The sequence below is a fragment of the Rhinolophus hipposideros genome, assembly GCF_964194185.1.
Source record: "Rhinolophus hipposideros genome assembly, chromosome: X".
Lineage (NCBI taxonomy): Eukaryota > Metazoa > Chordata > Mammalia > Chiroptera > Rhinolophidae > Rhinolophus > Rhinolophus hipposideros.
This window is the reverse complement of record NC_138046.1, coordinates 89,702,712-89,774,800: the sequence shown is the minus strand read 5'-3', so window position 1 is coordinate 89,774,800 and position 72,089 is coordinate 89,702,712. Positions and strand designations below refer to the sequence as shown.

Here is a 72,089-nt window from a genome sequence, read left to right as displayed (position 1 = left end):
ACTAGGTCTCAAGGAACATAAACCAGTACATCCACACCATGACCACATGCAGGGAAGATGTCACACTTTCCGCATAAAGACACCTCTGACCAGATCAATTTCTTCACTCCCATGAATAACCTTTTGTGGGTTATTAATTAGACTCTGATATACAAAAAAAATAAATTAATAAGAAAATTTGATAGTAAATCAAAGACATGAGAAAAGAATTATTTCTCACGAAGAAAGGGAAAGCTATTTTCATACAGTTAAACAAATGAATTGTTTTGTTGAGTTAGACAGGTTTAGTGAATTCATACAAACGTACCTGGGGAGATGAGTAGTTTTTGGTAGAGATGTTATTCTCAAAGAATACTCACGAGAGAGAAAAAATGCAAATGAAATCAAGTTGGAAGAGAAAATTAATACATACAATTGCTACAATGGACCAGCTAATGTTGGTTTTAAAATTCAATTATGAGAACAATATAAAAGCTGAACACACCTTAATTAATACAAGCGAGAATGAACAGAGTACTTTCTGCCCCTAACTGTATCAAGAACTCCTCATGAAGAGAATGCTCAAAATAGTAGAGTTGAGAGATGGGCAGGGAGCAAAGTTTACAACTTCCCCCTCACAACTAACCACCCTCAAATGTACTCTGCTCTGAATTCAAAGTAAGCATAAGACACGAGAATCCTTATAGATCTTGCTCTAGACACATCTCTTTTTATCTCTTTGTCACAAAGGCCAATGCTTCCCAGAATGGTAGAATTTGCCAGTGTCCTGAAAATATGATGGGGAGAACACATAGGTAACAACTTTGCTTTGATAATCAATTGACACCTATATAATTGTTCATGTCAATTATTTCTCCAGTTGCGGAAAGATGATCAATTTTAAAGATGATCAAGTTATTTCAATTGAAGAAATAACTTTAGCATTCAAAGTCCTTTTTTACTTCTAATATTTTGGCTTGGACCAGAGTTATCCAACATTCAATGACATGAGTTGCAGGACTGCCGTCCTTTGCCTGTCTTTCCATATTCCTCTTATTACAAGGCCAAGAGTATAAGTGGCATAGCAAATAGCAAATAGCCCCAGCATGTTTGCTCACAAATTCTTAAATCCCAAGGAAACCAGGCCAAAAGAACCCAAGAAACTAGAGGAGAGTGCATTTTAAAACAACCTAGCAAAATAGATTCCTATTCTTATACGTTTTACCACCATTTTTCTTGTGCTGGTGGAAGTGGTGAGGGGATGTGGAAAGGCCTTATTTTCTGTATTAGCTATTTGCTACTTAGTTTAAGGGATCTCCTCCCCAAACAAAACACACAAATGAAAGTGGAAAGCCCTTCAGATAGATTACCAATTGTGATGGTTAATTTTATGTGTCAATTTGACTGGGCTAAAGGATACCCAGATAGCTTGCAAAACATTATTTTTGGGTGTGTCTCTGAGGGTGTCACATTTCAATTGGTAGTCTGAGTAAAAATCACCCTCACCAATGTGGATGGGCATCATTCAATCAATGAGGGCCTGCATAGAACAAAAAGGCCTACAGGAAGGCCAAGTTTGCTCTCTGCTTGAGCTGAGGCGTCCATTTTCTCCTGCCCTTGGACATCAGTGCTCCTGGTTCTCAGGCCTTCAGACTCAGACTGAATTACACCACCAGCTTTCCTGGGTCTCCAACTTATACACAGCAGATCATGGGACTTCTCACCTTCCATAACCAAATGAGCCAATTCCTGCAATAAATTGCTTCTTATATATATCTATATACATATATCCTATTGGCTATGTTTCCCTGGAGAATCCTGAGTAATACACCAGTGTTTTTGTGGAATGTGGAAAGAGCTTTTTATATCTTCCAGTGATATAAATACTCTTAGAAGGTTAACCCCAAACTTCCAAGATAGAATGTGACAGTGGGAGGGGATGATCATATTCAAATTCTTAAAATATCCATAAGGAAGACATATAAGCTCACCACAGAGTTTTATAAAATGTCATTAGCTACCTCATCCTGACATTAGCCTCAAATTCACCTTCTGAATATTTGAACTTAAGCAAGAGTGATTAGCTATACTTGGAAATATGGAAACAGAACCCTACTGGAAAGTAAAACATCAAACTTGTCAAGAAAAAAAAAATCTTTTTGCCATACCTAAACAATTTCCCGAAAAGACACAGAAGAGTTAACAGTATCCTTAACGGAGAAAATGAGAATATAAAGGGTAACATCTCTAAAAGGAATTTCCTGTTCACAGACCAAAATTCTGCTTTATTACATTGATGATGTGTAGAAAACAAAAATGGAAATCCTCTGGGTTAACTGAGCAGATGCACACAGGATACCAGTCTGCGTCAATAGCAGCCCTGCTCATGGACCAAGGACTCAGCACACCCAATAGAAATATAACCATAGCTGATGTGGACCACAGGCCAGGCCCCATACCAGCTGCTTTTCCTGCATTTTATCATTTAACTCTCATGGCAACAATATGAGATAAGTATTTTTATTTCTATCTTAAAATGAGAAGGCAAAGTCATTGAGAAGCTAACTAACCTGTCAAGCTAGCTGTACAGAAGCCAACACAACTAGCAAGTGACAGTCAGGAGCCAGCCTATGTCTTTCTAACCCCTCCCTTTAAGTAACTCTGACTTGTCACTCCCAAGACTTCCCAGCCTCTTCTTTCACAGATATTCAAAAGACAATGCCATGATTAACTCATACAGCGTGGAAAATGTCATAAAAATCACAGAGACCCGCTCTAATCTAAAGAAAACCAAAGTATCAGTATAAAAAAATAAAGTTTACACAATGGGATTTATAGATGATGTAATACAGAACAGTATACCTGAAATCTATGTAATTTCACTAACAATTGTCACCCCAATAAATTAAAAATAAATAAATAAAGTTGAGTCAATTCAATATTAATTTACCATGTCTTATGAACTGAGTGCTACATTTTTTATTTGCTAATTTAGCCCATTCTTAAAAGTGTGCTGTATAGCTGGTATTTCTGTTTTAAGTTAAAATGGGAAAATATAGGTTTCAAAACTGTTAAACATATGACAGTGCTTAAAATTGTTATTTTTTTTACTGGGAAGTCTCAAAACCAGAATCATTTGAATCGTGTTTTTTTTTTTTTTTTTAAATAATTAAGTCAGTGGATTTACCCGGATGAAGCTCACATCTTGGCACTGTGAAGTCCTGGATTGTCCCGTGGCAGAGGGAAGCAGGGAAGTAATCCACTATAACCCACACCTTGTTTTCGCTTCCCATGCTTCTAGTCTCTGCCTAAAAGCAGAGCCTCCAAAAAGAATTGTCATAAATCCCTCCTCGGTGCTAATCTTCCCTTCTCTAGGAGAGAAGTTGAATCACACCCAAACAGACATTGTCACAAAACTATCACAACTCCCATTTATTCTCCTAAGGGTCCATTTATATTTCAAAAAAATCATTCGTGTTTCCATTAGTGCCCTTTTTCCCTCCTCTTCTAAGAATTCATTTGTCCTCCCAGAAGTGCCCCTCTGCCCTTCCTCATCCCCTATTGAAATGATATACGAGCGAGGTTTGCTAAAAAAAATACAGTGAATATTTAAATTTAGAGCAAATGATCACAGTATAAGACACATTGCCATTAATCCCCCTCAAAATACTCTCTTTGGCTTCAAACACACTGATCCCATCATTCTTGCCACTTTCTGAAGCACTTCTGGAAGTCATTTTTCATGAGTGTGTTTAGTTGAGCTGTCATGGATGCCTTGATGTCCTGAGTCGATTCAGAACATTTACCTTTCACGGTCATTTTGACTTTGGGGAGGAGCCAGAAGTCACATGGTGCCAGATTCAGTGAATAAAGTGGATGAGAACACGCCTTAATGTTTTTATTTGATAGAAGCTGCCGTACCAGAAGCGATGTGTGACACGGAGCCTTTCCATTATGATCACAAAATACAGTGAATGCTGCTGCTGAGTGCTATCCAACGGAAAGGCAGGGATCTTCAATATGGAAAGTGGCGCGTTGAACCTTAGTAACAGTGTGTGACAAATTTCAACTTGTTCGGTGCAGTCAGTCAGGTGCGAGCTATGGTTGAGAGAAGGTGTGTTTTAAAGTGTGCCATAAATCATCCTTCATCATGACAACACTTCGTGTCACACATCGCTTCGGGTATATGGCAATTTCTGTCAAATAAAAACATTACAGTGTGTCCTCATCTACCTTATTTACTGGTTCTGGCATAGTGTGACTTCTGGCTCCTCCCCAAAGTCAAAATGATTTAGGACATCGAGGCAGTCATGACAGCACAACTAAAGACACTCACGAAAGAGGACTTCCAGAACTGCTTCAGAAAGTTGCAAGAATAATGGGATAACTACGTTCAAAGCCAGGGGGAGTATTTTGAGAGGGATTAATGGCAATATGTCTTTTACTGTAATAATTTATTTTTAAGTTTAAACATTCACCGTATTGTTTGATCATACCTAATATAAGTTCCAAATTCTAACCACCTCCTGAGTCACATTTTTCTGTGAACTACTGAATACCTCTGTGAATAAAAATCTGTCTTTTCTTGCTAGTCTGTCTTTTTTCGGTTTAATTTGCAGGTCTCCAAGCACTGGACCTAAGAGGGTAGAGAAGAAGGATTTTTTTTTTCTCTCTGAAAGGTGTATTTGGCCCAAGGGGCATAGTTCTCCAACCCTGTATTAAATCATAATATCAAATTAGCAGGAACAATGGCTGCTGTGTTTCTTCAGCTTCTCCTTTCACTGAAGCAGACAAAACTCTGTTTCCAATTACGATAAAAAAACACTCATTCCTGTACTTCAATAAAGGGCTTCTCAGTGCTGATGTCTATGTTCCTGCTGGAAGGATACAAAAATAAATATGTGAAAATTCATGTATGAGAGTACAGTATAGAAATATTTGGCATTTTATAGTATCATTTCCTTCATTTCTATTTCCCCATTTATATCCTGTTGATTTTTTAACTTTGCTGATTTTTTGGAATTGAAAATTGATTCTGTTTTCAGAGTGATGTGCCATTGTATACATATATAGCATTTTATTGCTTCCAAAGAACCCCTTCTTAATTGAGGGAAAAAGCAGGTAAAAACTAAATTAAAATATTGAATTGAGTATTCACTATGGTCTTAACTACATAACAAATGTTCATAGAATTGGTAAGTGAATACTTTCCAGTATTGCAGAGAAATTTTTTGTTTCAATGGAGAACTCTGCATCTTTTATAGAACAACCTTCTGGGTTATCTGATTCTGGTCCTATTCATTGTCTTTGAACTGTTTTTTATTTCTTTGTAAATTGCAGGTAACTAATAGATAGACAAACTCTATCTTGTCTGATGGAGATTTAATTGACTTCTTCTCCCTCTAGAATAAACAGTTTGGATTCCTACCTGTAAATTAGACTGGATCCTGTTACTTTGCCTAAATTGTCCATTCTTTTAGTTTTCTTCAATATCTGACTACATCCCTCCAAACTAACATATTCAATTTTTTTCCCTCCTGCCTGACTCAGTGTCAACAAGAAGTAAAATCTGACTGTCTGTATCCCCGTTGAGACTCTGGGTTCCCTTGCAGCTGGCTTTTTCCCTCAGAACCTGAAGAATCCTTGCAAGCTGAGTCTCAAAAACTTGACATAAACGTTGAAGGATTCATTATCACAGCAGACCAGGCATGAGTTAGAATTCTGCCTGGACAAGCCACTGTCTGGACCACTAAGGAAGTCCAGTGAAATGCTCAAGTAATGCACACCCTTGTATGAGAGGTAACCAAAACTGTGAACAACAGGACCAAGAGCATAACATACTAACTTGAGAGTTTCAAGAAAGTCAATGAGCTATGCTGCCTCACCAACTGGTGCTCACATAATTCTGGCCTCCAGAGAGGGTGTGTGCTCAGTAGTCAGAAGCAACTGTTATACATTTGTTCCCCAAAACTTCTCTGACATCTTTACAGTCAATAACCACATTCAAAATGCTAAGAAAGAGATTTGTCAAATATCTACAATTCTCCTGACTCCTGAGCTAAAGATTTTCCTTCACTCCTTCCTTGGAATCTAGTGAACTGGTTACCCTCACTGTTCACCTCCTGGCTCTTTACTTTATGTAACTTTTTATTTTTATATTAGTATTTCTCTTTTTCACTCCAGGCATCCGTCTTTTGAAATACTTGATCTCTGGGATCCTAACACAACTTACAAACAAATCTCAACAGATGATTTAACTGGTTTTACAGGAACAATGTGAACAGCAGTCCTAGAGATACTATTTCTTAGACCCTACTTCCTCCACTCAGAAGGCTTATGATCACCCCTGAGTTGTTCAGTGACTTGTGATATTTGTTTTGAACAAAAGGAGGGACTGACCACGTTGAGTTTTATCTGAGCCCTGTGCTCCTAGAAAGTAGCAATGGTTAAGAAATCCCTTAGGCCTTTCCAGAAAAGAATACATTCAAAGGACCACCTTGCCCTTGGTACCCAGATATAAGACCCACAAGACTCCCATAAGACTCCCTGTCCACCCTGCCTTATGACTATCCTGCTTACTCGCCTCTCAGGGGTTCTGTTTCTTCTGTGAGATGTTCCTTTCATAAACATTCCCCTTTTGCAATAGCCTGAACAAAATCATCTCCTTAATTGGCCAGTGCATTTTTTATTTGATGGTATTTCCAAAATTTTTACAATCAACATTTATTATTGTAGAGGAAGAAAAACTTAACTGTTTTCCTCTATCCTTCTAGGTTGCCCAGTTGAAGCCCTGTAAATTAGACTGACAAAAGACAAATTGACAAGCGATAAACAGGGTTTGTTAAAATGTGCACTGTACATAGACACAGGAATACCCAGACATGAGTATCTCAAAGGGGTGATTAGAACTTGGACTTATACAGCATATTAACAAAAAAATTTAGAGAAGTGACAAGACACAGGACAAGGACTTTGAGTTGTTTTGTGGGTTTTTTTGGTGGGGGGGCAGCAAATTATGGGAAGGTAAACATATGAGGAAACTAATGCAAAATAAGAGCTAGTTAGAAAAGTTTGGGGGCCGGCCCGGTGGCTCAGGCGGTTAGAGCTCCGTGCTCCTAACTCCGAAGGCTGCCGGTTCGATTCCCACATGGGCCAGTGGGCTCTCAACCACAAGGTTGCCGGTTCAATTCCTTGAGTCCCACAAGGGATGGTGGGCTCTGCCCCCTGCAACTAACAATAGCAACTGGATCTGGAACTAAGCTGCGCCCTCCACAACTAATATTGAAAGGACAACAACTTGACTTGGAGAAGATCCTGGAAGTACACACTGTTCCCCAATAAAGTCCGGTTCCCCTTCCCCAATAAATTTAAAAAAAAAAAAAGAAAGAAAAGTTTGTTATGTAGATTCCTCTAGTGTATAAAGTTGAGTCCCATAATTAAGAATCTTTCTGCCCTTTCTTGTAGAAAAGGAGAGGGCAGAGAGTTTAACTTGTGTATCCTTCTCAGTTGCCTGCAGCTCAAAATAATCCTTATGCCAGAGTAACATATTTTGGGGTGGCATACTGTGAGCATTATTCTTATGTCTGATAAATAATAAGTAGCACAAAAGGATGTGTTTCTTTTTTCCTTTCAAAAAGTATTTTGGTTTTCTGTGATTTTTTTTTAGTAGAAAAAAGAGGGATAAATGGTTTTTGAGCTTTGTAGCAGTTCTTTTGCATACATTTTTTTTGTGATAGACGTAGTAGTGGATATTATGATTTCTGTTTTACTGATGATAACACAGGCTCAAGGACATAATCCCTTGTGTCGGACATAGGCTGTGCTGGCATTCAACATTCTTGTACTTCCTTCTATGCCGCTCCTGGTTTTCAGGGGTTAGAAGTCTGGAAACCACATTTCCCAGACTTCCTTGCCAGCAGGATACTGGATTCATTTTCGGTTCCCCTAATGAAATGGTATGCACAAAATTTGGAAGGTGAAGAAAAGGCAGCAGCAGGTAGACCTTTATACGTCAACAGATATGAATTTTTTCATTAGCCTCCAGGTGTTTTTCTGCTAATTACTCTCTGTGATGCTGCTGGCAGCTGTGACCATCAGTAGCAGTCTCCTGCAATTCCTTCCCTAGATAGCTGAAGTAACTTCCTGAGTCTCTGAAAACTAGCAATAAAACTGGAGAGCTAGCAGTGGCTTTTTCTGACTTTTGCTCCTCCAACCCTTCCAAGAGTCATACAAGCACCTAAGTCTCTATATTATTATTACCCTTTTTGATTGAAATGCCAAAAGTAATTTCTGTTTTCCTGTCCTAACCCTGACTGATACAGGGGTGCCTGACATTACAGACCTTGTAAGCACAGAGCTAAACTTGTCATTTAGCCGTGTTTGACTCCATAGACCAAAATCTGTCTAATACCTCCCTAGTTTGCCAGAAGTGCCTGCATTGCAAAATTTCCATCCTGGAATAACCTCCTTCATGGAGCAGACTTGATGGAGTTTTGAGATCAGGCAGAGAGAGGAGAGGAGGCATGAGGAGAATGAGTCCTCCAGTACAACCCCCTGGAGGTGGAAAAACACATTCTATAGCTGTTGGACACATCAGAGAAATGTCAATAGAACATGATATCAGGTAGATATTTATTCTATACAATGCAAACCAAAAAATGTCTGATCAAGATGACACCACAATGAAGCCAGTATCTAATCTAAGTAACCTGAGTCCTACCCACCCTACCCCCACTCCCACCATCATACAGGGCCTGCTGCATCTGGGGTGAAGGAGAGGGCTCCAGGCCAAACTTTGAAGTGGTCAAAGTCTGCCCTTTGGCACCAGCCTAAGCTTCTGACATCATCACCTTTTTTCCCTCCTTTTTTCCCACTCCACCCACTCTAGATGTCGATCTCATCAATTCCTGTTAACTGCTCCTAATTGAAAGTGTAAGATGCTCCCCAAATCTTTGTGTTCCAATAAGGGAAACCCAAACAAAGCCTTCTCTTGAGAACATGAGTGAAGGAGGATTTGACAGGCCACTTTGAATATATCTTGAAACCCTGATTTAGCCTACATCCATCCATAAAGCATGACACAGATACTATTCCTGTCAGATAGGAGTTTACCCTTTTCTTAGAAATGTTCAGAGAAAGTCCCTCTGCCATCAAGTTCTAGTTTCAAAAAGTTCAAACATAAAACACTCGGGGATCTATTAAGCTCTTACCAAACCAAGACACAGGAGTCCTAAAACTATAAGGTTGTTGGTCTCTCTGACCTTGTAAATGTGTGAGGACTGGTTGACACCAGTTCTCAAGGCATTTAAGAAAACAGGAGTGCTTTAACTACCACCCTCCTCTTCAACTTCTCCACGTATCAAGTAGATTTCCTCAGACTGTAATCAGACTGGAAACAGAAGTGTCCTACATACATGTAAATACACACACACACACACACACACACACACACACACACCTCTTTTCCACCTCCAGTCTTTCCCAATTGTGTTATGTAAAATTAAATAAATATTGACTCTTCCCAGACACACAGATTATGCTCAAATGCCTTTAGGGTAAATTCCCAGCTGTTATCAGCATTAACGGTACAGTCAAAGACAGCCCCTAGCGTGAGCCTTAACCAAACCCTCTCCCCTGATGGGTGAAATATTGGGTAGTTGGAATCATTTCCACTTCAAAAAGGTTTTAAGAGTTACTTACTGGTCTTTGACAAAAATCTTTTGAGCTTTTAACAGAGTGTTGTATTTCTTAAAAGATCAAAGTCACACAATTCCATGAATAAGTGAATTCAATATTAAGGCATTCAAGTTCAGTCTAAAAATGTAAACTCTGGCTCAAGTTGGGCTCTCAATTTAACCAATATTTTTAACTTAAATTTAATTCACAAAAAAAATGCCCACCTGCAACTCTCCATGCCTGCTCCTTCTTCTTTACTTGTGTCCTTCTTTCATTTACCACATCCCACAACTACATTTGGGATTTCCTTTGTTTGAAACCCATAAATGTAATCTTTGTTAACAATCATGAGACATGAAAAATTCCCAGTTCTAGCACATACATGAGATCATTTAACACCCTATGATTTTTTTTTTATTTCTGATGTTTAATATTCAAGTAGGAAATTGAGGCTCAGTGACATGAATGGTTTCATTCAAGAAGTAGCAACACAGGATAAGAACTCAGATCTTTCCAAGATGCAAATTCTTGGACCCACCCTAGGTCCCCAGAATCAGAAACTCTAGGGATGTGGTCTAAGAACTTTAACAGGCCCTCCAGGTGATTCTCAAGTTTGGGAACCATTGGCCTATAGGATCCCACACAGTCCAGCTCTTCCCAACATTTTTCACTTCATCTACTTCAACTCCTTCCCTAGTCTACTCTGTTTCAACCACCCTCACCTTCTTTCTGCCTGTTGAATATTCCAGGCTGACATCTAACTCAGAAATTTTTCACTTGCTATTCCCTGTGCCTGGAATGCATTTCCTGGGGTCTTGGTATGGCCTGTGCCTTTTTATCTTACAGGTCTCAATTAAGATGTCATCTCTTCAGAAGAGCATACCCTAACTACCTTATCTAAAGTCACCTTCTGCAATTCCCTATCTTATTACTTTCTTTTATTTTCTTTGTAACAGTTACCACCACTGGAGGGGAGAAAAGAAATCTTTTCCTCTACACTCTTAGGTTCAGTATCTGAACCCTGCAATTAAAATGGCAGAAGACAAATTAACAGGAGAAACAGGCACACATATTTGATATGTGGCAGGAGAAGCTACACAAAAAAGAAATGAAAACCCCAAGGTGGTGGTTAGACCCGGGACTTATATACCATTTTAACAAAAGAGTGATAAATTGTGGAAAAGTGACTAAAGAAAGGAAATGGAATTTGGGCTCCTAGAGCTAGTAAATTGTGGGAAGGTAAATATATGGGGAAACTAATGGTAGATAAAGGTTGTTTAGTAAAGTTTATATGCACATTCAAGCCAGTGTCATCTTCCAGTGACAAGAGTCATCTTTGGTGATTAAGAGTCATTCTCCTGCTCTGTGAACTAGCACTCCGGCTTCCTCACCTCTCCTTAGCAGAATGATCAAAAAAATTTTGTCTTCACTATTCCTTAGCTGACCCTCCAGAGTGGACACCCTTGTATTTGTTTTTTATTATTAGGTAAGAAATTATCACAAATGTAGTAGCTTAAAACAACACAAATTTTGTATTTCACAGTTCTGTAGGTCAGAAGTCAGGCATGACATGGCTGGTTCTCTGCTTAGGGTATAACATGGATGAAATCAAGGTGTTAGTCTGGCTGGATTCCTTTTTTGGGGGGCAATATTGGGGAACAGTGTGTTTTTCCAGGATTCAAGTCGTTTTCAATCTAGTTGTGGAGGGCGCAGCTCATTGGCCCATGTGAGACTCAAACCGGAGACTTTGGTATTATGAGCACGGGACTCTTAACAACTGAGCCAACCGGCTGCCCACCAGCTTCAAGCTCACGCCATTGTTTTCAATCTAGTCGTGGAGGGCACAGTTCACTGGCCCATGTGGGAATCGAACCGGCAACCTTGTTGCTAAGAGCTTGCACTCTAACCAACTGAGCCATCCGGCCGCCCCCTGGCTGGATTCTTGTCTGGAGGTTCTGGGGAGAAAATCTTCTTCCAAGCTCATTCTAATTGTTGGCAGAATTCAGTTCCTTGCTGCTGTAGGACTGGGGTCCGCATTTCCTTGTTGGTTCTTAACTAGGGACTATGTTCTTCTCTTAGCAAGGCACTCACATTCTTCCTCACACTTCAACCTTCATCTCCAAGTCAGCAACATTCCATTGAATCTTTCTTGTGCTTCAAATCTCTGCCTTCCTTTCCTGTGGCCAGCCAGAGGACACTCTGCTTTTAAAGGGATCACCTGATTAGGTCAGGCCCACCCAGGGTAATCTCCCTTGTGCTATAGAACAACATCAGCAGAGGAATGATATCTCCTCAAATTCAGTTTCCAAGCACACGCAAAGGGGGGAGGATTATATACAGGTGAGACTCAGTGGCAGCCATCTTAGAATACTTGCTATAATTGCTAAAATGAATAAAAGTGATAGAAACATTGAATGTGGGCAAGTAGAGGAAATAACAACCCTCCGAGGTCATTTCAAAGGTACAAAGCCCTTCAGCTCCCTGCATACCACCCTTTTTAGAGGACAATTTCGAACTGATAGTACAGTTTAGGTAGCAATACTTTCTCTAAAAATTATGCTTTCTATGGGAGCTTCCCCAAGTCCCCAAAATTCAAGAGAGTCTCTCGTGTTTACCTTGACACACAGATTATCACAAGGGACTCTGACAGGATTTTGTTATATTCTCTACAAGATTCCAACTTATAGATAAGACTGTCTTTTTTTTAATTTTATTGGGGAAGGGGAACAGGACTTTATTGGTGAACAGTGTGTATTTCCAGGACTTTTTTTTTTAATTGGGGAATAGTAGTGTGTTTTTCCCAGGACTCATCAGCTCCATCCAAGTCAAGTTGTTGTCCTTTCAGTCTTAGTTGTGGAGGGCGCAGCTCAGCTACAGGTTCAGCTGCCGTTGTTAGTTGCAGGGGGTGCAGCCCACCATCCCTTACGGAGTCCAACTGGCTACCTTCTGGTTGAGGGCACTCTCTAACCAACTGAGCCATCTGGTCACCCGGGAGCTCAGTGGTGGCTCATTGACTTCATTCTAGTTGTGGAGGACGCAGCTCGCTGGTCCAGGTGGGAATCGAACCGGCAGCCCTGTTGCCCAGAGCTGACGCTGTAACCAACTGAGCCACCCCTTCGCCCCCGACTTTATCTTCTTCACTGTTGCATCCCCACGGTGCCTGTAGACACTAAGTTCTAAATGCACCTCTGCTAAATGGATGGTGTATGATGATAGAACTGTTTTATAATTCCTCCATGACATACTTCTGATTGATCATGTTCGCTGGATTCATTAACCATTGTTTCAACCAATCTGTGTGGTATTTACAAAACCCCATTTAGATCAACCAGCATTTATCAAATGTCTATTGTGTGTGACATTTTCATGGAGGATACAAAAAATTATAAAGATGAAATCCCTTTCAAGGAGCTTGCTCTTGGGTTCAAAAGACTGGCACGTAAACAAGTAGAACAATAATACAGATTTGACCCTGCCACTCTTCTGATTAAAACTCTCAGATAGCCCCCAGGTGCACATTGGTTAAAATCCAAAATCCTTATCAGGGACTTGAAGGCCCTGTGTGGACTGGTCTGCACTTCTCCAGTCACACCTCATGTGCAGCTATACCGGACACATCTATTTTGGGACTCAAGATCTTCAAATGAATGGTGTGTTGATTGAATGTTTAGTAATTGCCTCTCCAGAAGAAAAATGAACAAACCTGATTTGTAGCATTTGCCAATTGACATGGTATAAATATTCCCATCATGGCCAATTTCAAGCTACCAATGTAAAGTTAACCAGATAACAAAATTGCTGAAAATTTGACAATTGGATATTGCAAGCAGGTTCAAGCCAGTTCCAGCACACCAAAGCTTCAAACACATTATTTCTTCTGTTTATCTCTGCAGTGGGTTGAATAGTATCCCCCCAAAAGTTCATGTCAATGAAGAACCTCAGAATGTGAGCTTATTTGGAAATAGGGTATTTGCAGATCTAATTAGCTAAGGATCTCGAGATGAAATCATGCTAGATTTAGGGTGGGCCCTATATCCAATGATTGGTGTTATAAGAAGAGAGGACACAGAGCCATACACACAAAGAAGAAGGCCATGTGGAGACTGGGGCAAAGATTGGAGTAAGGCAGCCACAAGCCAATGAATGCCTGGGCAACTAGAAGTTGAAAGAGGCTAGGAAGGATTCTTCCCTAGAGCCTTCGGAGGGAGCATAGCCTTACTGCACCTTGATTTCTGACTTCTAGTTGCCAGAAAAATGAGAAAATAAAATCCTGTTGTTTTAAGCCACCCAGCTTATAATAGTTTGGCATGGCAGCCCTAGCAAACTAATATAACCCTCAAATTTATCTTGAAAAATCCCTTTTCATCCTTCAAGTTTGAATTTAAATATCACTTCCTCAGAGAAACCATTCCTAACTAAATCAGATTCCCCCACAAATATTTTCATTATGCTTTTCCTTCAGAGCTTGTATTATACTTCATAATGAGATAGATAGATAGATAGATAGATAGATAGATAGATAGATAGATAGATAGATAGATAGATAGATAGATAGATTAGATAGATAGATAGATAGATAGATAGATAGATAGATAGATAGATAGATAGATAGATAGATAGATAGATAGATAGATAGATAGATGATAGGTAAATACAGATTTCTCTTTACCTGTCTGTACACCCCACATGACATAAGCTCTACGAGGGCAAAGACATTGTTGATCTTGTTTGCTGTTTTATTCCCAATACCTAGCAGAGTTCCTGCACTTAGTAGGTACTCTTTCTTTCTTCTTACTCTCTTAGGTCTCCTACTTCATGGTCTTCTCCTCCTCAGTCTCCTTTGTTGTGTTCTCTTCATCTCTGCCATCATTAAATGTTAGGAGGTCCCACAGCTTAGTCCTCAGACTTCTCTCTGTCCACATCCAGTTCCTAGGTAATTTCATCTCAGGTGGTTTTAGCAACCATCTATATGCTGACAGATCCAAATTTATAACTCCCCTGAACTACAGACTTGTATATCCAAATGCCTACTTGAAATCTCTACTTCTGTGTCTGATACAGTTTACAATTTCTTGATCTGGATGCAGGTTACAAGTGCACTCACTCTGTGAAAATTCAATGAGCATTTTTCTGTTAGAATATAATATTTAGATTTAATATTATTTTTAAAGTGAAAAATAACTAACAAGTCCAAAACAAAACTCCTGATATTGCCCTCCTCACCTGCTCCTTGCACCATCTCCCTCATCTTGGTATATGGTAAGTCCATTTTTCCAGCTGTTAAGGGGAGAAACATTGGCATCATCCCTGATTTCTGATATCCCATGTCCAATCCATCAGTTGTGCAATTCTGCTCTACCTTCAAAATATATCCAGAATATGATCACTTCTCACCACTTCCTAGTGTAAGCCCCCATGATCTCCTCTTCTCCCTTTGCCTCCCAACAGTCTATTCTCAACATTGCAGCCCTGTCACCTCTCAGTTCAACACCTTCCAGTGACTTTACCTCCCACACAGAGTGAAAATTCAAGTCTTTTCCGCAGCCTATCTTATTATCTCCTTCTGCTTTCCCCCTCACTCACTCCATATCACAGTCTTCGTTGCTGTTCCTCAAATATGCCAAGCACAATTCTGCCTTGCGGCCTTTATTTTTATTCTTCCCTCTGCTTAAAATACTCTTCCTCAAAATATCTGCTTAGCTCACTCCGTCTTTTCCTAAAGATTTTTGCTCAAATGTCACCTTCCCAGAAAGGCGTTCCTCCTCCCCAACTACCCAATTAAAAAATAGAAATACATCTTTCCCCGGCAATCTCTAACTCCCTTAACTTGTTTTGTTTACCTCTTAATACTTATTCATTTACTGTCTGTCTATACTCGCTAGAATATAATCTCCATGAGATGGGAAACTTTGTCTATTTTGTTCAACTCTCTGTTCCTAAGTCTAGACCAGGGTCTGGTACATAGTAGGTGCTCAACAAATAAATGAATTCAGAAAGCAGATTTAAATTAAGTGCTGGAACAGATGTATAATGAAACAGTCTTGAGAATATTGAAGAGGAAGAAATTTATTCTGATATCTGTTGAGGAGTAGAAATCAATAATGTCTCACAAAAGAACCAGTATTTCAGCCTAGTCATGGAACATAAGTAGGATTTCCATTCTCTGAGAAAGGATAAAAGACATTACACAATTCCTAGACAAGCAAAAATACATAATTACACAAAAATAAAACCCAAAAATAAATTGAAAAAATAAAAAGGATCGTCTCATATTCTAAACCAGGACCTTCTCCTATCAATTATGAGACCAGTTGAAAATATAGGACAAACCTTATGCTGGAATAAACAATCTTAAGTAATGTATCATTCTTAATGGAATCTGTTTAAGGAAAAAGAATCCACTAACTTAACTGTCAAAATAGAAACTTGTTAAAATTAGATCAGCAATGCCTCTTGTTCAGTTGATAAGCCTGTTTCGATCTGGTTTCAGCTTATTCTAAGCCTATGCCTATAGGAAAGCAAGTTTTTTGAGTACTGGCTAGAATAAAAGTGTCTTATAATAAAACCAGATTTACTCAAAAAATTTCAAGAAATCTTATAAACATGTCTATTGTACTAAGATAAGATTTCTAAACCTAATACTATAAAAACACACAAAAGTGACATCTTCAATTTTGTATGTGCTTAATGTGATGTAACATGTAAATTACAAAGCAGAAGATGCGATAACATTTTTTTTGCTGTACTATTTGTAAGGAAAGGTGTAATATTTAAGACTGAATGACTGAAATAGAAGCCATTCAATAAATGTATCACCTCAAAATTTAACACTGAGTAGACAAGGGTAAAAAGAAGGTAACCCTGCTCAGAAGACAAAACCCTGCATTCTGATATTCTAGTTTTGGTCTTGCCACTTATTAGCTTGGGCAAGTCACTGAGCTCCATTTGATCTATACTATTTACAAAGCCAATTCCTGCTCTTGTGTTCTTTCTGTAGGCGGTAATGCATTTGGAATTAAATCAAGCAGGCATTACGGAAGCTTAAATATTTTGAAATGCTGGTGCAGAAAATCATACACTTTCCCAAGGTAACCTGAGATTCAAGAGGAAGTTATTTTAATTGGTACAGATTCTGATTTTGACGTGCCTATGGCCTTACACCACGGTTCATTGTTTCCCTTTCTAAATTCTTCCCACAATGAACTACGGAATATTACCATTAATCACTCAAGTTTTAAAATAATCAATTTACAAACCAGGTAAGTCAGTTATGAATTTGAGACACACTATCAGATCCAAATAAATTAAATGATACCAGCTTACATTCAATGAAGTTCAAGTAAAATTATGAGCTTTCTATTTTTCTCCTCATCCCTTCTCATGTGACAGGAGAGGAAACCAAAAAAAAAAGTGCTTCATCTTGTGCCCCTACAGATTCCTTCCTAACTGGTGTTGAATCATAGGTGGGGGTATTATTCCAGTCCACACTTACTACTTCTCTTTCTGTCTGCTTAGAGGACAGCAACTGTAGCAGCCTGAAACCTGACCTCAGACACTGGTCTCTATGTGACCCCCTGAACCTTGCCTGGGACAATTTGGTTATACACATTCATGAATCATGTGGCTATCACTTTCCCCTGTCATAGCTGGTTAACCTCAGGGAATTACCATGGGAATCCATCAAGCACTAACAAGATCGAATGTAGATACTGTGTACCTGCCCGAACTGTGTTCCTTGAGAAGTGCTTCTCTTTTCTCCCCCAGCATCTGTCTCAGTGAGAGGAGGACTTTGTGTGGCCCCATATGCCCCACAACTTGCACATCTGTAATGAATTCCAAATCCAGGAGACTTACTTCCTACCTTTCCCAATGTTTAGATTTGAACTGGGATCTTTGAAACCTAGAGGTTTCCTTGTTATTATATTAGCTTAAGAATTCCAAATATTTTAACCAAGCGGTACTGCAGGGGTAACTTCAACACAGAGAACATTACTTTCCTGGATGCCAGTGAACCCAAGGTCACGCCAGTGGCTTCAGTGTGCTGAGGACTCATTCTGGAAAATCTAGTGGTGCTTCTGGAGGACTGCTAGTGTGAGAGAAGGTCCTGAGTATCTACAGTTCATTGACAAATTGGCTGGATCTGGAAGTATCCAGCAAACTTGCAGTCTTTTGTTGTTAGGGTTAAAAATATGCTTGGGAAAGTGCCTCATTCAACTCTCAGACAGAATGATGTCGGCTCTGAATAGCTCCCATGACAGTCTGTTCTCAGAAAAGAATGCATTTCACAGACATCTTCAGGGATTCCATTTTAAAGAGTTCTTGTAAGACGGTAAGAACTGCACACATAAGATATTAGAAAGAAAAAAAGAAGCATGGGAAAAGTTTTTTTAAAAGGCACTCCTGAGAAACTCAATTTGAGGTTCTTAAAAAAATCACCACTATCACTGCAACCAGAGAATTTCTGGAGAAGACAAGGTCAGGCTTAGGAGGAACTTGAATTTACTTCAGGAACACAACACAAACATCAATATCAGTAGCATGGGTATTTGCTTAAGCTCACTGGCATCAATTGGTATAACCGTTGCTAAGAATTAAACACCCACAACAAATACTCGGGCAATTTTCTCAGCAATTGAGACCAACTAAGATCCTCGAGACCCAGCTACCATTCTCACACTCAGGACAACTTCAAAAGACTCTGCCAGAGGATCAGGCCATTGCTGAATTCATAGACTTTCACTGCTCCCTGGATCAACAAGGCTTTTTGGGAACCAGAAGAACAAAAGCCAAGTCAGAAGGAGAGTTCTTTGTCTACAGACAAGTATCCAACAACTTTAGGTCACCAGGGATGGCCGATGGTGAAGGACTGTAAACTTCTCTGTTCACAGAAAAGATAGCAAACAAAATCATTTTTTGTCCCCCATGATGCAGACTTAAGAACAATAACTTGCCAATCACTCTTAAAATGCCAGGGAAGAAACAGTAATGGCAGTTCATGGGTGGGGATGAAGTTTGAGCTAAGAAAGAGAAGATATGAGTACAGATAGCAGAATAAACAAAAAAGCATTACTTATTCCAGAAACTATTTTCACTTATGTCAAGTTTCTTAACTCCAAAGATAGACATGTGAGAATTCATTTAAAAGTAGAAAACGACCTATTCCCCACCTGATCATAAATTCCAGGAAATGCCAGGCATTTTGATTATTATGGCCCATATGCCATGAATTCATTAAAACACAGACCTGTTTAAAGTTACAGGAAGCACCGCTTTGTGGAATGAGCACCAGAGTGTGTCCTGGCTTGACTGTTCTCTTTTAAGTGACGCTAGGCAATTTGCTTAGGTCTTTTTCTGTGTTCTAACTCTCCAACTGGAAAAAAGATAAAGGGAGGGGGCAGGGAGGGAGAAAAGGAGGGAAGGAAAAAAAGAAATTCTCTGTTTCTCCTGCTTATCATTCAGATATGCTGTGAGAATCTACGAATAGCATCCTTAGAACACAGAGGCTTCTGGAAGCCCCGTGTGGGGTATCTCCCAGAACTGCGTGCCTCGAGCGTGGCCTATATCCCCATGGGACTCCACAGTGCCTGGGATGTTGAGTGGTTCACACTACAAACTTCCTCCTTCAGCAAGTCCGACTTGTAATTTACAGTTCATTGTTATTCTCTGATGTTCTTTGAGTAGGAGGTAGGAGCTGAATGCTTATTTTTTAAAAATAATTTCCTAAGAAGGATTTTTTAAATATTCAAGCATTTTCATTGAGGAAAGGAACCATCTCATTCAGTGATAAATGCATTGATTCATCTACTCGTTCCACAAACATCTATGAGCAGCTCCAGTGTGCCAGAAACTCTGCTAGACTCTGGGAATGCAAAGCCAAGCGAGGGAGGGCTCTAGCTTCAGGAAGCTTATGGTCTCATAGGAGAGGAAGACAAATGAGCCTGTGATCTCTGATTGTGCTAAGGGTAATATCAGATGTTAGAAGAGTCCACTGCAGCCACATCGAAACTGTACAGGGGTTTTCAGAACAGGGTGTGCCTTGAGTTGGAATTAAAGACACGTAGGAATTAGATAGAGGAGAAGGAAAGGATATTCCATGCAGAAGGAACAGCACCTGCAAAAATAGGCATGAACCAGCTTTCCTACAATGTAGCGAAATATGAAATGAGATGTATGTGAGGAGCACCTAAGGAGAGTAGGCATTCAACAAATGGGATAGAGCCAGTGAAAGAGCTAAAGAGCTTATGGTGGTGCCGGCATAAATGCCTCATCTCATCCATGAGGCCCTGGAATTTATCGCTGGTAGAGGAACAGGCAGGATGGTCAGAGTGGTATGCATATGATCCCAACCTTGGCCCTACCGCCCTCAACTTCCACCCTCAGACCTCCAACTGAAGTTCTTGCCCTGGCACCTCCTAGGTAAAGAGAAAGTAACCATGTCATATAGGATTTTCCCAGAATCATTGATTTTTATAATGTGTCTTGAGAAGCAGGGGACTGAATCACGCTGAAGTAGGAATATTTTTCGGTGAGTCCCCAAATGATGTAGGGGACTTTGGAGTGAGTGAGTGAGGGCTGGGATCCTGTCTCGTGAGACCAAAGAATGGAAACACGGACCCAGGAGAGGCAAAGAGTTTTTTAAAAAGAGGATAGTTTATTGAAAGCAAAGGGTCAGAGCTCCTGAGCGGGAGGGAGTCCCGAATAGGGGTACCCTGTGACTGAGCTCTTTTATGCCTTCCCTTGCCTGCTTGGGGAAGGGGAGCTGTTTGAAGAAGGGAACTGGCGCCTTCTAATGAAATTCGTCTACCAGGTTTGTTCTGCTTGCCCATCCTGAAGGAATTAGCAAGTAACCCATTCTTATCTATCAGATCTGCTCCGTTTGTCAGGACAAAAGGAATTTTATGATTAACCTCAAGGCGTTGTTACATTTTGTCCTGGAGAAAAGGAGTGATTTCAAAACCTGGAGTCTTAAGATATGACTCTTTGTTTATTCCACCAGGGACCTCCCTGTCTGCCTAGCGACATACTAACTAACCTATCTCAACGTCTAGATTCATGACGGTAGAATGGTAGAAAATGTGCAGATCTTCTAGCCACTGTGAGCTCCCTTAGCTGAAGAGATGCACTGCCCTCTGGATGCAGTGGTCTGACAGCTTAGAGATTATGCTTTGGTGAGTTAAAGCAGTTACCTTCTAAAAACACTAACAACAACCAGCATTTACTGAGCTCTCACTAGATGCCAGGCAAAAAAAAATAAATAAATAAGAAATAAAAAAACAAGCTCTTGCCCAATCTCTGCAACTTCTAATTAACACATGAAGTTTCTGTTGTTTGTATTTTAAGGATATTCATTTCTCTGAGTTTGGCAGTCTGGAAAAAACATTTGGATCAAAGAGAATCACGTCTCCAATCTTTCCGTTTATCACAGTTCCAGGAGAAAAAACTAGAAAAGCCAAGTGTCTGGTGCCCCCATGTGGTCATAGTTCATCCTTTGCTTGCAGCAATCTCATGAAAGTACATTTCATCCACCAATATTAGAAGAAGTATGAAATTAAGAATTTGGTATAGGAAGACTACAGCTTAAGAGATCCCCGTAGTAAATTCTGTTTTATCGCTAAAAAAATTTTTTTAAATTAAAGTTTAGTTGGCATACGATATTATATTAGTTTCAGGTGTACAAACATAGTTATTCAACATTAATATATCTTAACAATGTGATCACCATGATAAGTCTAGTAACCATCTGTCATCATACAAAGTTATTACGGTATTACTGACATTCCCTGTGCCATACACTATATCCCCATGGTTTCTTTATTTTATAACTGGAAGTTTGTACCTCTTCATCCCCTTTACCTTTTCACCAATCCTCCCACCCCTTCCCTTCTGGCAATCAATTTGTTCTCTGTATCCAAGGTCTGTTCCTGTTTTGTTTTATTCATTTGTTTTGTTCCTTTAGATTCCACATATAAGTGAAATCATATGGTATTTTTCTTTCTCTGTCTGACTTTTTTCACTTAGCATAATACCCTCTAGATCCATCCATGTTGTCACAAATGGCAAGATTTCATTATTTTTTGTTGTTGGGTAATATGCCATTGTATATATGTACTACATCTTCTTTATCCACTCATTTGAATTGAAGGCCCTTATTCTGGCATTCTAAATTCTATATGTTTTTGCAATGTCCAAACTTGTAAAACAGTTCATGTCCAGGAATTCAGTAAACAAATTCTGGAAGCTATTTCAACCAAATATCTTAGCTATGTACGTACGGTGAGAGTTGTGAAGAACTTCAACCAAATTTCAAATTGGTTATTTTCAGGTCTTCAACTAACCTCTCCATCTTGTATCTGCTCCTTAAAAATTTGTCATGGAATAAGTTTAGCCAAGCAAATACATTTGTTCTTCTCCATACATAGGTCGACAACTATTGAATCAAATTACTCTCCTATATTTGTTTCCCTTTTCTGAAACATTGACTTTATTCTTTTCACCACACCAATTCTTTCCACTCTAGAAAATTTCTACTCATAAATTCAACTTTTCTGTGAAATGTTCCCAGACTTCACTCAGAAAACTTAGTCAAGCCAATAATTTCAGCATCTTCCACCTGGAGGAAAAAACGGAGACAGAGACAGAAAGAGACAAAAAGAGGGAATAACTAGGAAATCTTCACTACTTGTGTACTCACATAGAAGCTACTCAAAAGCAAGTACTGCAGTCTTTCCATTTTGTCTTCTCCTACACTAATACAATGGTAGATAGGTAGGTAAGTAGATGATAGGTAGGGAGAGAGACAGAAAGAGAGAGAGAGACAGAGACAGAGACAGAGACAGACAGAGACAGACAGAGGGAGAGAGACAGAGAGAGAGAGACAGAGAGGCTTAATAATGAGAATAGAGTTCAGGATATTATTATTTAAACTCACTTTTTCTAAGAAGAATTTTGGATTTTGAGATCAGATGTAAAACATAACAAGAAAGAAAACCATAGCACATTGAGTACACTTCTATAAATGAAATTAGGTCAAATTATTACATTTGCAGATTATGTATGTCTCCTCTGTTAAGTGTCAAGCACCTTGCAACTTGTGAGTGAGAACCATGACTGCTTTGACATTTTTTAAAAACAGTTTTATTGATGAATAATTTATATGGTGCATAACTCTCCCATTTTTGAATGTATAATTCCACAATTTTTTGGAAATGTGTGTATTTGGGAAACCATCAACACAATTCAGTTTAAGAACATTTCCATCGCTCCAAAAAGATCCAGCATGATGTTTGCAATCCCCACTCCCACCCCAGCCTTAGGCAACCATTAAACTGCTTTCTATCCTTATAGATTCGCCTTTTCTGGACATTTTATATAAATTGACTCATACAATATACAGTCTTTTGCTTCTGGCTTCTTTCTCTTACATACCGTTTTTGAGATTCATCTATGTTATAGCATGTATCAGTACTTCATTCCTTTTTACTGTCAATTGAGTGGATATAACACATTTTGTTATTCCATAACTGAGTTGATGAACATTTGAATTCTTTCCACTTTTTGGCTATTATGACTAATGTTGCTATGAGCATAGGCTTACAAGTCTTTCTGTGTTATATTTTCATTTCTCTTAAGCAGTTACCTCAAGAATTGCTGGATTTTATGGTAACTTAGTTTATTTAAGAAACTGCCAAGCTGTTTATGGGTACTAAGTAGTGTCCTATCATGGTTTTTATTTCCATTTCCCTAAAGATGAATGATATAGAGCATATATTCATGCACTTATTGGTCATTTGTATATTTTCTATGGTAAAATGTGTATTCAAAATGTTTGCCCATTTTTTAATTGAGTAGTTTGTCTTATTATTAGGTTGTAAGAGTTCTTTGTACATTCTGGACACGAGTCTTTTGCCAGAAATATGACTTGCAAATATATATCTTTTTAAGTTTATTGGGGTGACAATTGTTAGTAAAATTACATAGATTTCGATAGATGTCATCAAAATGGCGGCCTGACGTGAGCCCCTGTAAAGTTCCCCTGGAATTTACAACTAATTGAACAACAATAACTCCACAAAGGACTCCTTGCACAGCAGACAGGCAAGACGAAGAGGCCCACTACTGAATTCACCTAAAGGTGGGAGAATCACCCAGAAAGGGGAGGAGGGAAGGGAGAAGTGCAGAGATGGAGCCACACGGGTGCAGGACACAGACCTAGCTCAGTGCTCTGAGCTCGCTGCATCCCAGAACTACCACAGCTGCGGGAGAGGGAAAGACTCGGACTGCTAGGGCTCCGCTTATGGACCACAGGGCTGAGGAGGCAGCATATAACACGGCTGAACCCAACGCTCAAAGCAGAGACCTCGGAGAAAAGACTGAGGGAAGAAGGCTGAAAACGGTGGTTTAAGCCCTCACTGCCGAGCAGAGAATGGAAGCCTTAGGCACTGAGACTAGCCACCCCCTCCCTACCCTCCCAGAGCTCGCCCCGCCCCCACCTGCCTGGTGCTAGAAGCGGAAGAGTAGCAGTGTCGGATCAAAAGAACAGATATTTGCTGTTCTGAGAACTGTGGACCGCAGACACAGATTCGCAGCCCAACTAATTCCAGTAAAGGGGAGGGAGCTGTGGAAGCAGGACTGGCTGTGGTGGTGGTTGCCGCCATGGCTCTGGGCCACTTCCCACAACTCACCCCACCCCTGGCCTCACCTATCTGGATGGATCCCTGAAGGAGTAAACAGAACTGCTGAAACATACGGGATCTGAATCTGGTGCAGAAAGACCTTTGGAACTTCAAAAGCTCTCCACATCCACACAGGGATGTGGCGCCCTATGACCCAAACGAACTGTTAACAGAGGAGAAGCCCATCTCCCAGGAAATCCCCCCATTGTGTGAGAAGCTGGAATAGTGCAGAGAAAACACAGCACTACTGTGTGAGAGAGGGAAAAAAAGGCTGCAGTCGGAGAGAAAATAAAACATTCTACCAACAAGTATTGTAAAACAAAAGAAAGATTTCTTCTATTGAGTTCTTAATCTCCAGAAATTCTATTTCGTTCTTTTTTAAAATTTCAATCTCTTTCATAAAATGTTCATGGTGTTCTTTGACTGTTTCTGAGTTCATTAAACTGCCTTTCTGTGTTTCCTTGCATCTCATTGAGTTTTTTCAGAACTGAAATCTTGAATTCTCTATCCTTTAAGTCACATATTTCCATATCTTTAAGTTCCTTTTCTGGAGACTTTTCACTTTCTTTCTGAGCAGTCTTGTTGCCTAGGTTATTCATGGCAATTACTAATTTACTATTTCTCTTCCTAGACATCGACAGGAGTGGCTTCTGCAACAGATTAATAGGAACAGATCTTTCTTTTGTTTTCCAGTACTTGTTGGTAGAATGTTTTATTTTTTTCTCTGACTGCAGCCTTTTCTTTTTTTTTTTTTTGTCTCTCACACGGTAGTGCTATGTTTTCTCTGCACTATTCCAGCTTCTCACACAATGGTGGTTTTCCTTGGGAGATGGGCTTCTCCTCTGTTAACAGTTTGCCTGGGTCACAGGGTGCAGTGTCCGTGTTGGTATGCGGAGAGCTTTTGAAGTTCCAAAGGTCTTTCTGCACCAGATTCAGAGCCCGTATGTTTCAGCAGTTCTGTTTACTCCTGCAGGGATCCGCCCAGATAGGTGGGGCAAGGGGCAGGGTGAGTTGTGAGAGGTGGCCCAGAGCAATGGCAGGGACCACCACCACAGCTGGTCCTGCTTCCACAGCTCCCTCCCCTTTGCCGGAACGAGTTGGGCTGTGAATCTGTGTCTGCAGTCCACAGCTCTCAGAACAGCAGATATTCTGTTCTTTGATCTGACACTGCTACTCTTCCGCTTCTAGCACCGGGCAGGTGGAGGTGGGGCGAGCTCTGGGAGGGTAGGGAGGGGGCGGCTAGTCTCAGTGCCTAAGGCTTCCGTTCTCTGCTCAGCAGTGAGGGCTTAAACCACCATTTTCAGCCTTCTTCCCTCAGTCTTTTCTCCGAGGTCTCTGCCGTAAGCATTGGGTTCAGCCATATTATATGCTGTCCCTTCAGCCCTTGTGGGCCATCAGTGGAGCCCTAGCAGTCTGAGTTCTTCCCTCTCCCATAGCTGAGGTTGTTCCGGCATGCAGCGAGCTCGGAGCACTGAGCTAGGTCTGTGTCCTACACTCACGGGATTCTGTCTCTGCGCTTCTCCCTTCCCTCTTCCCCTGCTCGTGGGATTTGCCCATTTTTAGGTGAATTTAGTAGTGGGTCTCTTCGTCTTGCCTGTCTGCTGTGCAGGGAGTCCTTTGTGGAGTTATAGTTGTTAGATTTGTTGTAAATTCCAGGGGTGATTTACAGAGTCTCACCTCATGCTGCCATTTTAATTACGTCTTCCGCAAATATTTTTATGGTCTGTGGATTGTCTTTTCATTTTCTTAATGGTGTCTTTTGAACACAAAGTTTTTATAATTTTGATGAAGTCCAATTTATCAATTTTTCTTTCATGTATATTGTGTTTGGTGTTATATCTAAGAAAATTTTGCTCAACCCAACATCACCACAATTTTTCCCCATGTTTTCCCTTAAAAGTTTTATAGTTTTGGAACTGACATTTAGTAAGTGACCCTCTTTGAGTGAATTTTTGTGTATGTTGCAAGGTAAGGGTACAAATCTATCCTTTTGCGTGTGGATATCCAATTGTCCCAGCACCATCTATTAAAAAGATTTTCTTTTCTTCATTGAATTGTCTTGGTACCCTTGTCAAAAATCAATTGACCATAAATGTAAGGATTTATTTTTGGACTCTCAGTTCTGTATTATTGTTTATTCTCGTGACAATACCCCTGCAGTTTTATAGTATTTTTTAAATCAGGAAGTGACAGTCCTTCAACTTTGTTCTTTTTTTTCAAAACTGCTCCATTTCTTCCTACCCCCTCTTTATGCTTTTATTATCATATATATATATTACACCTTTATGTGTTGTAAGTTCAATAACAGAGTTTTATAATTACCATTTTATGCAGTCTTACATCTTTTATATCTGTTAAGAAAAAAAATTTTAAAACATATTTGTATATATTTACCTACATTTGTACCCTTTTCTGGAGCTTTTTAATTCTTTGAGTGAATTAGAGTTACAATCTACTGTCATTCCCTGGCAGCCAGAAGGACTTCCTTTATTATTTCTAGAAAACCACACGTGTCTATGAAAAATAAGATTATTTTAGCTTTACAAAATACTAGGTAACCCAACCTAGAGGCAGATAAAATGGTAAGAGTACAAATGTTTTATTTGTAGCCATTAATTCCTGGCACATTAATATTCTCATGTGGTATCTACACATATTCTGGAAAATTTAACAGTGAGGTAGCCAAAAAGTTCTTAGATTATCAGCCCATCATCTTCCTCCAACCTCTGTGGAGTAGGTTGGAGATTCCTTTTTAAAATGTATTTTTTGAAAGGAAATCTTGCAGCAGAGAGCACTTTGCCACTTTCTTGTGGACCTCACCCCCTTATGCTAAGACTTGAGCCCCAACATAACTCAGAATATGGTGGTTGCCTTTCAGATGGAGAGACTAACATCTGTCTCTCTCCCAGCTGCTGAGCAGCATAAACTCACAAACCCACCCAATCCTGTCACTGGGGTGCAGCTTGAGAGAGTCTTTGGTAAAGTTTGTCCTCAGGATATGGGGATGTAGGTGAATATAGACTGATGATTGCTCCCACCTGGATGAACCTGTAAAGAGGAGACTGATGTAGCAGCCTGAAATGTCAGAGTGAGGAAAGAGAGAAGTAGTGTAGACAGTATGCACATCCAGAGTTTGGTAGGATAAGGGTGTGTGGTTTTTTCCCAGGGGCCAGATCAATACTACAGAAGGTGGCCTGCTGGAAGAATCTTGAAGGGTCTCAACCCACGTGGACAGTTTGTCAGGTGAGGAGACTGAGGTTAGGGATAACACCTGTGGTAGAAACTGAGGCAGTAAGTAACTGAGTTGAGAAGTGTTTGCCAATTCAGTGTTCTTGGACTCATAAGACTATCAGAATGCCTCTATATTCCCTCCACCACTCTTCTGTATCACTGTCAAACCCATGCGGGATTTGCAAAGGTCTTATTGTTGTCAATGGTTTGGATTCATTCATTTGATTTTGGGGGTTCCCGGGGGTGCTTGTCACCTTGTGTTGTTCAAAATGTAGTCTGCAATATTTTTTCTTTTTCTATCATAATGGTTCTGTTTTTAAGATACTATTTAAGGAAATAATAAAAAAAAAACTACACAGTCATTTTCACCTTGCCCTGACGTGTTAGTCCAATACTGAATTTTAGAAAAATAACAGGCCAGTTGGCTTGTAGAATGTCCCACATTCTGTATCATGATTGTTTCCTCATGATATCATCTAAATTTTCCTTTATCTCCTATAGTTTCTATGGACTTGAAGTTAGTTCTAGAGGCATGATCAGTTTCAGGTTAAGCATTTTAAACAAGAATACATAATAATTGCCAAGAATACTTCATAGGTGCTACTGTGCAACCCACTATTAATGATGCTAAGTTTTCTATGCAATTAACAAATAATCTGTAGGGTGACATTTTGGTTCTATGTGAGCATCCTGTTAAAAGCATTTTATCAAATGCTTTTAACACCTGCTATGGACTGAATGTTTGTGCCCCACCCCTCAAAATGCATATGTTGAACCCTAACCTTCAATATGATGGTATTAGGAGGTGAGGACTTTGGGAGGAAATTAGGTCATAAGGAGCTTTCATGAGTGGGATTAGTACCCTTATAAGGAGAGAGTCAAAAGCTAGTCTCCCCTTTTTCACCATGCGAGGCTACAACAGGAATACAACTGTCTACAACCTGCAAGGTGGCCCACACCAAGAACCCAAACAGACTGTCACAATGATCTTGGATTTCCAGCCTCCAGAACTATGAAAAATAAGTTTCTATTGTTGATAAGCCACCCAATTTATGGTATTTTGTGATAGCAGCTCAAGATGACTAAGACAACATCCCTTGAGCTTTCTTGCCTGAATCAATTATTACATGGAGGCTTGCAAAATAGTGATTTAGTAATTAAGTAAGTCTTTCTATATTTATTAGGTGGCATTCTTTTATAAATAATTGTTGTAGTGAATGCTGTGGTGCTCTGCTCAGATCTCCTCTTCACAGCCAATACACTACCCCCAGCTTCTGGGAAAGCCAGCTACTGACCTCACAGCTATGTCTTTCATTGGGAACTGCTCTGAGCTACAGGGAACTGCTTAACTCAAAGTTCCACTCTCACCTCCCACCACCACTCAGGGAGCAGTCAATGAGTGTCTGACAAAGAGATACAAAGGGATACAAATGTCCAGCCCACTCTCCTCAATTTGGCACAATTCTGAAGGGTTGTCCCAGCTCCAGAGTTCCCAGTAGCATTGTCTGAGGCCTCAGCTGTAACCTCATTGCAGGTAAATTCTCCCTCTGGCCAATTGTATCCTGCTCAATCTCTTGCAGATGTTTTTCCCCAATAAATCTCTGTATACAATTCTCCATCTCTGTTGACCAGAAACTCATTCTAATACAATAAGACAAAGAGCTTTTTCCTTTTATCTTTTGGTTCATTTTTAGAGTATCACTATGAACTCATGGATTTTTATTTATTTAATATATTACAATAAATTGCACCCATTATTCTCTTTGGTGTTCAAATGATCTCAAATGTAGCTAGTGAAGGCCCTTCATGATGCCTCCTATATCCTTTAGACATATCCCATTAATGTTTAAGTGTGCCCTTGCTTTCTAGCACAATAAGATAACCCACTCTTATCATGTATTCTTCCAGACCCAGACCCAGAATCACACATTTCTCTAAAAATCTCTGACTCCTTTTCAGTGGGAATGGTGGGAAGAGATCAAGATCTGGGCACTAGAGGTACACTGTTTTTCTCTTAATATCATTTTCTAAATGTCTTTTTGCTGGTATACAGAAATACAATTTATTTTTGTACAGATATTCCACTGTGGTCACATTAGAATCCTAATGTGACCAATCAAGATCTAACATAATCCAATCATTAGATCAGTAATGTGATCCCATCCTAATGTAATCCAATAAAGATCTCCTGAATCTCAGTCTATATCAATTAGAAATATTTTCACCTGCAAATAACAAAAAGTTGGCCCACAACTGCCTAGGAAAACACGATATTTAATTATATCATCTAATAAGGAGTCTGGTGATAGCCAGTCTGTGACTGATGCAATGGCTGAATGAGCCTGTCAGGAACCCAGATTGTTACTATTTAACCACTACTTAGTTTTTCCTCATGCTTCTTGCCTCTTTTTACAAGATGACTGGCTTATTCCTAGATATTATCTACATTCCAAGCAAGAATAAGGGAGAATAAAGAGGTTAATGGTTCAAAAAGAAAAAAAGAAAAAAGAAAAAAAACACACACAAAAAAACAACTACTTTCCAGGCTTTGCTTTTTTCATTTGAGAAAGATGCCGTCTCCGTGTAATTCCATTTACTCATTATTGGGCACAACTGTCACAAGTCCAATTCTTGATATAAGGTAGGTTAGAAAATTGAGGAATTTTTATTTTAATTTCCAATAACTGTCAAAAGGAAAGAAAGTTAGAAGGAGTCAAGAATAGATGTTGAAAGTACCCTCTTGTGGTATCTGCACTAAATCCAACATTGCCCCACTAGAAAATTCTGTTAGGTAAAGCTTTGAGAAAGTGTGACAAAGATTGATCCATGTAAGGCTGGATCCCTTTGAATAAAAAGACCTGTAGGTGCTTATATTTGGTATTTACATCTAACAACTGCTATAAAATGTGATCCTTGTTCACTGGAGAATTTTTACTTAGTTGTCTCAATGTAATTAATTGACATATAACGTTAACTTCATACAAAAAAATTCTAGCAAAAGATGAATAATTTATTTTGGATCAATCTCCCATGGAAAACAACTAGAAAAGCTGGAGAAAATACAAAAACATCTGTATGAAGACATTACAGAATCATTAAGGCATTAAGAATTTGTAGAGCTAAGATCCAGAAGTAGAGAGAAACCAGAAAAAGCTGTCTTTCCTCTCAAAGTGATCACCATTCTGCACATTTGACAAGTGAGAGCTGTGGCTTAGAAATTTCAGCAGTCTGATGTGGTCATAGAAAGTTCAGGGAATGCCAGTGCAGACAGGCCTTTATAAATACTGCGAGCTTTTAATTGGAGTAAGTGTGACCTAAAATAGAGCATTCCCAGGAATGAAACTCAGATTTAAATTAGCTCAACGCCTGATTGGATTAAGGTGAGAAGTCACAAATAAATTAATATCAGGAATGAAAAAGGGAATATCACCACTGACCTCAGAGACACTAATAGGTCATTAGAAAAGATTATGAAAAACTTTTCCTAAAAATATGAAACTGAAATGCATCGAACTAAATTCTAAGGAAAAAATGGTAATAAACTGACCCATAAATTGTCCTGTATCTATTATAAACATTTAATCCATAATTTTAAATTTTTCCACAGAGAAAACTCAAGGTGCGCTTGACTTGCTTGATGAATTTTAACAGGTAGCTGAGGAAGAACTAGCACCAATATTACACAAATTCTTCCAAAGAAAAGAAAAGAAGGGAATCTTTTTTTTTTTTTTTTTTTTTTGCCATTCCAATAAAACTTTATTTACAAAACAAGTAGCAAGGTGAATTTGGCCCATGGATTCTTGTTTGCTAAATCCTGATCTAAACTCATAACCCTCAGTTCAAGGACATTTTCTTGTGTTATTTTTTTTGATAGTATCTTCCTCACCATCTTCTCTACACTCCCTTTCAAGATCTTCGATTTGTCAGATGTTGGAGAAGGGAATCTTTTACATCTTCTTGTTTTATGAGGTCAGCATTATTTTGCTCCAAAAGCTGACAAAAACATTACAAGAAAGGAAAATTCAGTTCAATCTTTTTCATGATATTCTAAATGGAACATTAGTACATTGAGTCCATAAACATATGAAAAGATAATAGGTCATTACTAAACTGGGTTTATACTGGGAATGCAATATTCGTAAATACTCGTATATGAATACAATATGTTACATTTATAAAATAAAAGAGAAAATTCACATCTCAGTAAATATAGGAAAGGTACTTAACAAATGCAACATCCATTCATATTAAAGAACCAGAGATAGAAGCAAACTTTCTTCAACTGATATCTGTAGAAATTCTATAATAAGGACTTCTTCTTCTAAATATGACAGGTTATCTTCTCTCATACCAATTCTTTGGCTGATTAAAACTAGATAAAATGCCAAAAGAGCACAGCTATTTATTTATTTATTTATTTATTTATTTATTTATTTATTTATTTATGTATTTATTTTTAGCACAGCTATTTAAAGGCATCAAAGATAAACCAAGGAAACCAGCATTAGGGAGGTCTAGATGATTGAGTAAAGAGAAACTCTGAGGTGAGCTTCTTCTTTTTCCCTTTGGCATTTGTCAATTTCTAAGCTGTGTGGAGCCAAGGTGAAGAGTAGAAAATGGTGATTCAGAGCTTTGAGAAGTCTCACAAAGTGGGGCACAAAAACTGGACTTAATCCTTGCTACTAAGGCAGCCAGGACTTGAAGGTCAAGATCCAACAAAAAAGGAACCATAGAAAATTGAGCTCCAAATTGTGGGAATAGTTCAATTTGTAAACTACACAAAGCAAGATGCCATACAGAAAGCAGCAATTAAGAGGCTAAAAACTTAAACAGAGCTTTTAGAGGTCTCATAGCGATAAAGAGACAAAAATTTGAGATCAGGGTCTGTCAAGTTTTCAGGTAAAAATCCTGAATGGCTTTGTCCCAGGAGAGGCCGGTCCTCATGAAGACGAAATAGAGCCTCAAGTCATCTTAATCCTTGATGGGATCAAAATTATCGGCTTCTACAATATCTGGCTGCCAGAAGAAAAGTAAATTATTTCTGGAGGATGATAACATCATCCAGAGAAAAATTCAAAACTTTTCATATACAATTTCTAGCGTTCAAAAAAATATTGGGTTACTGTGAGTCAGATGAAGGAAACCAAGTTAAAACAGATGATACAAATAAACCGAACAGTGATCCAAATATTTGAGTTATCAGACACAAACTTTAAAAATAACTATGATTAGGGGCCAGCCTGGTGGCTCAAGTGGTTGGAGCTCCATGCTCCTAATGCCGAAGGCTGCCAGTTCAATTCCCACACGGGCCAGTGGGCTCTCAACCACAAGGTTGCCGGTTCAATTCCTCGCCTCCCGCAAGGGATGATGGGCTGTGCCCCCTGCAACTAACAACGGCAACGGGAGTTGAGCTGTGCCCTCCACAACTAAGATTGAAAGGACAACAACTTGACTTGGAAAAAGTCCTGGAAGTACACACTGTTCCCCAATAAAGTCCTGTTCCCCTTCCCCAATAAAAATCTTAAAAAAAAACAAAACACTATGATTACTATGTTCAAGAAATTAGGTTACACATTTGTCCCTAGACAATGGTGCCCAGCAGGGATGAAGTGGAAGAGGAAACTGAGAGTAATACTGGACATGTCACAAATTGGCAGTTACAAAATAGTCATGGGGATGTAAAGTATAGTATATGGAATACAGTCAATAATATTGTAATAACTATGTAGGTTGCCAGGTGGGTAGTAGACTTATCAGGGGGATCACGTCATGAGCTATATAAATGTCTAACCACTAAGCTATACACCAGAAACTAATATAATATTGAATGCCAATTGTAATTGAAAAAACTTTTAATTAAAAACATAAAAATAAATTTTAAAAAAGAAATTAGGTGACAAAATGATTGATATCTATTAGAAAAAAAATCAAATGGAAATTCCACAACTGAAAAAAACACAGCTTAAATTAAGCACTAAATAGATGTTAGACATAACATAATAGAAGCTTAGTGAACTGGAAGAGAGTTAGTAGAGAACGTCCAGGCTGAAGAATTGAAAAAAAAAAAAAAAGATTGAAAAGAATGTAAGAGACATGAAACATGGTGGAAAGGTCCAATTATGTTTAATTGGAAAGGATATCTATTTGAAGTGATATCAAAATTGACAAAAGATATTAAGCCATTGATTCAAAAAGATATCAAGCAGAATGAATACAAAAATAATAATAAGTTGACACATCATAGTCAAACTGCTGAAAACAAAAGAGAAAAAGAACTTAATTGCAGCCGGAAAAAAAAGACACACTACCTTCATAGGAGAAACAATAAGAATGGCAGTTAACTTTTCAACAAATACATAAAAATCAAAACGCAATGAAGTGATATATTTAAAGTGCTGAAATAGAGTCTCTGATAACCTAGAATTTTACTCCCAGGGAAAACATCCTTTTAAATGAAGGTGAAATAAAGTTGGTTTCAGAAAAATTAAAATTGAGAAAATTAACTCCGTCACAGTATCCTTATGAGAATGAAAAGTAACCACTGAATAAAAAAAAAAAAAAACTTGATATAACTAATTGCCAGCCAACCTACACTAAAATAAATACTAAAGTTTTTTTTTTGCCAGTTCAATGTTATGTATTCATCAAGCATTGTGATAGGAAAGCATGTGTAACCATAGATCCAGCTCAAAATGGTACTATCCTGTTTAACAAGATACTGAGTTGCTCTTCAGAGACAACAGACCAAAATTGCTAGTCATGTAGCCGAAGCACACACAGAGGAGAGAACTTTGATTTGCACCTGGAACCAAAGTTTCACCCCCTCCCCCCCACAGAACCAAAGGATGGGGGACATAATGAATTTGAACACCAGAACGCTTTCATAAACAAAAGGAGGTTTCTTAAAATTAGGAAATAATGATCTTAGAAATGAAAGTGCAAAAATGAATGCACAGTACTAGAAACGGTAAATATGTGGGAAAATCTATATGAACACTGAATGTATTAAACAATTATAATAATGCACTGAAGAGGCTTGAAATATATGTAGAATTAAAATTTATATCAATAATGGTACAAAAGGTAAGAGGGGATTGAGCTAAAATATTTTACATCATTGAATTGTGGAAGAAGCAGTAAAAGTACTAATCTATATTAAACTAATAAATCAAGGGTGTATGTCATAATCTCTTGGGTAACCACTAAAAGAATAATTAAAGACTACCATATTAACAAGGTGATGGAAGAGAAATGTAATAATAATAAAAGGCAGGAGACAAAATAGTGGGAGACAAAATAGATAACAAATAGTAAGGAAGTATATCAAAACATAAATATATCAGTAATTACATTAAATTCAAATGGTCAGACAGGATTTTAGAAAACAGCTTAACTATATGTGGTTTACAAGAAACATATCATTAATATAAGGACATGGGTGTAAAGGAAAATGATGGAATATGATATACAATGCAATGCTAATCAAAAGAAAGTTGGTGCAGCTATATTAATGTAGTGGGTGGACCGGTGGTCCCCAAAGAGATATGTTCATATCCTAATCCCCAGAACTTGTGAATGTGACCTTATTTGGAAAGGGAGGGGGGGTCTTAGAAGATGTAATTAATTAAGGATGTTGAGATGAGATTGTCCTGGATAGGGAGTTAGACACCATTCTTTTTCTCTAGCAGGGAGAATAGACAAGTATTCTTCAACAGATGTTGAGTTTTTGCAGCACCTACTACACTACTGTCTATGCTAATCACCCAACTACCCTGGGGCTATGGTATACCCAAGCTGTCAATAATAGTTTTCTGACCTCTGAGTGGCAGAAAAAAACATCCTGACTTTCTGTATACCATGGTGATCCTGAAAGCCAATGGTGGCTCCTGACCCGTGCTCCTCCATTCTCTTTCTCACTTCCAGGAATGATGATGACCAGAGTGCCTTGGAAGCTATGTTGAAGAAGGAAGAGATGCCAACGGCCTGGGTCTATATGAAGGAATGCCATCTATCAATATGGAGTAGTCATGGTTGATTCTTAAGTGAGCAAGAAAACAATTGAGTCTGAGCCATTATATTTTGGATTTAATTATCCCAGTAGTTTGGCTTACCCAGATGAATATAAGAGTTACAGCATGTATCTAGTTACTAGTAGTTCTTGGAGTCTGTGGACAGGCAACTGGGCTTATAAATAGTGCCTGGGGATCTGAGAGGCTCCAGTGGCTCCATTTTCCCCAAGGTGGTGTATGTATGGGCATGCAGACCTAATGAAGGGAGCTGTTTTGACCTTTCTCCTGGGCTCAGTACATACGGGTCTTCCTGGGCAGTTGAGTCCTGTGTTAAGTACAGCAAGGAGGGGGCACAAGGAGGTCTGGAGTGGAGAGCACCCTGGTTTTCCTTGTAAAGTCTTAAATAATCTGACATCAAACAATACACATTCCTTTACCGTCATCCTCCCCCAGAGCCCCTGTACAAGAGAGGGAGAGATGTGGGACAGAACATTGGCTGAGAAGTAAAGTGGAATAAATCTTAGTTCCAGCCTGCCAATAACCCCTGAAGCATCTTTTCCCTCCATGGGCCTCAGAGTCTTCAACCCCACAGGGAGTTGTTGAGCGGTCTCAGTACTGAAATTAAGAAAGCATCCCAATCCTAATCCTCATGCCTTACGCACCATGTGTCTCCATGTGTGTGTTTAAGGAACTTCTGCTTGGAAGTTACAGCTGCTAAACCAGAAGGTCCCTAGAAGTTGTTTTGACTCAAAAAGTGTGGTGTGAGGACCAACGTAGTAGCACTACCTACTAATTATGGAGCTTGGTAGAAATGCAGAATCTCAGGCCCACCACAGACCTACTGAATCAGAATCTGCAATTTAATAAGATCCCCAGGGGAGCACTATGCACATTCAAGTCTGGAATGTACTGCTCCAGAGGACAGGGAAAAGACAAATGTCAGCCTGAAAAAAAGAATGAGATTTGGAGTAAGGAGACCTAGGTTCTAGTTTGACTTTTGCTGCTTACTGGCTGTAGCAAATTGACCAAGTCTTGTAACCACTAGATTCCTTTCCTTAAGTGAGGGTTCTGTAATAACTGTAGAATGGTGAAGAGGTCTGTGGTGTGTGTTTTGGAGCCAAACTGCCTAATCTTCAATCTTGACTTTACTTACTAGTTATGAAGCTCTGGGTGAGTTACTTGACATCTGTGTGCTTCAGTCTCCTTATCTGGAAGATACAATATTTAAAAAATGAGAAATTCTAGTAATAATTTTAAATTAGTAATGAATGTAAATAACATAGCACAGTGTGTGGCATAGTCTAAGTTTACAGTACATGCTATTACACACTAGCTTCATATGGCATCTTTCAAGAACAGAAAGAAACTTCAAAAGTAGATTCAGCTTCAGGCTAGCTGAAGTCTTCCTCCTTTGGGGTTTACCATGGTGTGCACACTTATCACAGTCACCCCAGAACTGGAGCTCTAACCTCTGAACCACCAAACATCCTTGAGATTGGCTTCATACTATCATATTGGAGCAGTCAATCAGTTCCCTGAAGTGGAGATGCATATTGTCTATTCCAGATCCACTCACTTTGGATATTATCTTTCCTGTGGAAATCTGCAGGGGCAACTGCAGAGAGAGCAATGCAGTCCAGCCAGGAGAATGCTTGCAACTGGCCTTCCCTTCCCTACAGGAACTCACGCAGTTCAAAGAACAGAACTGTATCAAGGCATTGGTTGATGGGCCTGTCACCATAGTCATTGCAGGGAAGGTACCCAGGACCCTCAGCAAACACTATACCACAGCAAGAAATCAAACTCGCTCATCTCCTGCCTACTGCAAGCATTCAGGATCTCTGTTCCTCGGAGGTGGAAAAGTACAGCGGTGCCCTCCGGGTTCTGCTGCTCAGTCTGCAACCACCTGACAAACACCAAGCAAGTATACTGCTAAGGGCAGAGCTAAACTGGGTTCAGAGGGCCCATCCACTGGGATGGTTGAAGCAAACTGGAGATAGTATAACAATCTAAGCCACAGCGTGTTGGAGGTCCCCAAGACCACCCTCAGGTTTAATGATTCCCTAGGATTCAGGACTCAGAAAAGCTGTTAGGCTTTTCAGAGTCCTGTGAGTCCTTCTGAGATATTATATACGTGGCTATGACTTATTACACTGAAAGTATAGAGAGTAAAATCAACAAATACAAAGGGTGCATGGGTGAAATCCAATGAAAACCAGTTGTGAGACACCAGTGGTCTTTCCCAAAGGAGTCACACAGACAATGCTTAATTCTCCCAGAAACAAAATGTGACAACATGAAGAAAGTGTTGCCAGCTAGGGAAACTCCCCCAATCCTTGGGGTCCAGGGTTTTTACTGGAGGTGAGTCAGGCACGCATGCAATGTCCATGTGACTGACTTTAGCTACACAGTCTATAGCCCCCAGATGACAAATTAACAGCATAGCCCAGGGCCTCAGGCATACAAAAATGGATATTCACCACAAGTCACGCTGTTAGCATAAACCAGCTGGCCCGATGGAACACCAATGCCTGGACACAAAAACACTCTATTAGGCACACTATTCCACAGGCTTAGTGGTGGTCTCCCAGGAGCTGGAAGAGGACCAGTCCTCCCGAGGCAGGCCTTTCTTTGGAATGTCCAGGACTTGAGCAACTCAGACCTGCTGGGTTTACCATTTATAAGGAATTTTAATGGAATTAGAATCCTAACTGCTGTTTTAAAAAATGTTTTCAGTTGGATATGAATGGTAAACCTAGACAAGGTTGGTAGCAGGCACAGGCATAATTGTGCAAGGTAGTGAAGGGGAAGCAAATACAGGAAGGAACAGCAATGGCATCATTTTGTTCCTAGTCTGTGGGAAAGGACAATGGAAACTACTACCAGGTACCAGGTGACTACTGTGGGCCCTGTCCTGGGCTTAGGACTCGAGATACAGTCATGAGAGCCATGACATAGAAGAGGAAACTGAGACCCAAGGGGTCAGTAAGGGGTAGAGCTGAGCCCTCTCTTCTATGGATTGGTAGATTCCCAAAGCCTAGGCAGAGTATGGACTGGAGAAATACTCAGCATGGTTCTCGGTTCCCAGATGTCACAGTCACACTAGGAAACGCTGGCATTGCATGAGCAACATCCGTGTGCCTTTCAACAGGCCCCATATGAACAATCAGCCCCTTCTCTTTCTGTGCAAGCACTTATTCCTGTGAAATCGGGATATGGGGAGAGTATGAGCAGAGCCAAAGACCAGGTCTTTCTGCAGCCAAGATTTCTCTACTGTCCTCAGGACACTTTTATACAATTAACCTTTTCATGCCTTGTGATTGTGATGACAGAAAACGTTACCAGGTCACCTCTCCTCTAGAAATAGATTAGTATCTCTGAACATGGCCACATTTACAAATGCACAAGATTTTCATGGTAGGTGGGGCAATTTCCCACTCACATGCCTGACAGAGAATTGACTCTTCTCCTGGGCCTTCTATATAAGGCTTGGACAGTTACTTCCCAGGATAATTCTGGGTTGCCGATTTGGGCTATGAGTAATCCAAACCACCTGGGAAATGTTAATTAACTCATAAAGGGGAAAGGGAAACAGAGGGATAAACCACTATGTTTAGATGGAAGATTAAATAAATGTGTGATGGATTCCATGATTGGTTTTGTCACATGCATATCTCAAAAGTGCCTGGCAAGCGCTGACTCTAGCACAAGGAGGAATTGGGCTGTATCTGAGCTGGGACCCTGCAGTGCCCTGCCCAAGGAGTTCTGCTTGGTGAACAGGCAGGTACAATAAGCACACAGCACACACTTGGCCTCTTTCCCCTGGACCCTGACAAGAAACAGAAAACTTTCCTCAAGGGCACGACAGGCTTGTTTAGAAGACCGTGGTGCCACAGGCAGGCATTCTCAGAAATAACAGCTCTCTGCTACGTTAATGGTGAGTTTTCAAAAGAGCAAAAGCCAGATTCTCCCAGGACACCCAGGATGCCAGAAGTTGGAGCTCCTCGATTTCAGGAAATCAGGCATCAGAGTTTCTCCCTCATTTGTGCACACTGCTGGCCCCATAGCCCAGCTCCCAGCCCCTCTTCCAGCACACTTCCTCGACTGACCCTGACCTCTGTCCTCCGATCCCTGCGCCTGAGAGAAGAGCCGAGCTTGGAGGGACCGGCCCCGCCCCGACGTGCGGCTGTGGACCACAGCAGGCACCCCTATTCTTCTGATTCCGAGTAGCTGGAGGAAGCGGAAAGAGTGGCTTTGGGAAAGATGGAGGGAGCGAACCCCCCCTGAGGCGGGGGCTAGGGTGGGGTGGAGCGGCGACAAGGATGGCTGGCCGCGCAGGAGAACGAATGGGGAGAGGGGGCCTGGACTGGACCTCGGAGGCGGCGGGACCCGGGCCGCAGGATTAGACCGCTCGCCTCTCGCCGCCCGGAGATGCCTCCCTGGCCTTTCGTGCGACTCGTCGCGAAAAATGGTCGCACGCACTTGTCGCTCCATCTGGCCTCCTAGGGAACCACGTCCCTAGGGCGTGGTTCATCATCCTCCCATAAGGGCGCCATGTTGGCAATTGGTGGGGGGGGGTGGGGGCCGACACCGCTCCTGCGCGTGCGTGCCGCTCTGAACTCCGGCTCCAGGGTGACCGAGTGACAGAGCGGAAGTGCTCTTTTGACCCCGAGGGTGGTGGGAGTCCCGATGTCTGATGTTCTCCGCCCTGCGTTGTCAATTCCTGGGAGCGAAGTAAGGGGAGGCGGCGTTGGGGATGCGCTTGATGCGGTGGGTCCGAGGGACTTTGTGCCGATGTGTTTGCGCCCCAGGGGGTTGAGTGACAGGATCGTGGGGGGGAGTTTTGGGGGGCGGACTGTGGGGGGTCAGCTAGTGGTTGAGTGATTCATTCACTGACCATTTACTGAGTTCCTAGTGAATACGAGGCACCGTTGAATTTCACATTAATCTTCACAATAGCCCTGTTGAGTAGGTACTATGATTATCTTCCTCTTATATAGAGAAAGGAAGAACAGAAAGGCTCAGGAACCTGTCCATAGTCACACAGCTAGTAAACCGGGGGAGGTTTTTTTTTCGTCATTTAGCACTTATGCCTTTCTAATGTACCCGAAACTTATTTATCAAGTTTGTTGCTTACTATCTACCCTGCTAGACAACAGCTCCACAAGATTGGGGAACTCTGATATTTTGTTCACTGATGCATCTCCAACAGAAGAAAGTAGAACAGGGACATAGTAGGCACTCACCTTTTTAACTGAATAAATGAAAGCGGCAGAACAAACACTCAGCTTGGTTGGAGCCTGGACTCTTCTGAAATAAAGCAATGCTTAGCTCTTCGTCCGGTGAAAATTAAGCTCTTGCTAAATGTTACCTCTTAAAATTAGAATGAGGCACTGTGTCTCCTGGTGTCAAGTAAAACATTTGGGCTTTCCTCAACTTCACTCCATAGAGGTGGCTCATTGCATCTCCTGTGTGGTCATTGTCTTTCCAGAGTCAGGATGCAAAACTGAGACCACTGCTCACCATTGTTCAGACTCCAGTTTATCTGCCCTGGGCTTCCTTGGTCTGCAGAAGACCCAGTCTGAAGCCTCAGAAGAAGGTGAGTTCCTGGGGTCAGAGACGGTGATCAGGTGCTCTGAAGTGATGGTCCCAGCTGAGATGCATTTATCTTTGAACCCTTTGGTCCTGCCTTCTCAGGAACCAGCGAGCTGTGACGGGAATTGGAGTAGAAGCCTCAGCCCAGAGCCCAGACCCAGGTGCTCAGGACAGAATGCGGAGGCTCACAGGACAGGGGGTCCTAGAACAGCTGGACCCACAGTGGCCTCTGTCCCTCCGTCTGTCCCAGCTGAGAGAGAGCAAGGCTGGCATGCTGCCTCAGCTTCTAGCCATCATGAAGGACTGGGTAACAATGAGCAGTTGGACCCTATTGGAGGAGAGAAGTGGAAGTTAACAGACCATTAGAGAGGCACTGCCTGCAAGGGCAGGATCAGGCTGGGAAGGATCACTACCAGCCTCATGGGGTTTTCTACTCTCCTAACATACTTCTGCACACAGCATTATGTTCCCTTCTTTTGCCATTGAATATTTCTGGATTTGAGTCAGTCCTGTGGTGGGAAAGTCCCACCTGCCTCTAGTAGAGATGTTGAATCTTCTCTACCCCGCTTACAGTGAAGAATAGGTTTGCTTGTTTGTTTTTAGGTTCGTTTGCTTTTTAATTTGTGAGATTTCAGAGTCCTCTCTAGGTATGCTATCATCTAGTTGTCCCTCCTTTTGATGCTCCTGTAATGGAGAATATGACTTCCTAAGCTACAGGCGCTGAATCCTGTTGTCGCAGCATTGCCACAGGGATTGCTACAGTAATGATTGCTCTGCACAAAACCTCTTTGCCGAACCTTTCTTTTCAAAACTGCCCAACAAGGAAGAGCTGGGCCACCAAATGGCACTCATGGGAAAGGGGGAAGGGATGGGACAGGAACAGGGTGGTGGTGGGACAGTGAAGGGTGCAGGGTACAGGAGGCAATGTCAGCCCCGTTGGAACTGACCAGTGCTGTGCCCCTCACCTCCCAGCCCTCTCAGGCCTGGTTTGTCTCCTCCCTCCAAACCACAACAAGACATCCCTGTCCTCCAGACTTTGCTCGGGGTCTGTCACCTGTAAGGCTGCGTGTCATAATCAGTAATTTGTAATAATTTTAAATTTTTATTTGACTAGTAATTAATACTCACTGCCAAAAATGAGAAAATGCAAGTAAACAAAAAAGGAAAGGTGAAATCACCACTCAAAGGTAACTGTCAACATTTTAATAAATGCTCTTCTAGACTGCTCTTCCTTCATACATACATACTGCTTCACAAATGGGATCACACTGCACTTGCTTTTTTGTAACCTGCTTTTAAACATGTTAAGAAATAAAAACAAGATTTCATAGCATTTTTAAAGCCCATATGGTATTCCCATTTTGTGTTTCTTATTTTTTAATGAAGTCCCATTTGCTGGAGGTTTAGTTGCTTCCAGATTTTTGAATCGTGGCAACAACTACAGTTAATATCCTTGCAGATTTGTGCTCATTTATAATTGCTTTTTAATGATAAATTTCCAGGAATAGAATTATTGAGAGAAAGGAGATGTTGGGTTATCAATAGCTTCTGAGAAGATGTTTTTAAACACAAGTTATACATCTGTCCTGGAAGTGAAAAAAAATTCCACATGCAAAACCCACCTGTGCTTAGCAGCATCTCAAGGGAACAGGCTGGTGCTACCAGGCCATGTTTCCAGATTATTCTACCCAGGGTGCAAAGGGGATTATTGTTAGGCTGGTGATGATGGTCTTCTGTCTGTACGTAGTGATGTTAACCCTTCTAATTCTGCCTTTGTAGATCTCCATCCTTTGTCCAGGGCAGAACAGGATGGCCATATCCCAGGTGAGTTCCTCATTTACCCCCTCCTTTTTTCAGGTGACCTGGAGGCAGCTTTTGGGAATCTATATTGTAACCTTAAAAAATCTGTTAATCCCCTCTGCTCTGGCTGTTTTCTGTTCAACCTGTATTCCACCTCTGGTTACTCCATTCTTTTTTTTTTTAATTTATTGGGGTGACAATTATTATTAAAATTACATAGATTTCAGGTATACAATTCTGTATTACATCATCTATAAATCCCATTGTGTGTTCACCACCCAGAGTCAGTTCTCCCTCCATCACCATATATTTGATCCCCCTTACCCACATCTACAATCCCCCATCCCCTTTAACCTCTGGTAACCACTAAATTATTGTCTGTGTCTATGAGTTTTTTTTTTTTTTTAAGATTTTTATTGGGGTAGGGGTACAGGACTTTATTGGGGAACAGTATGTATTTCCAGGATTTTTCCAAATCAAGTTGTCCTTTCAATCTTAGTTGTGGAGGGCACAGCTCAGCTCCAGGTGCAGTTGCCATTGTTAGTTGCAGGGGGCGCTGCCCACCATCCCTTGCGGGAGTCCAGGACTCGAACTGGCAACCTTGTGGTTGAGAGCCCACTGGCCCATGTGGGAATCGAACCGGCAGACTTCGGTTCGTAGCACGGAGCTCCAACCCTCTGAGCCACCGGGAGAGCCCTGTGTCTATGAGTTTTTGTTTCTCATTTGTTTCTCTTGTTCTTTTGTTCTTTTCGGTTTATATACCACATATCAATGAAATCATATGGTTCTCTGCTTTTTCTATCTGACTTATTTCCCTTAGCATCATACTCTCAAGATCCATCCATGTTGTCAAAAATGGTCCTATATCATCTTTTCTTACTGCTGAATAGTATTCCATAGTGTATATATACCACAACTTCTTTATCCATTCATCTATCGAAGGACATTTTGGTTGTTTCCATGTCTTGACCACCATAAACAAAGCTGCAATGAACATTGGAGCACATGTGTCTTTATGGATAAATGTTTTCAGATTTTTTGAGTAGATACCCAGGAGAGGGATTGCTGGGTCATATGGTAATTCTATTCGTAATTTTTTGAGGAACCACCACACTGCCTTCCATAACGGCTGCACCAGTCTGCATTCCCACCAACAGTGTATGAGGGTTCCTTTTTCTCCACAGCCTGTCCAACACTTGTTACTATTTGTCTTGTTGATGATAGCCATTCTGACTGGGGTGAGGTGATATCTCATTGTGGTTTTTATTTGCATTTCTCTGATGATTAGTGATGTTGAGCATTTTTTCATATGTCTGTTTGCCATTTGTAAGTCCTCTTTGGAGAAATGTCTCTTCAGGTCCTCTGCCCATTTTTCAATTGGGTTGTTTCTTTTTTTGTTGTTGAGTTGCATGAGTTCCTTGCATATTTTGGATATTAGCCCCTTATCAGAGGCACTGTTTGCAAAAATCTTCTCCCATTCAGTCGATTGCCTCTTTACTTTGTTGACGGTTTCTTTTGCTGTGCAGAAGCTTTTAAGTTTCATATAGTCGCATTCGTTTATTTTAGCTTTTACTTCCCGTGCAGTCCAGTTTCGTTCTTTTGCATGTGGCTATCCAATTCTCCCAGCACCATTTATTGAAGAGGCTGTCTTTCCTCCATTGTATTCTTTGTCAAAAACTCTCTCTCCATATCTATGTGGTTTTATTTCTGGGTTCTCAATTCTATTCCATTGGTCTATGTGTCTGTTTTTCTGCCAATACCATGCTGTTTTTATTATTGTAGCCCTGTAGTACAAGCTAAAGTCAGGGAGAGTGATACCTCCAGTATTGTTCTTTTTTCTTAAGATTGCTTTGCCTACTCAGGGTCTTTTGTGGTTCCAAACAAATCTGATGATTTTTGGTTCTATTTCTTTCAAAAATGCAATTGGGATTTTGATGGGGATTGCATTAAATTTGTATAATGCTTTGGGTAATATGGCCATTTTAACTATGTTGATTCTTCCAATCCATGAGCACGGAATGTCTTTCCATTTCTTTGCGTCTTCTTCAATTACTTTCAAAAATGTCTTATAGTTTTCAGCATATAGGTCCTTCACATCCTTGGTTAAGTTTATTCCTAGGTATTTTATTCTTTTGGCTGCAATTGCAAAGGGAATTGTTTTTTGTATTTGTTTTTCTGAGATTTCATTGTTAGTATATAGGAATGCAATGAACTTTTGTACGTTGATTTTGTAGCAGGCAACTTTACTGTATTCGTTGATTGTTTCTAATAGCTTTTTGATGGAGTCTTTAGGGTTTTCTAAATATAGCATCATGTCATCTGCAAAGAGTGACAATTTAACTTCTTCATTCCCAATTTGGATGCCTTTTATTTCTTTCTCTTGCCTGATTGCTCTGGCAAGAACTTCCAACACTATGTTGAAAAGTAGAGGTGATAGGGGACAACCTTGTCGTGTTCCTAAACGTAGAGCAAAGGGCTTCAGCTTTTCACCATTAATTATGAGATTAGCTGAGGGCTTGTCATATATGGCCTTTATTATGTTAAGGTATTTTCCTTCTATACTTATTTTATTAAGTGTTTTAATCATAAATGGAGGTTGTATCTTGTCAAATGCTTTTTCTGCATCAATTGATATAATCATATGATTTTTATCATTTATTTTGTTTATGTGATATATCACATTGATGGATTTGCGGATGTTGAACCATCCTTGTGCCCCAGGGATGAACCCCACTTGGTAGTGGTGAATAATCTTTTTAATGCGTTGTTGTATTCGATTTGCTAGAATTTTGTTTAGGATTTTTGCATCTGTATTCATCAGAGGTATTGGTCTGTAGTTTTCTTTTTTTGTATTCTCCTTACCAAGTTTTGGTATCAGGGTATTGTTGCCCTCATAAAATGAGTTAAGGAGTACTGTCTCTACTTGAATTTTTTGGAAGAGTTTGAGCAGGATTGGTATTAGATCCTCTTTGAAGGTTTGGCAGAATTCACTAGTGAAGGCATCTGGTCCCGAACTTTTGCTTTTGGGAAGGTTTTGGATGACTGATTCAATTTCCTTACTGGGATCGATCTGTTTAGATTTTCCAGTTCTTCATTGTTCAGCCTTGTAAGGCTATGTTTCTAAGAACTTGTCCATTTCTTCTAGGTTGTTGAATTTGGTGGCATATAGTCCTTCATAGTATTCTTGGATGATCCTTTGTGTTTCTGTGGTGTCCGTGATAATTTGCCCTTGTTCATTTCTGATTTTGTTAATTAGTGTCTTCTCTCTTTTTATCTTAATGAGTCTAGCCAAGGGTTTGTCAATTTTGTTAATCTTTTCAAAGAACCAGCTCTTTGTCACATTAATTTTTTCTATTGTCTTTTTGTTCTCTATTTCATTTAGTTCTGCTCTGATTTTTGTTATCTCCTTTCTTCTGCTGACCTTGAGTTTCGCTTGTTCATCTTTTTCTAGTTCTTTAAGGTATAACATGAGGTTACTTATTTGGGATTTTTCTTGTTTCTTGAGATAGGCCTGTAATGATATAAATTTCCCTCTTAAAACTGCTTTCGCGGTATCCCAAAAATTTTGGTAGGATGTATTTTCACTGTCATTTGTTTCTATGTATCTTTTGATCTCTCCTCTAATTTCTTTTTTGACTCAGTCGTTCTTTTAAAGTATGTTGTTTAATCTCCATGTATTTGTGTTTTTCCTGCTTTCTTTTTACAGTTGATATCCAATTTCAAAGCCTTGTGATCAGAGAATATGCTTGGTATGATTTCAATCTTCTTAAATTTGCTGAGGCTGATTTTATGTCCCAATATATGGTCTATCCTTGAGAATGTTCCATGTAATCTAGAAAAGAATGTATAGTCTGATGTTTTAGGATGAAGTGCTCCATTTATGTCAATTATGTCCATTTCATCCAATATGTCATTTAGGGCTGCTATTTCACTATTTATTTTCTGTTTGGATGATCTATCCATAGCTGTCAATGATGTATTTAAGTCCCCTAGTATAATTGTGTTTTGGTCAATTTCTCCCTTTAATTCTGTTAGTATTTGCTTGGTATATTTTGGTGCTCCCTGATTGGGGACATAAATATTGATGACTGTTATGTCTTCTTATTGTAGTCTCCTGTACCATTATGAAATGTCCATCTTTGTCTCTTGTTTTTTTTTTCACCCTGAAGTCTGTTTCATCTGATATCAGTATGGCTACACCTGATTCTCTGAGTACCATTTGCTTGGAGTGTCAATTTCCACCCTTTCACTTTGAGTCTATGCTTGTCCTTGTAGCTGAGATGTGTCTCTTGGAGACAGCATATGGTTGGGTTTAGTTTTTTGATCCAATCTGCTACTCTGTGGCTTTTTATTGGTGAGTCCAGTCCATTTACACTTAGGGTGATTATTGATATGTGAGGATTTCCTGTCATTCTATCTTTAGTTTTCTGGTAAGGCTGTGTCTCCATTGTTTCTTAGCCTTTTTATTATTGTCTATTAATTCTGTGTAGTGGTATTCTATGATATTTCCCTCTGTTTCTTCTTTTATTACAGTATATATTTCAGTTCTGGATTTTTTTTTGAGTGGTTACCGTTAAGTTTATGTAAAAGAAAGTTTGATATTTAGAGTATTCCATTTTCTTCAGCACGCTTACTTTCTCCATTCCCATATTCCGGTTCAAGCCTTTACTGTCCCCTTTTTTAAGCTTTGGTTGCCACAAATTGTCCCTGTTGATGGTGGTCGAATAGACTCCTTTAGTATTTCTCGTACTGCAGGTTTTGTATCCAAAATTTCTCTCAGCTTCTGTACGTCTGGAAAGGTCTTTATTCCTCCTTCATATCTAAAGGATATCTTTGCTGGATATATTATTCTTGGCTCCTAATTTGTCTCTTTGAATAGTTTGAATATTTGGTTCCACTCCCTCCTGGCTTGTAGAGTTTCTCCTGAAAAATCTGATGATAATCTAATGGGCTGTCCTTTGTATGTTACCATCTTCTTTTCCCTGGCTGTCTTGAGGATTCTTTCTTTGTTGTTGATTTTAGACAGCTTCAGTACAATGTGCATTGGAGAAGACCTGTTAGGATTGAGGTAATTAGGTGTTCTATTGCTTCTTGGATTCGAGGATCCAGTTGTGTCCACAAGTTTGGGCAGTTCTCATTGACAATTTGTTTGAATATATTCTCCGTTCCCTTCTCTCTTTCTTCTCCTTCTGGTATGCCCATTGTTCTTATATTGCTCTTTCTGATGGAGTCATAAAGTTCTTGTAGAGTTCTTTAATTTCTTTTAAGGCTCAAGTCTCTTTCTTCTTCCATCCATGTCACTTCCAGTTTTCTGTCTTAGATGTCACTGATTCTTTCCTCCATCTGGTCAACTCTACTACCTAAGCTGGTTATTTCATTCTTATTTTTTTCTATGGAGTTCTTAATCTCCAGAAATTCTGTTTGGTTCTTTTTTAAAATTTCAATGTCTTTCGTAAAATGTGCGTGTTGTTCTTTGATTGTGTTTCTGAGTTTATTAAGCTGCCTTTCTGCCTTTTCTTGCATATCATTGAGTTTTTTTCAGAACTGCAATCTTGAATTCTCTGTCATTTAAATCACATATTTCCATATCTTTAAATTCCTTTTCTGGAGACTTTTCACTTTGTTTCTGAGCTGTCTTGTTGCCTTGGTTTTTCATGGCTTTTACTGATTTATTTTTTCTCTTCCTAAACATCTACAGGAGTGGCTTCTGCAACAGGTTGATAGGAAGAGATCTTTCTTTTGTTTTCTAGTACTTGGTGGTAGAATGTTTTATTTTCTCTCCGACTGTAGCCTTTTTTTCTCTCTCACATTGTAGTGCTATGTTTTCTCTGCACTATTCCAGCTTCTCACACATTGGGGCGATTTCCTGGGAGATGGTCTTCTCCTCTGTTAATAGTTCGCCTGGGTCACAGAGCGCAGTGTCTGTGTGGGTATGCGGAGAGCTTTTGAAGTTCCAAAGCTCTTCCTGCACCGGATTCTGAGCCCGTATGTTTCAGCAGTTCTGTTTACTCCTGCAGGGATCCACCCAGATAGGTGGGGCCAGGGTCGGGGTGAGTTGTGAGAGGTGGACCAGAGCAATGGCGGCGACCACCACCACAGCCGGTCCTGCTTCCACAGCTCCCTCCCCTTTGCCAGAACTATTTGGGCTGTGAATCTGTGTCTGCAGTCCACAGTTCTCAGGACAGCAAATATTCTGTTCTTTTGATCTGACACTGCTACTGTTCTGCTTCTAGCAACATGCAGGTGGGGTCAGGGCGAGCTCTGGAAAGGTAGGGAGGGGGCGGCTACTCTCAGTGCCTAAGGCTTCCATTCTCTGCTTGGCAGTGAGGGCTTAAACCCTACTGTGTGGGGTCTCCTGCGGGGTCTCTGGTCCCGGTCCCCACACCAGAACGCAGGACATGGTGAGGCCAAAAAGGAACACCCATGGAGCTATAGATGGGGGAGTCATACTACTATATTCTTGCTAGAGGCTGGGTTGGAGATACAGGAAACAGGAGCCACACTATCTGCAACCTGTTGTCCACTTCTCTGCAATCTGTAACCTGCACTCCCCCGTCGTAGCTGCAATCTGCTCTTGCTAGCTCAGCCACCATCTTCTTGCTAGCCCCCATTTTTACTGCTAGTGTAGCCACAGCAGTTATATTAGTGACCAATGGCTCACTGGTTACAGCTGACGGCCAACTTAGCCACAGCTGATGGCTATCCAATCACAGTTGATGGCCATTTGCTACCTAAGCCAGCACCTTTCCACGTAAGGCCGAGAGCCTGGTAACTGCTCTCTGGGGCTCTGTCCCCAGAACCACCGTTTTCAGCCTTCTTCCCTCAGTCTTTGCTGCGAGGTCTCTGCCGTGAGCTTTGGGTTCAGCCATGTTATATGCTGCCCCCTCAGCCCTGTGGGCCATAAGCGGAGCCCTAGCAGTCCGAGTTCTTCCCTCTCCCACAGCTGCGGTAGTTCCGGGATGCAGTGAGCTCTGAGGAGTGAGCTAGGTCTGCGTCCTGCGCCCGCATGGCTCTGTCTCCACACTTCTTCCTTCCTTCCTCCCCCGCTCGCGCGATTCTCCCACTTTTAGGTGAATTCAGTAGTGGGCCTCTTCATCTTGCCTGTCTGCTGTGCAGGGAGTCCTTTGTGGAGTTACAGTTGTTCGATTAGTTGTAAATTCCAGGGGAGCTTTACAGAGGCTCACCTCATGCCGCCATTTTGATGACCCTCTTACTCCATTCTTTACCCTCCCCACAAAAAAAAGAATACGAAAAGATAGAAAAACAAAGACTTTTCTCATCTACTTCTTCCTCTGGGAAATACACCTCATCTTTTTTCTTTTCCTTCTCAGAGAAGATTTTTAAATACATAGATTCACCTTGCTTTTTCCATTTCTTCACTTCCAGTTCACTTTTTGTTTTTACATTATGTTTAAAATAATGAAAGTAAATCCATGCTTAATAGATATGAAAAATAGTAGACAAAACATCCCTATTTCTCACCACCACCCCATACCACGTTCTTCCTCAGAGATTCCCACTATTAACAGTTTGGTGATAATATGTTATGGATTCATTGACGTAAGTTTAATTAACTAAAAATAGATACGTGCATAATGTTGTGTGTGTTTTTGCACCAATGATATCCTACTCCCATACCCATCTTGCTTTTCCCATCTGATTATATTCTGGGTAGTGTTACTCATCAATACATAAAGATTATTTCAGTTCCTATTTTGTGGCACGTATATACCTTTTAAACTTTTCTCTACTCGTGGATACTTAGGTTTTCAATTTTCTTTTTCTGTTATAAACTGTGCCTCTTGAACAACCTTTTATGTATCTATTTGTCCAACAGTACAGGTATTTATGGAGAATACACCTGGAAGTTAGAATTTTAAGTAAAAGGTATTCACACTTCAAATTTGCCCTCTCAAATCTTAGGCTAATTACAACTTTCACGACATTTTAAAGACCACATCATTTCTATGTTTAATTTTCCCAGCTGTTAAATCATGCAAAGGAATCCATTTCATTTTATGAAGCCACTTAACCTTAAATTTGAAGAAGATACTAGAAAAATGTAAATTATAGACCATTTTCATTTAAGAATACACATGCCAAAATTCTAGAAGCATATTCTGAATAGAGCATTAATAAATTGAATTGAGCATTTAAAAAAGTAATTTGTACACATGGTAAAAAATTTAAACAAAAGCTTTGTTCAACAAAAGGTGAAAAATAATTCTCCCTCTCATCCTGTCCCTGTCTCCTTCATTTCTTATGCATTTATCCAGAGATCATGTATGCATATCTATGTATCTCGACATAAGAATCCCCTTGTCTTTTTATTTCTTTTTCACATATTACAGCACATTTTTGTCCTTTTCATGATCATCCTATTTCACTATGTATTTGATCACCCCTGGTTTTCTCACATCAGGACTCTTGACATTTTAGGCTGGATAATGTTATGTTGTTGTAGAGCACTTTTGTGTGCATTGGATGATATTTAACAACATTGCTGACCTCTACACTCTTGATGTCAGCACCCCCTTGTCATGAAAATGAAAAATTTCTACAGACATTTCTAAATGTTCCCTGGAGGACAAAATCACCCAAGGTTATACCCCACTTAGGAAAATGGCTGCTTGATATTCCATTGGCTGGAAATACCATTATATATTTACCTTTCTGCCAGGGATGTATATTTAGAATATTTCTAGCCTTTTGATGCCGTAAACAGCATAGTGATACATATTGATGTACATTTCAGTTTTTATCCGTGTGAGTATGTGTGATCTGGAAGATAACTTTCTAGAGGTGAGAATTCTAAGTCAAAGGCTATGTGCATATTGAATTTTGGCAGCTTAGGGCTTCTAAACCAGGTGGCCCCCTGTGCTCACCAGTGTGGTCATGGTCCCTAGCACCTGAGCTTTCATTTGGGAGGGGTGAGAGGAGGGAGTGGGCTGCTCTGAGAACTCCTGCAGGTGACATATGCGTGTAACTGCCCAACATATGCGTGTAACTCCCCTTCTGCACACTGTTTCCTGTCTCATATCCTTCTGCAGAGCTGAGTAAAACTGGTGCCTGTTGGGGCCTTGGGAGCGCAAAATGTCTTCTTGAATTTAAGACCACCAAGTATGGGTGTGACAGGATGGAATCCAGAGTGTAAATAGGTGGGTTATTGGAATTTGTGCACTTAGAAAAGTGAGTTCTTATTTGGTGGTGACAAGCCAAATATAGACTTTCCTTTTATTACTTCAATCTGCTGATGAGGCCAGATACAGACCCTCTGGCTTCCTGTTGTTTGTCTCACAATTGATTAGCTAAGATTAGAACTGTTGGTCGTTGTAAAGGAAAACCTCAGTTCAGTCTCCTTCTGTATAGGATAAAAACCCAGTTCTTTCCTACTGTGTCTTTCTTGTGTTTCTCCTTTACTACTCATACAGAACACTTCACTTCTGACGCAACTAGACAACAAATACATGGAGGTTTTTCCTCACAACAATCAATTTTCTGTGACCAGGTATCCTAGAATTTAACTCAGTTTTAACACTAGCTACCTGGAGATAGCATCAAATCCCACAGGTTAAGGGCTCAGTCCCACAAGACTGCCTCCACCCCGCTTCTGATGCTAGTCACAAGCCCAGTTTATAACCCGTGCTTCTGATCAACCAGCTATAGATCAGAGGTTCCAGTGATCCCTCATCTTGGCTAATTTGCTAGAGCAGCTCACAGAACTTAGGGAAATACATAAAGGATATGATGAAGGATACAGATGAAAAGCCAGATGAAGAGATACACAGGGTGAGGTCTGGGGCGGTTCTGAATGCAGGAGCTTCTGTCCCTGTGGAGTTGGGGTGTGTCACTCTCCCAAGATGTGGATGTGTTCACCCACCTGTAAGCTCCCTGAATGCCCCACTGTAGGGATTTCATGGAGGTTTCCTCACATAGGCGTGATCAATTATTAACTCCATTTCCAGCCCTGCACCCCTCTCTACAGGATGGTGGTTGGGGCTGAAAATGCCAAGCTTCTAATCATGGTTTGGTCTTTCTGGGGACCAGCCCCCATCCAGGAACCCACCCAGAGTCACCTCATTAGAACGAAAGATGCTTCTAGTGCTCTTATCACTTAGGAACTTACAAGGGTTTCAGGAGTCCTGTGTCAGGGATGGGTCAAGACACATATTAGAACAAAAGATGTTCCTGGTATTCTTATCACTTAAGAAATTACAAGGGTTTTAGGAGTTCTGTGCCAGCAACCGAGGGCAGAGACTAATATATATCTTTTTTGTGATCTCACAGTCATGACTGTGTATCTGTGTTTAAAACTGTTCTAGTGCTATATCCTCTGTGAAGCCTTCGGTGTCAGCCCCAAAGAGAATTGACTTCTTCTTTCCCTCTGTTCCTAGTCCTACCTCTGTTACTGCCCTCAGAGGGCAGTCCTCCCTCTTTTTCTCCCTCCCTCTCATATATGAATGTGTAAGTGTTGTTCTTTTTCCTCCATTAGACCAAAGCTCCTTCAGTTCAGGAGGTGTTACTTTTTATTAATCTTTTCATCCTCAGAACTTATCAGCTTGGCCACTATTCAATAAATATATGTTGAAAGAATGAAATTCCAGGGTAAGATATTTCTAACACTTGATCTGTTTCTTCATAAAGCTTAAAATAATTTTGTTACATAAACACTGTATATCCTATATGGTGTCCAATTGTAGACAGTGAACAGCATAAAACAATTATATAGAGAAAGGCAATGCAGTGTCATGTTTACAAGTGTGAATGTGGAAACCAGGCTACATGGAGTTTTAATCCCTAATTCCTAGCTGTGTGACCTTGGGTGAGTAACTTTACACTCTGTGTGCCTTTGTGTCCTCATCTGTCAGGGTTCTGGGTGGGGGCAGAGATCGAGATCCTTAGGACAGACACAGATTAGGCATTCTGTATACATTGCATATGTCCACTTCCCCGAGCCCAACAATCTGGGCTAAATAGTAATATACTGTTGCAGGAATTGTTGACCTTCAGGGACGTGTTTGTGGACTTTACCTTGGAGGAGTGGCAGCAACTGGACTCCACTCAGAAGAACCTCTACAGGGATGTCATGCTGGAGAACTACAGCCACCTGGCCTCTGTGGGTGAGAGACCACTCCACAGTGTGACTAGAATGCCCCCACTTGTGTCTCCTTCTCTTCTTTGCTGCACGCTCAGGGACATCTGAAGCCCTGAATGAATTCAGGCCTCAGGCTCACTGTCAAGAATTCATAATCCCATTTGCACCCTGTACAGGATGTTTGTGCTCTCGTCTTCTCTGTGAATGTTCTGCATGAGGGGCAAATAGCTGTGCTCATGGGACAGTCACCAAAGCCAGACCATCCTCTCAGCCTGCAAGGATGGGCCTCAGTTTTGGAATGCTTCCAGCATTAATAACAAAGTCCTGTGTCATTTCCCTGCCACAGGATACCTGGTGGCCAAACCAGATGTGCTCTTCAGGTTGGGACATGGAGAAGAGGCCGGGAGGGCAGATGGAGAACCCACAATGCAGAGCTGTCCAGGTGAGCACGCACCAGCCAGTCAGGACAGGGGAGGGGAACCTAGCAGGGCAGTGAGAGCTTAGCCTTGCAGGTGTGCCCAGGAGCTCTTAGAACCCTCAGCCTTGGGGACACAACTCAGGTCTGATGAAGCGAGTTGCTGTGATATTCACAGCGTGCCCCCATGTAATGCCCTTCTACAAGCCCCTTGTTCTTTCTGGGATTCAGACAAGGTGCTGCCACTGCTGTTCCTTAGATCCCATCTTTACCTTTCTGCATCCTGGTTGGCTAATGGGAAGTGCCGGGCCTTTTCTCCTGCCTTCTCCCCTCCTTTCTGGAAGTTTTTAGACTTTCTCCCTCTCTTGGGCATTTGCATTTTCATCAAAAGAGAAGTAGATGCAGGTGTGAAATTTCCTCTTTATTTGGCAGACTGTGGGTCCTTTAAGTCTGAGACTCGGAGTCTTGTCTTCAACCTCAGAGAAATGATCCTACCTGGTTTATTGGAGTTGGTGTGGACAAAAAATCTTTGCTAGTGAACTTCAACTCTACCAGGCCAGGTACCCACATGTCTTTGTCTGCCCTCACGATGAGAGTGAACAGTGTCAACCTTCACATAGTTCTCTGATTTCTCTTCTTATTTCCTCTCAGCTTCTCCCAAAGCTAACTTGATGACACCTGTTTTCAGATTCCTCCTTTTATCAGTACTTCCCTCCCACTCAACTCTTTTGTATTTTGTATTATTTATTTATTCAAAACAATACTAAACTGGAGAGGACATTACTCCACGGTGGCGGGCTTCAGTGAGCGGTATCTCAGTCCTGGGCACAGCTGCTTTTTTCCATGTCTGTTTTTCTGTTTTTGCTCTGGGCCCCTTCTGGGGATTCAGAAACTCTTCAGATATTAGTCTTTGTCTTTGTCTCTCCCACTCACAGTGGCTGCTCAGTGGGCCCATCCCAAAGAAGTCTGTCTAGAACACTGCTACTGTTCCGTGTGGTGCATAGACCAGCAGCCTGGGCGTGTTGGGCTCTAGGTAGAAATGCAGACGCTTGGGGCCACCTCAGACTGACTGAATCTGAATCTGCTTTTCAACAGCTGTTAGAGATTAGTGTCACAGCTCCATCTGTAGTCAGACTCGCCCAGCTGACCCCAGGTGACTCCGGATGGCTTCCCCACAGCCCATGCCTCCCGGAGCAGTGGCACCCTCTCTCTCAGAGCCTCCCTGTTCAGGTGTGCACCCACCTCCTGGTAGCTTCTCCCAGGGACATTTTGAGCTACAATTTCCTCTTCATTGCTCAGGCATTCCCATATTTGCTGCACTGTAGAGATTCGTCAGGATTTCTGGTCTGCTGATGGCATGCTTTTTCCTATTTCGAGTATTTCCAGGGATTGTAATGACTGTGAGTCTCATTCATTTCAGTGGTATCCTAGAAGGAGGAAAAGCAAGCTAGAGGCACAATCCAGCCTTGGATTATATAAAAACTGTACAATATTAAAAGTAATGAGGACTCATGTTAGTGTAGGAGTGCTGAACATATGGGTTATAGAGTAATCCTAATGCATTTCCAGTCACACCTCAAAGGACAGCCTCTTCTCACAGTCTCTGGTTTTAATTCTTCTGATGAGCACCTCCCTAAATTCAGGGAATACACCACACCTGCATTTCTGGAGTTTTCAGTTTTAGCTCCCTTCCAAGAAAGATAAAGATGTAGCTGAATTACATGTTGGCCTTCTGCTCCCCAGCTCTTCCACAATTTTTGTTCAATTTTTATTTTTAGTTTCTTTATTTTGCTGGTTCTTTGTTACACTGAATAATTTTGGAATGTATCCTTAATACTGATGATTGTTTTGTTGTTTTAAATCTTTATTTATCATGTAGTAAACCTGGTTACATTCAGACCATGAGTTTTGTCTCATCTTCTCTGGGTGTTACATGCAATCAGTTCAGTTTTCAAAGGCTTTGCTGTGCTCCTTTGGGTCTGTGCTGCGCATGCACCATGCAGGTGTTAGTTTGAGACCTGAGTGGTGGTTTAACTCTTTGTGCAGTTTCAAAGGCTTTGCTGTCCTGCTTCGGGTCTCTCATGCATGTGTCACTCAGGTGTTCCTCTCAGACTTGAGCTATGTTTAAGTCTTAGTTTAGTTCAGTTCTTAGGGCTTTGGTATGAGGCTTTGCTTTCCTTTGCATGCACAATCCTTGGATGAACTCATGTCTTGTGGGGGTTCATATGCCATTGGGATAAAGTCTTGTAAAAAAAGAGTGGGTACAAAAAAGGAACCAATATATGGGCTGCTTTTCCACTTTTTGACTTACCTTCAGAGTATGCCTGCTTTTGATTACTTGTCAGAATCCCCAAGTACTTGCTTTACATATGTTGTTCAGGGTTTTTAGTTGCAATAATCAGTAGGAGAGGCTGTAGAGGACATACTTCATTGTGGCCAGAAATGGAAAACTCAATTTCATTCATTCTTACTTTTATCTTTATTATTTTTGTCCTTCTGCTAGTTTGAATTTAATTTTCTCTTTTCCTAGTTTCATAAAGTGGAAGCTTAGAGCATTAATTTGATAGCTTCCTTTTCTAATATTGTGAATGCTATGACTATCTCTAAGTACTGATTTAGCTGTCTTAACACCTTTACTGTGGTATAATTGACATACAAGAAATTGCAGATATTTAAAGTGCACAATTTGATAAGTTTTGACATATACACACCCATGAATCCATCACTACAATCAAGATAATGAAGCCATAGAATGAGTTGGGAAGTATTCCCTCCCCTCTTCTGTTCTTTGGAAGAATTTGTGTAGAATTGGAATGTCTTCCTTAAATGTTTGATAGAATTCCCCAGTGAATTCATGTAGGACTGGAGTTTTCTTTCTGGGAAGGCATTAAACTACAATTTCCATTTCTTTATTAGATATTTGGTTATTCAGATTATTTCTTGAATGAACATTGGTAATTTGTGTCTTTCAAGGTGTTTGTTCATTTCACCTTAATTGTCACATTCACTGGCATAAAGTTGTTCATAATATTTCCTTATTATCCTTTTTATTTTGAGAGTCAGTGGTAGTCTCATTTTACTTTTAAAAAAGTCTGATTGCGTGTAGTAGTGAAAACAGGCAAGTTCGTTTAAAGGAAGATCTGTCCCCCAGTTAATGCCTGCTTCAGTGCTTCAGGCTGGAAGTTTTGAGTGGTAGAGGAAGCACACTCAGCTTTTTCTTTCTTTACTTTCTTAGCTACCTCTTCTCCCTCCACCTCACCTTCAACAACTAGGCCATCTCTGTCTCTTTGGGTGAAGCAAGGAAGGAAGGAAGGAGATACAAAGGACAGAAATAGTTTGACCTAACTAATAAAGATGCAATCTGATATTGGTGCCCTCGACGTGGGGCAGATTTCAAAGACCAGTTCTTCCTGTCCTTGGTACTTTTTCAGTTTCCTTGGTGATTCCCTAGCTAGGTCCCCTGACTACAGTTTCCTCTTAGCACAGCAGTGTCTCTTTTCCAACAAGTTGTTTAACATTATCTCTTTCTCACCCCCAGTCTCCAGTCCCATAGTACACCTCCAATCTTTTTGCTGAGGTCACCTTGATGCTAGCAGAAAGCCCTCTTTCCAAAGTAACTCAACCCTCCTTATTTCCAGAGGGTCCATATCTGGCTCATGGAGTGTGTGTGTGTGTGTGTGTGTGTGTGTGTGTGTGTGTGTGTGTGTAGAGGGACCTGCACCTTGATCTCTTCACCCCCTGTGCAATACCTGCCACATTCAGCCTCAGCCTGCCTGTCACCGACAAAGATTTTCTAGATGTAAATCAGGTGCCAAGTCCTCTGTGTCCCCCAAACTCTAGTGGACATATATCAAGCAAGTTGTCTTCTTCAAGTCCTTACTATATTGGGGGTGAGGCAAACATACTCCTCCCTCTTCTATTGTTAGAGAGAGAAAATGTCACAGCTTTCCAACAGCTCTCTCCAAAGAAATTTTCTTCCTCAGCTTCTTCAACCTTAAAACTCTTCTACTTTTAAGGTGTATGTTACTGCTAAGGGACATTAAGTGACTTTGACCTACTCCCTTTAACCCTGCAAAGGTCTCCGAACTGGGGAAGCACTGGGTAGAATTTTATTACCAGCCTTTGCAACAAAAAGAATGGTGTTTTTTACACTTACTTTTTTCTTTTCTTTTCTTTTTTAATTTATTGGGGTGACAATTCTTAGTGAAATTACATAGATTTCAGGTGTACAATTCTGTATTACATCATCTATAAATCCCACTGTGTGTTCACCACCCAGAGTCAGTTCTCCTTCCATCACCATATATTTGATCCCCCTTACCCTCCTCTCCCTCCCCCCACCCCTTTTACCCTCTGGTAACCACTAAACTATTGTCTGTGTCTATGAGTTTTTGTTTCTCATTTGCTTGTCTTGTTCTTTCGTTGTTTTGGGTTTATATACCACATATCAGTGAAATCATAACGGCTCTCTGCTTTTTTCTGACTTATTTCGCTTAGAATTATACTCTCAAGATTCATCCATGTTGTCACAAATGGTCCTATATCATCTTTTCTTACTGCCAAATAGTATTCCATAGTGTATATATACCACAACTTCTTTATCCATTCATCTATCGAGGACATTTTGGTTGTTTCCATGTCTTGGCCACCTTAAACAAAGCTGCAATGAACATTGGAGCACACGTGTCTTTATGTATAAATGTTTTCAAATTTTTTGGGTAGATACCCAGGAGAAGGATTCCTGGATCATATGGTAATTCTGTTCGTAATATTTTGAGGAACCTCCACACTGCCTTCCATAATGGCTGCACCAGTCTGCATTCCCACCAACAGTGTATGAGGGTTCCTTTTTCTCCACAGCCTCTCCAACACTTGTTACTATTTGTCTTGTGGATGAGAGCCATTCTGACTGGGGTGAGGTGATATCTCATTGTGGTTTTCAATTGCATTTCTCTGATGATTAGTGATGTTGAGCATTTTTTCATATGTCTACTTGCCATTTGTATGTCCTCTTTGGAGAAATGTCTCTTCAGGTCCTCTGCCCATTTTTCAATTGGGTTGTTTGTTTCTTTGTTGTTGAGCTTCATGAGTTCCTTGTATATTTTGGATATTAGTGCCTTATCAGAGGCACTGTTTGCAAAAATCTTCTCCCATTCAGTTGGTTGCCTCTTTATTTTGTCAATGGTTTCGTTTGCTGTGCAGAAGCTTTTAAGTTTCATATGGTCCCTTTAGTTTATTTCAGCTTTTACTTCCCTTGCCTTTGGAGTCAGATTCATAAAATGCCTCTTGAACCCAAGGTCCATAACTTTAGTACCTATGTTTTCTTCTATGCAGTTTATTGTGTCGGGTCTTATGCTTAAGTCTTTGATCCATTTTGAATTAATTTTGGTACATGGTGACAGATAGCAGTCCAGTTTCTTTCTTTGGAAAGCACGTGGCTATCCAATTCTCCCAGCACCTTTTATTGAAGAGGCTGTCTTATCTCCATTGTATGTTTTTAGATTCTTTGTTAAAAATTATCTGTCCATATTTATGTGGTTTTATTTCTGGGTTCTCAATTATATTCCATTTTCAATACTTGTTGGTAGAATGTTTTATTTTCTCTCCGACTGCAGCCTTTTTCTTCTCTCTCACACGGTAGTGCTATGTTTTCTCTGTACTATTCCCGCTTCTCACACAATGGGGGGATTCCCTGGGAGACGGGCTTCTCCTCTGTTAATAGTTCGCCTGGGTCGCAGGGTGCAGTGTCCCTGTGGGTATGCAATGAGCTTTTGAAGTTCCAAAGCTCTTCCTGCACCTGATTCAGAGCCCGTATGTTTCAGCAGTTCTGTTTACTCCTGCAGGGATCCGACCAGATAGGTGGGGCAGGAGGGGGGTGAATTGTGAGAGGTGGCCCAGAGCAATGGCGGCGACCACCACCATAACCGGTCCTACTTCCACAGCTCCCTTTCCTTTGCCAGAACTCGGTGAGCTGCGAATCTGTGTCTGTGGTCTACAGTTCTCAGGATAGCAAATATTCTGTTCTTTCGATCTGACACTGCTATTTTATCACTTCTAGCACCAGGCAGGTGGGGGCGGGGCGAGCTCTGAGAGGGTAGGGAGGGGGCGGCTAGTCTCAGTGCCTAAGGCTTCCGTTCTCTGCTCGGCAGTGAGGGCTTATACCACCGTTTTCAGCCTTCTTCCCTCAGTCTTTTCTCCGAGGTCTCTGCCGTGAGCATTGGGTTCAGCCGTGTTATATGCTGCCCCCTCAGCCCTTTGGGCCATAAGCGGAGCCCTAGCAGTCTGAGTTCTTCCCTCTCCCGCAGCTGCCGTAGTTCCAGGATGCAGCGGGCTCGGAGCACTGAGCTAGTTGTGCGTCCTGCACCCACCGGGCTTCGTCTCGGCACTTCTCCCTTCCCTCCTCCACCGCTCACACGATTCAGCCACCTTTATTTGAATTCAGCAGTAGGCCTGTTTGTCTTGCCTGTCTGCTGTACAGGAAGTTCTTTGTGGAGTTATTGTTGTTCAAATAGTTGTAAATTCTAGGGAGCTTTACAGAGGCTCACCTTCCGCCGCCATTTTAATGACCTATCTGTTTTTTTAATTTCCTTGTTTCCTCATTTTGGCTGGCTCTGTTTCTTTCTGTTTATTAGGTAGATCTGCTATATCTCTGAGTCTTGGCCAGGTGGTCTTATATAGTAGGTGTCCTGTGGGGCCCAGTGGCACAGTCTCCCTGGTCACCTGCTCCAGATGCTCCAGGTGTATCCCTTGTGTGGGTTGTGTGTGCCCTCCTGTCATATTTGAGCCTTGATTGCTAGTGGCATGTGTTTGGGTGGTACTGACCCTCAGGCTGTCTGGCTGTGGGGTTTGGCTACATCCACAGCTTATGGACTGTGTGAGATTTGCCCCATCCTGTTCTCATGCCTGCTAAGACCGCCTTTGTGTGAGCCACTTGGGTGGTGCTCTGCTGTGGTCTGAAGCTACCCTCCAAGTAGTTGGTTCTGGGGTCTCTTGAGAGGGTCTCTGGTGCCGGCCCAGGTCACCTACTGACTGTGACCAGCAGGGGCTACCTGGTAGGAGTTACAATGTGATCCATGGTCGGTCACTGCCTGTGCTTAACCTAGAGATATGTGGGAGGGGGCCACACTGTGAACCAAGGATGCCTGCCACCAGTACCAGGCCTGGGGTATCTCTGGCCAAAGCCAGGACACCCTGAGACCTGCTGCCACCTGTTAGCTCCTTAAGATTCAGCTGCTGATAAAGCCTCTGTGATACATGAATCTGATGAGGTGGGGGTCTTAGCGAGTCACCAGAGTGGGACAAGTTGTGTTCATTAGGTTACTGTAGATTCTGGTTTGGTGCCAGTGCTCAGCCTGGAGCTACTCAGCAGAAGTTTCAGAACACACTGAGGCTAGTTGCCACCCTCCTGGGACCTGCAGACCCTGATAGTTATCAGATTTGCTTTTATTTACTATATTAAGGACTCTGAGCATTCAGGGATAGGATTCATACCTTTCTTCCATTCTAGAAAACTGTCAGTCATTGTCTCTTTAAATTTTGCTTAGATCAGCAATCCTCAAGACCACTATCACATTCAGAGATTCTTGAGAAGGTCTCATAGGAATTGGCATATAGTTGTATTTACATCTAAGATTTATTACAGCAGTGTATTGAGGATATACAGCTAGATTATAAGAGAAAAAAAAAACTAGTAGAGTCTGGAGGAATCCATGTATAGGAATCCTTATACTCCCTCCCATGAAGAGTCACAGGGCACACTTCTCCCAGCAGTGGAGATTCAGCAATATGTGTGATGTTTATCCCCAGGGAAGCCGTGTTTATGCCCAGAGAAACCTTAGTTTGTATTGGAGCTGGTCAGATATGCAAACTCTGCCTAGCACACAACAAAATGCGAGACTTCCAGAAGAAAAGGAAAAGTTCAGCATAAATTATATTGTTTGTACAAGTAGCCTTATCAGCTAGAAAATGGTGGAGACATTCCTGAAATCCACATTCCCAGATGTCAGCCAACAGCCAACCTTGCAAGCAGGACTTTCTAAGTTTCACAGTCTCAGGACTTCTCTGTTAACCTGTTGCTTGGCATATTGCCCCTCTCCCTTTACTCTATTCTTCCACTTGGATTTTGTGTTAAACCTATGTTGAATCTTATTTCTCCATTTATCTTACTATATTTCCATTTTGTTAGCTCTTTATGCTCCATTTTGGGTGATTTCCAAAGATCTGTCATCTAAATCTGTCTTTACCTGCAATTAGTTCAACCTCTGTCTACTGTCCAACCACCCTAGATTTTTTAAAATTTTATAACACACATATATGCTCTTTTATATTTATGTTTATTTTGCCCCAATTTTTTTGCTTTTAACCCATAGTCCACTTCTTACCTGATGTCTTTGAATGCTTGAAATGTTTTTATTTGAAAGACCATGTAGTTCTACTAGATACACTTCTAGGAATGTGGGAGTGTCTTTAAATGTATCTGCTGATTCTCTCTCATGATATTTCATTTCCTTGTGAGGTTTGAAATTGCTTACTGTGAACTCTTCGATAATAATTGGTTTTCCATAAACATTCTGTGAGCCCTGAGCTATAAAAACATAAGACTATATTAGGTTGGTGCAAAAGTAACTGCACTTTTTGCAATTATTTTTAACCTTTTAAACCACAATTACTTTTGCATCAACCTAATACCTTTTAGAAAGTTTGCCACTGCTAGGAATCTACTATTAAAAGGAGCAATTTTTAGGTTAAATTTTCAGCTTGTTGTCTCTGTACTACACGGATAATCATTTGGATTGGGTTACAAAAGTAGGTTTCTGAATTCTCATATATAATATCCTTCTTTCCAATTTCCTTGACCAGTGGGGAGTTTTTCTAGTTCCTGTTAAACAAGCGTGGAAACCCCTTGTGATTCCATCTTTTAGCACACATTACATTCCTGAACATTTATGCCCTGTGGTCTGGATTCCCCTGCAAATCCTCAAGCTTCAGTTTCTATGCACCCCATCACTTTAAATTCCCACTTCACTTTTTATACATTTATTTTCTTGATATTGAGCTTGACTGTATATTAAATTATTTTTGTTAAATATGGGCCAACATTTCTTTGTATTTTCAGTTAGGGAAGGTGATGGTGGTGGTGGTAGTAGTGGAGTAGCATAGGGAGGGTCCATCCATATGAGCTCAAGTTGATTAGTAGGAGTTCACAGCAGGACGTTTATGAATTAATTTTGTCCTAGAACATTATAGTGGAAAACGTTTGCAAATTTAATGATTCACTGCATTTTTCCCCTAGAATTCTGGCAAGTTGGTAACCAGATAGATAACCACAAGGAAAGCCAAGATAAACCTCTGTGGCAAGCTGCATTTATAGACAAGGAAACACTGAAAGATGAAAGTGGCCAAGAATTCAAAACATGCAGAAAAATTATTTATTTCAGCACAGACTTTGTTTCTATAAGACAAAGATTCCCTAAATATTATTCATGGGAAAGTTGTTCAAAACACAATTTAAACTTTCTTAGTCAAAATAGAAGCTATGTGAGAAAGAAAGATGATAAATGTCAGACATATTGGAAATTATGCTTTCATTCTAATATTGACAAAATTCAACCAGGAGAGAAATTCTTTGAACCTAATCAGCATGTAAAAACCTTCCACCCTAAGCAAGCCCTTAATAAAAGTCAGAGAATTCAAACTGGGGAGAAACTCTATGAATGTTCTGACTGTGGAAAAGTTTTTATCCAGAAAGCAAACCTTGTTGTACATCAGAGAACTCACACTGGAGAGAAACCGTATGAATGTTGTGAATGTGCAAAAGCTTTCAGCCAGAAGTCAACCCTCATTGCACACCAGAGAACTCATACAGGGGAGAAGCCTTATGAATGCAGTGAATGCAGGAAAACCTTTATCCAGAAGTCAACTCTGATTAAACATCAGCGAACTCATACAGGAGAGAAACCATTTGTATGTGGTGAATGTGCAAAAGCTTTTAAGAGTTCATATCATCTTATTAGACATGAAAAAACACATGTTAGACAAGCATTTTATGAAGGTATCAAATGTGGAAAGTCCAGCCTGATGCATCAAAGGACTCATATGGGTGAGAAACCTGAGTGCATTAAACATGGGAAACCCTTTGATGAGCAGCCCACCCCCATTAAACATCAGAGAATGCATAGAAAAGACAAATCCTATGAGTGCAATGAATGTGGAAAAAGCTTCAAGGGAAAGTCACACCTCTCTGTTCATCAGAGAATTCACACAGGAGAGAAACCCTATGAATGTAAAATATGTGGGAAGACTTTCAGTGGAAAATCACACCTCTCTGTCCATCATAGAACTCATACAGGAGAGAAACCCTACGAATGTAGAAGATGTGGGAAAGCCTTTGGTGAGAAGTCAACCCTTATTGTACATCAGAGAACTCATACAGGAGAGAAACCCTATAAATGTGGTGAATGTGGGAAAGCCTTCAGTGAGAAGTCACCACTGATTAAACATCAAAGAATTCATACAGGAGAGAGACCCTACGAATGCAGTGACTGTAAGAAAGCATTCAGTAGGAAGTCAACGCTCATTAAACATCAGAGAATTCACACAGGAGAAAAACCCTATGAATGTAGTGAATGTGGGAAGGCCTTCAGTGTGAAATCTACTCTCATTGTACATCATAGAACTCATACAGGAGAGAAACCCTATGAATGCAGAGAATGTGGCAAAGCCTTCAGTGGGAAGTCAACTCTCATTAAACATCAGAGAAGTCATTCAGCAGATAAAACCTCTTAATCTACTTGAGGGTGGGATAATTTCCCTAATAGTTATACCTCATTATGTCAATTCATCCTGGGAAGTAACCTTATAAATGTCATAAACTCTTCACATATTATTTAGTGTTTATTTAACTTAATAAAATGGCACAAAAGTATAATTGAAGAAGCATATAACAGATGTGATCAATTTTTCACCCAGAATTCTTATCCATGAGTGGCAAATGGTATTTCAAAGAATTCAAAAGTTGCAAAACTGTGAGTGTATTGATGTGGGAAAGCCTTTAGAGAGAATTTAAATGTCATTCCCTATCAGTATTTATGCTGAGGAAAAACTAAGAAGTTAATGAATTTAGAAAACCATGTTAGAAATTATGAGAGAAATATGTTCCATATTCTATACCAAACATTTTGTGGAAAAGGTGCAGTAGTGGCAAATAAGCACTCAGTTATAATATTAAGATATGTTCGCTGTGGAGTAGAGTATATTTTTGAAAGAACAGTATAATAAAACATAAAATATTAATCCTATCTAGGGCAAACTCCCAGTTTATTTCTTAAGCAAATAGAAAAATTGCTTCCTTAAATAGAGTGAGAGAGTATGAGTTAGCACGATCCCTGAAAGGAGCTCAAACAAGAGATCTTACACATATTTATTAGCGTCTTCAGTGCAGAAATGCAGACCCCTTACAGAAAAGGCATATAGTAAGCTTTGAAACACCTCACTTAGGAACAGTGTTTACAACTTAATATTTTTTATTTTGAGAAAGAATAATCATTTCATGGTTACATTTTATGCCTCATTTTATGAGGCAATAAAATATTTTTAATTTTCAGTGTATCTCCCATAAAAGCAATATTATTTAAAGAAGCAAAAAAATAGAAGAAAATTGAATATCCAATAAGCAATTGATTTAAAATAATATATCAAAAATGTGGAATGATATGCATCAATTAAGAATTATCCTTTATTATGTTTGAGGATTTAGGGAAATGTTCATGGTAATCTGTTAAGTGAAAAAAAAAAGATTATATAATAAAACAGGGCTGGCCCAGTGGCTCAGACGGTTAGAGCTCCATGCTCCTAACTCCGAAGGCTGCCGGTTCGATTCCCACATGGGCCAGTAGGCTCTCAACCACAAGGTTGCCAGTTCGATTCCTTGACTCCCGCAAGCGATGGTGGGCTCTGCCCCCTGCAACTAAGATTGAACACGGCACCTTCAGCTGAGCTGCCGCTCCCGAATGGCTCAGTTGGTTGGAGCGCATCCTCTCAACCACAAGGTTGTCGGTTCGACGGCCACAAGGGGGCCGCTGCGCTCCCTGCAACTAGAAATGGCAACTGGACCTGGAGCTGAGCTGCACTCTCCACAACTAAGACTGAAAGGACAACAACTTGAAGCTGAATGGCACCCTCCACAACTAAGATTGAAAGGACAACTTGACTTGGAAAAAAGTCCTGGAAGTACACACTGTTCCTCGATAAAGTCCTGTTCCCCTTCCCCAATAAAATCTTTAAAAAAATAAAAATATAACAATGTACTACATGATTTACATTGTGAAAAAATCCTCTATGTGAGGATGGATATTCACTATTTATATCAATGCTGGGTGGTAGAAATATAGCAGTTTTATGATGAGTAAAATTATATGCACAAATATACGTAAACACATATTTGTATTATATTTATGGATTTTTAGGCCTGTGTGTGTGTGTGTGTGTGTGTGTGTGTGTGTGTGTGTGTAGGTAGGTAAGTAGGTAGACATGGAGAACAAAAAGCTGAGAAGGAAATACACCAAATTATTAAGCAAATTATCATTTGGGTGTTGAGATTGTTGATGATTTTTAAATTTAGTCTCCAGAAAATACCAATAAAATAAATTGTTTAAAGTAATGTTGTATATTCTTGATTGTTTTCCAGTCCATTTTCCCATTCGGCTTTGTCTTCAATATATTCTTCAATATATTCTCTTCTAAATATATTCTCTTCTAAAAATGACCTCATTTTCATGTATGTATACATATTTCCTATTCATTTCCCATGCGGTTGTCTGAGTCTATGGTTTTGAGTATATATTTTGGATCTTGAGAATAGGTTTCCTGTGATTTTAATGTATGTGGGGGGGTCTTTTTTTGATAAAAATAAAAGCATTTCCGTAGTTCTTTACTCTGTAACCACCAACTCCTGTGACAAATCCTGCTAACAAATTTTGAACGTGAGGAGAGATGTAGTGAATGGTCAAAATTACCACAAGTAATGAAACAAAACTGACTCCTGACACCAAATAGAAAGCTCTTTTCATTATAATATTTGTGAATGCTCATCTTCCCCTCTTCTCCTTGTTCTGTTGTCAGCAGTTGTATTAGGCACACCCTAGGTGACCCCAGTGGATTATGACTTATATAATCCTTTCCCCTTAAGTGTGAGCAGAACTGAGACTTTCTTCTAGTCAATAGATTATGACAAAGGTGATGGTATGTCACTCTCATGACTATGTTATGTTCTATGACTTCATCTTAACAGACTAGAGAGAAATTTTCCTTGCTAGCCTGATGTAAAGCAGCCATGTTGAGGAAGCCCATGTGACAAAGAAATGGAACTGCAGCTGGCTTCAAGGACCCAAGGGAACCCTGACCTAAGACAGTGAGACTTGAATGGCAAGATTGTGGAGACAAGAGAAGAAAATAAGCCCGATAGATTGAGGTACTTTTTCCCACAAGGAGCTCACTGATTTGTAAATGGCCTGGCACAGATTCAGATGCATAGCAGCCAAGTGCCTGAAGTACTAAGCAGAGCTTTCAGCAGACTTATGTGCCAAAGAGATCAAACTTGGGGTTCAGATCCCACCAGTGATGATGGACCCTGGTAAGTGCCACAGACATTCCGGTGGCATCTCTGAAGGATTTTACCTAGGAATTAGGGGAAAGTAAATCTTTAAAAGATTGCTATCCCACCTTGAATTAGTTCACTAATTGAATTAAGGTTATTTGCCCCCACTATAATTGCCTATTAGAAACTAAAGATCATCTAGAGCTCTACAATTTCTCATGCATAGTGATATTTAATTAAAAATTGCCAGGCACACCCAGAGTCAAAACTAAGGAAAAAGTGGACTGCAGAAGTAAACCCACAGCTAATGCAGACATAGAAGTTAAAAGTCATAGTCTTTAACAATAATATGAACAAGAAATTTATAAAAAAGGAAATTCATAAGAATTCAAATTATTTTCAATAATTACTTTTTTGCTTAGGTTTTTATTTTCCTAGAGTTTGTAATTGCCCCTTTTTTCCCCTTGTTTATCTTTCCAGGGCCACAAACATACCATCTAATTCTCCTCGCTTATATTAGAATTCAGGATAGTTATTAACTTTGAAGTGGAGGACGCCCAATTAGGGTCAATAGCAAGCTACATACTTTCTTCAAAGAATAGTTTTCTGCAGAAGATGTATTGCTATGCTCCAAAATCCTCATGAAATGTACTGTGACTCACACACAGGAACCTTCCAAAAGCTCCATACGTCATTTCTGTCTGCCACAGACACTTCAAGCACCATATGACATGCTAGGTCATATGGCCCAAGGGACAGTATGCATGGTAGACATGACCTGTTTCAAAGTGTATTCTTTCTCTGGGCCACACTGAAAATTGGCAGTTTTGTGGGTTATTCAGTAAAGGAACTGAAACAGCATGTCAAAATGAGTTTTAGGATGCCTAACAGGGTCCCATAACTAACCAGGAATGGTTTTCCAAAAGTAGTATAATTCTATTTCAGATTCCATAGCCTGACTCCCAAATCCCAGGGACCTGATCCTCATACTGCATCTTTTCCCACCACTGACGCCTTGGATACCATAGGTCAGCCAGATCATAGGGTCCAAGCAACAAAGCTGCTCACACTATAGCTTGGGCTTGCTGCAGAGACTTTCCTGCTCTAGGCCCCATTCAAAGGGCAGCCTTCTGTGTCACCCGGTATACGGGCCAGAGAAGTATTTCTAGGTGTGGAATATGTTACCTACAGATTCCAAAGAGGCCCACGAGGTGCTGTATTTCTCTTATGTGAAGTAAAACTGTGTGGGGTTGAGGTTGGGGTAGTTTAAATTCATTCTCCAGGACACAGCTGTTTCTGCAGTGTCTAGAATGATGAACTAAACAGAAGTATGATAAAGACCACCACCCCTTAACCTCTGTATTCTTTAGGTCTTTAATGGTAGCACTAACTTCATCATCCCCCTAGGGTGCAATATTGTTTTCAATTTAACATCTTGGTTGGTGAGGGAGGGAGGAGGCAGAGCCTTTCCATTTTGTTTACCCCACTATGAAAGTTCTAACCACAGAAGCCAAAGACCCAAAGTGGAAATTAGTCCAAGTGCTAAGTATATGAACTTTAATTATATACTTGGAGACTGGGGAAATGGCCACTGTGTAGGTCTGCAGATGCAATGGTCCACTGTGAGTCAGATTTAAGCCAGGACTCCTTTTATTACCTGGACCAAGTAAATACCCTCCTCCCCCATCCCAACAAAATGTTCATGATGATGGTTTGAGTGTCTGGGGATTAATGTCAATTCAGAAATCTTTGTCCATACCCTAAAAATATCTAGGTATTCCCCTGTCTCCAGTGTATAGTCACGGAAATAAATGCCCTTAGGTTACTTTGCAGAGGGACTAAGGTAAGCATTATGATACGTGTTTACTACCATGTTATAGGGTCCTTCCTCTGAGGGACATGGGCACCTCTCCAGACAATTGGTTCCAGATCTGAAATTTGAGCAAGGGATGCTCTCCTTTGAATGAAGCAATTGCCCTCAGACTCCTACTCTTTGAATCTTGCTTTTTCTTATTGTAATATTGAACAGTAGCCCTATTGGGTGCCCATCAACCTTACTCCTCATGATGCCAGGCTCATCAGCAGACTCAATTCAGCCAAGGAAAAAATTAACGAGCTTGAGGAAAAGTGTTTAGGCTTTACCGGTTAAATATGACATTGGCTGTGGCCTTTTGTAGATGCCCTTTAACAGACTAAGGAAGTTCCTTTCTGTTTTTAGTTTACTGAGAGATTTCTCTTTTTATCATTATATATTCATTTTGTCATATTATTTTCCCATAACCATTGAGATTATCATATTTTTCCTTTATTCTGTTAATATATTTAGTTCAATTGAATTCTGAATGGTAACCTCACATTTATTTTCATATATTACTGGATTCCATTTCCTAACATTTTGTTAACCGTTTTTACATCAATATTCATGAGGTTATTAGTCTATACTTTTCTTTCCCTGTAATTTCTTAGTCTAATGTCAAAGATAATGCTGGTCTGAAAAGTTCATTGGAAATTATTTCCTCCTTATTTTCTTAAAGAGTTTGTGTAGGATTTATATTATGTCATTATAAAGTTGGAGGACAATCTCCATGAGACCACCCTCACTTCTGACACCAATTGCAAGTTCTGGGGTCCCCAACGTCATTGAACACAAAGGTTCAATAATTAGAAGACCTCACATAACCCATTGAAAGTAATTATTCTCGTGATTATGATTTATTGTAGCTAAAGGATACAGATTAAAGTCAGCCAAGGGAAGAGATATGTAGGACAGGGTCCAGGGAAATACCCAGCATGGAGCTTCCAGTTATTCTCTCCCTGTGGAGCATTACTTTCCTGGCATCAATTTGTAGCAATATTCACAGAGTATTGCCAGCCAAGGAAACTCACCTGAGTCTTGGTGACCAGAGTTTTATTGGGGTTCCATGATGTAAGCATGATTGACTTCCCATATGACAATCACAGTCTCTAGGCCCTCAGGAATTCAAGCTGATACTGCATGACGCAAAGCCACCACACCTATCAGGCATGGCATTCCAAAGGCGTAGAGATCACCTCCCAGAAGCCAAGGGCAAAGGCCAGACCTCTCTCTGGGCAAGATTCAATTCTTTACGATCATCATTAAATGTTAGCTAAGACTAGCCAGAGAAGCCATCTGGCCCCTGGAGTTTCCTTGGTGAGAAGATTTAAAATTACAGATCCAATAGTTTAACAAGTAGAGAGCTATTCAGATTCTCTGCTTCTTTTTGAGACAAATTTGATAATTTGTGTCTTCCAAATAACTTGTTCACTTCTTATAAATTGCCTAATTTATTGACATAATTGTTCATAGTATTTTACATCATTTCATATATACATATGATGTACCTTCTTTCATTCATGATATTGATCATTTGTATCTTTGCTCTTTTTTTGTCAGCAATCTAGCTGGAGGTTTATCAAGTTTATTGCATCATTTCTGACATGAAGTTATCTTTTATTTCTTACCGCATCATGCTCAATACCAGTAATCATTGGGTAAATACAAATCAAAACCACAATGAGATATCACTTCACACCCATTAGGATGGCTATTATCCAAAAAATAGAAAACAGCAATTGTTGGGCAATGTTGCAGAGAAATCAGAACCATTGTGCATTGCTGGTGGGAATGTAAAATGATGCAGCTGCTGGGGAAAACAGTATGGCAATTTCTCAGAAAAATTAAACATAGAATTAGCATATGATCCAGCAATACCATTTCTGGGTAGTATATACATAAAAGAATTGAAAAAAGGTACTTGAAAACAGATATTTGTACACCATGGTTCAGAACAGCATTATTCAAAATAACCAAAAGGTGGAAACAACCCAAATGTCCATCAACAGATGAATGGATAAATGTGGTGTATTCATACAATGGAATATTATTCAGCCTTTTTTTTATTAGTTTCAGGTGTACAAGACAAGGTAATACTTAGACGTTCATCATTTATATCCTTCACACTGTGAACCCCCCTCCCCCCATCCATTATCCCTCCGACCTCAC

At 40.4% G+C, this 72,089-nt stretch overlaps 1 protein-coding gene across 5 annotated transcripts; it reads left to right on the top strand.

Annotated features, from left to right (window-relative positions):
* The first annotated feature begins 40,189 nt into the window (after positions 1 to 40,189).
* Positions 40,190 to 67,127, top strand: ZNF674 (zinc finger protein 674). Of its 5 annotated transcripts, none has more exons than XM_081042874.1 (7): positions 40,190 to 40,336; positions 41,058 to 41,165; positions 41,264 to 41,468; positions 42,941 to 42,985; positions 53,955 to 54,081; positions 54,403 to 54,498; positions 63,764 to 67,121. In XM_081042874.1, exons 3-7 carry the CDS (start codon positions 41,337 to 41,339, stop codon positions 65,254 to 65,256), a joined length of 1,893 nt encoding a protein of 630 aa, XP_080899000.1. In that variant the 5' UTR covers positions 40,190 to 40,336; positions 41,058 to 41,165; positions 41,264 to 41,336; the 3' UTR covers positions 65,257 to 67,121. The 5 variants fall into 5 exon arrangements, with proteins under 5 accessions (XP_080899000.1, XP_080899002.1, XP_080899001.1 ...); XM_081042876.1 differs by lacking the exon at positions 41,264 to 41,468 and adding an exon at positions 53,510 to 53,566 and having other exon boundaries at positions 40,212 to 40,300; XM_081042875.1 differs by having other exon boundaries at positions 40,213 to 40,300.
* Positions 67,128 to 72,089: the final 4,962 nt, after the last annotated feature.

What these genes read in the sequence shown, in the direction of transcription:
- ZNF674 (XM_081042872.1), top strand. Translation starts at nt 40,256, where the DNA reads ATGTCTGATGTTCTCCGCCCTGCGTTGTCAATTCCTGGGAGCGAAGTA. An exon ending in GTCTGAAGCCTCAGAAGAAG is followed by an intron (nt 41,166 to 42,940) that starts GTGAGTTCCTGG and finishes CTGCCTTTGTAG; the next exon opens with ATCTCCATCCTTTGTCCAGG. An exon ending in ACAGGATGGCCATATCCCAG is followed by an intron (nt 42,986 to 53,954) that starts GTGAGTTCCTCA and finishes ATACTGTTGCAG; the next exon opens with GAATTGTTGACCTTCAGGGA.